The sequence below is a fragment of the Notamacropus eugenii genome, chromosome 3 (genome assembly GCF_028372415.1).
Source record: "Notamacropus eugenii isolate mMacEug1 chromosome 3, mMacEug1.pri_v2, whole genome shotgun sequence".
NCBI classification, from domain to species: Eukaryota; Metazoa; Chordata; class Mammalia; order Diprotodontia; family Macropodidae; genus Notamacropus; species Notamacropus eugenii.
In genome coordinates, this window is record NC_092874.1 from 478,413,203 (window position 1) to 478,484,980 (window position 71,778).

Genomic DNA, 71,778 nt, shown 5'->3' on the forward strand with positions numbered 1-71,778 from the left:
AACCCTGAAAACAGGATGACCCTAGGGGGATCAACCCCCCCAGAGAAGATCAGTTTGTCTGCAGCTAAGCCAGTCAGGTGGATATCTCTAGCTCTGAATACCTGTGCCTGACACACAGCAAGCCCCGAACAGGCGAAAGTGGTTCCTGCTTGGATCCTTGTTGAGGTGGAATGCCTCAGTCCCAGCCTTTAACCTGCCCCAACTCATCCATCAGAAAAATTGCAAATGCCACCTTTGGTAGGAGGCAACTTAATGGTGCTTTGGGTAGAGAGCTGGCCCTGCAGTTAGGAAGAACAAGTCTGGGTTCAAATCTGACCTCAGAGCCTTACTGGCTGTGTGACCCTGGGCAAGATATTTATCTCAGTTTCCTCATCTGTAAAATAGGGATCATAATAATAGCACCTGCTTTCCAGGGTTATTGTGAGGATAAAATGATATAACTATTTAGCTTGCATGCTCTCTCTCTCTCTTTCTCTCTTTCCCTTCCTCCCCTCCCACCCCCCATTAGCTATTATTGTTTCCAAGTCCTCCTCCCTCCACACACAATGCTAGCAGTTTCTTTCTAAGATTACCTTCTAATTATTCTTTGTATAACTATGATTTGTACACAGTAACTTGCATTTTCTTTCCATCATTAGACTGTGAGCTCTTTGAGGGTAGAAACCATGCTGTGGCCTTTCTTTGTATCCCTAGTGCTTAGCACAATGCCTGCTGAGAACATAACTTTTTGTTCATCCTTCATTTTCCAAGAGGACCAATGACATTACAGAGTAGCGTCTTGATTCATGGGTGAATTGGATTTAAGTGAGGCAGAGCTGCCCAAAGTTGTCAGCCTCACTCTCTTCCTGAGTCATCAAAGTCCAATGACAAGACAAAAGTCAGGATGACTGGCATGGCCTAGGATGCAGTGGGTGACCTTGGCATCTTCATTTCTGAACAACCTCTAAGCATTCCACAGTGCCTGCTTCAGCCACCTTCATGGCCACTGGAACAAATTGTTTTCATCTGCCCATTCTGGCAGGGGAAGTCTTCACATGCTTGGGGTGGACACTGCCCTAACTCATCAGTGGGTTTGAGGCCCCCTCCGTCACTCTCAACCTGGTTCACCCTGCCAAGGTGGTTTTACTGTGCTGTGGCCACTGCACATGCTACAGCTTCTTGGAGCCACAGGTGAAGCATGTAATAAAGGCTTGTTCACTGCTAAGGATCCGAACGAATTTCCATGAAGAGAGAGGGTCAACACTGTCATTGTAACACCCAAGTCCTTATCTGGATTACAACTCTGGTGTAAAGAAGCAGGTGGCCCCAAACACAGATCAGAGAATAAGGGCCTTGAACCTTTTCCCAGGGATATCTTAGGGCCCAGAGGGTTTAAGGCTTGGTTTGGAGAGGCAAGAAGTATGTAAGACTTTCTCAGGGGTCATATAACAGGAAGAGCATTGGAGGAGGTCAGAAAACTTGGCCTGAACAGCTGAGATTCTTTCTATATTGGGCTGGCACACAGGAAGTGTTTCATAAAAGATTATCCCCTCCCTCCCTAGCCAGTAAGACAAGGGCCCTGAAGGACTCACCCAGTCCAGCTAAGGCTTTATCAAAGAGCAGCCTGATGAGACCATCACCACCCAGTTCTTCAATATCATTATGTTTCTCATTTGAAGTTCTCCGACTCTATGGAACGCTTATAAGGCAGGGGGTCACCTTGGTGAGTTCAACTGACAAGTCATGGCCGGCTGCAGTTGTACTGGTCCTGCTTCTAGGCATATCAAGGAAATCCTTTTCTCTGTAAGATCCATTTAGCTTCCAAATAATAAAGAGCAGGATATAACACTTTGCTCCAAAGACCAGAGTAGGATCTAGCTGTTGACAAGTGTCCTCAGTCCCTGCTTTTTGGCCTCTTTTTCTTCCCCCTACTCAATAAACCCCAGTGGCTCCCTATTACCTACAGGACCAAACAGAAAAACCTCAGGCATTCAATCCCTAGCCCCCTGCCCCGCTTCACCTCACCACACAGACACACAGACACAGACACACACACACCCCCAGCCTCTCTGCTGTTCCTAACACAAGATGCTCCTGCCCCCTGCCTCCCAAAGGCCACGTGGAATCCTGGCCCCAGGATTTGCCAGCCACGTCATCGTGGCCAGGTCACGCGTTTCCCGAGGCCTCTGCTTCTCCCTCTGTAAGGCGAGGGGTCGGACTGGGAGTGCCCCCCGCTGGGCTGTCTCCCCCACCTGCGGAGGAGCGAGCCGAGGGGATGAGGGGCAGCCGCTCCGGTTTCGTCCAGGCCTGTCCCCAGCCGGGCTACCACCGGCCCTGGCGGGGGCCGGGCCAGGAAGGCCAGCCTGCGAGTCAGGCACGTTCGGCCTCAGTTTCCTCCTCTGTAAAAAGGGGGAGTAACCACACTGGAACCCCGGACCTGGGGCCAAGGAGGGTGAGGGGTGGGGGAGGTGGGGGGGTCTGGGACCCCACCCACTATCCGCACGGATGACGTCACGCATGGCCGGGACTGCCCGTCTGTAGAACCCTCCTCGTTGCCCCGCCCGGCCCAGGGCAGTAACACGGGGGTCAGCCCCCTCCCGGGGGAGAGGAGGACACCGAGGGCCCCACGGGGGACCCACGGGGGACCCACAGAGGACCCCGGCTGGGGGAGGGGCTGAGGGGCTGCGAATGAACGACAATGACCACGTCCTATGGGCGGCGCCCCCCGGGCACGACTTCCGCCCGCTGGGGGTTTCCCCGCAGGGCTGGTCGCTTTCTTCTCCAGCTCATTTGACAGATGGGGAAACTGAGGCAGAAAGGGTGCAAGGCCTTGCCCGGGGCCACCCGGCTAGGAAGCGTCAGAGGATGGATTTGAACTCAGGCCCTGCTGACTGCGGGCCAGCGCTCCCCGTGCCATGGCGCCCCCTCGCGGCCGTCGTGCTCAGCCTCCCGCGCCGCAGCGGCCACGGTCTCATTCCTCATGATTACGTCATTATCATGAAGCTCAGGTTCCATCCCAAGGTTCCCAGCAAGGAGCCAGCCCCGCCCCCGAGGAGCTCGCTCGCCCAAGGCGGCGCCCACCCAGGTAGACTTGGGCCCCAACGGACATGCGCCAGGGGCGCCCCCGGTGACGTATGCTCGGGCGACCGGCTCGTGCTCGCCGCGCGCGCTGGTCACGCAGGATCCGGCGCCGGAGGGCGGGACAGGAAGAGGCTGGGCCTCCTCCTGGGAGGGGTCGGGAGCTGCCCGCACTCTGCGTCGGCGTCAGCGGCGTCAGAGACGGCCAACGCGCCTGCGTGATCCGTGACGTCAGCGCCGCGGCCCCGGAGGTTTGAATGGGAGGCCCCGCCCGCTAGTTTCCGGTGCCGGGCCGCTGACTGGGGGGGGCGGCCAAGATGGAGGCGGGGAGTCGAGCCGGGGCCGAGATGAGCCTGGCGGCGCTGCGGCGCCACGACCCCTACATCACCAGCATCGCCGACCTCACGGGCCAGGTCGCGCTCTACACCTTCAGCCCCGAGGCCAACCAGTGGGTGAGTGTCGCCCTCGGGCCCGCCGCCGCGGCCGCTGCGCCCATTCCGCGGCCGGGGAGACTGAGGCCCGGGCCGGCCGCCGGGCTGGGCCGCGACTCGCTGAGCCAGGCCCTGCCCGCCCCAGGCCTAGGGCGAAGGTCCTGCCCCCTGCCCGGGCCTCCGTGCCCTCCCCTGTCAGAAGACAGCGCAGACAGCCCCCGGCGCACACAGTAGGCGCCACCAAGAACAAGCGCGTATGAAGCGCCCACTGTATGCCAGGCGCTGGAGCTATCAAGAGAAGCAAACAACTGTATACAGGCCCGCCATGGGGGGGCTAGGGCCACAGGACCTGGGTTCAGATCCTGCCTTAACCAAAGCCGACTTCGGTGACCCAGGACAAGTCACCGCATGGGAGCACAGGTCTAGCGCCTTCCTCTCCCTGTGCCTCAGTTTCCCCATCTCTAAAATGAGGAGATCCCTCTACATTCATCTCCTGTAAGGAAGTGCTGCCCTGGGTTGGGATGGACGCCTAGATAGAGCAGTTTGAGGGGCTGCCCCTCCCCCACTGTATGGGGGAGTTTGGGGGGCCGGTTATGGGCGACGGGGCACGGCCGAAGTCTGAAGTCCGAAGCCCAGGACCCTTTGGGGGTCTCCTTCCTGAGCTGCCTAAGGGACGCTCTTTGAATGGCTTTGGTTTGTTGAGTTTGTTGAATGATTGAGTTGTTGGCTGGCAGCGTGCGGACATACTCCTGTCCTGCGGCACAGCCGCTAGTGACCCCCCTGCTCACATCTGCCCCAGCTTTGGGGACCCCAGAGTCGTGAGGTTGGCATGCGGCTACTTCATCCCTCCAGGAATGTCATCCCACTTATTAGGGTGCCTCCCTGGGCAGGTATCTGACCCCCCGGGCCTCAGTTTCCCTATAAAGGAAGGCCTTTAAGGCCTCTTCCAGATCTGGATGTAGCCCCAGGGTCCCACCTGTTTGTCATTTGGTGAAGAATCTGTGATTTCCTGCCCTTCTGACACTTAGGTTGGCCAAGTCTTTGTAGGCTTCTCAGACTGACTCACCCATGCTTTTGGAGGAAGGGTCTGAGGCTGGATTCGAACCCTGGTTTGACTCCCACTCCAATGCTCTCTCCTCATTTTATAAGAAAGGAAAATGCTTCCTCTCAGTGTCAGCATGAGGTTCCCCGCCTAGTAAACGATAAAACTCAGGCTGATTAGGTTGGAAGCTCCTTGAGGCCAGGACTGTTGCCTCTTTTTATATCCCCACTCTGTAACACAGTGCCTGGCACATAGTAGGCTTTAATGAATGTTGACTGATTGATCCGGAGCTCAAGTCCTCGGGGCCTGCCCTAGACTTCACAAACAAGGATGCTGACTCATCAAAGGGCATCCAGTCTGGGAAGACTCATAGTTTCCAAGGTCCTTTTGGCCCAAAGTGGCCCAGAAGACATGGGGGCAAGGGAGTAGGGCATGAAGGAGTATGGAGCCACATCCCAGAATAATTTCTGAACACTGCGGGGATTTTAGATGAACAAGCCAGTGTTTCCCCCTGATGTTCTCCCTAAAGGCCAGGGCCACTCCTTTGTTCTGAGCCCAGGCTCCAGAGAACCCAATGGGGAACCATCTGCCCAGTTTGATCCCTAGGCATTTTATTTTACCAGGATTTAAGAGAAAATCAGTTTAAGTGAAAAAATTAAAAGATAATAAAAATATTTTTAAAATGTGTTTTCTGTTCTTCCTGGGTGGTTTTTAAAGGTTCAAACCAGCCCTTCAAACTTATGTGACTTTTTGCTCAGCTGATTGTATCAGTAATGTTACAGACCTCCTAATGATCTAACAAAGTGTTGGAAGCCTGTATAATGTATCCCAAGATAAAACACTGTTGCAGGAATCTTAGCTGGACACTTTGTTTTACTAAATGGCTTTTAAACCCTCCTTCCACCTGGTTGTATCTCCTTTATTTCTTCAAGGTATACAGTATTCCTCTTCTGTGCTATAAGGACTGGGGACCCATTGGTGGTGGCCAGGATTGCAGTATGTAGCCATGTTGCTTCCTTTCATAGTTATAGTATCTCTAAACTTGATGTGAATAAGTAAGAGTCAAAGCTTGGTTACCAAGTGAAGGTTCTTGTGGTTCTCTGAGGCTGGCTAGTTCCATCCTCACTTTTATTTCAGCAGAGCCTGGCTGGGGTATTTACGATTCCAGGTGCTTTTGGGAACTGGTCCTCCCTGGCTTGGTTTCGTTCATTAGTTTCAGTCATGTCTGACTCTCTCTGACCCCATTTGGGGTTTTCTTGGCAGTCATTTCCTTTCCAGCTTATTTTACAGTTGAGGAACTGAGGCAAACAAGGTTAAGTCACACAGCCAGATTTGAGCTCAGAAAGATGAGTTTTCCTGACTGTATGTTGGGAGACATCGAATGATGAGAACACTTCCCAAAGGGTAGAGGGGCAGCTTGGTACCAGTGAAGGGTGATGAAGGCCAAGTGGTGTTAGAGACCCCAAAAGGACGAGCTGGTTGTGTAGGAGAGTATGGAGAGTCTCAGGGAGGCCATGGGTGATGGGGGAAGGGGAGCACTGGGATAGAAGGAGCATGCTCCTACTGGGGAAAACTGAAGGAGATGCTTCCTGCTGTTCTGAAAGAGTTGATCTCATGGGGTTTTTCTTGTCTCAGCTTAAAAGTTTTAAAGACTTCTGGCTTAAAGAAGGAAAATGAAAAAAGGCTAAGTCTCTAAACAAATCATTAAAATTCCATTCACATGTGTTGTATACCTGTAAGAAATCAAGGAGGTCACCTCAAAATTCAACGGCTTCTCTTCATACAAAATATGCATAAGGACTTTTTACCACTTTCACATTGTACTTATGTCCAAACTAAAAGCTCTTTTTCTTGAAAGCAAAGATGGTAAAGAATAGTGGGTTTTCAATAAGGACTGACCTTATTAAAAGTAAAATGTTGTAAAATTTCCATTTTAATTACAACTAATTACAATGGTCTGTCCTCAGGCTTGGGCCTCCCATTGCTTTCTCTGTAAAATCAGGAAATCTGGGATTCCCTCTGTTTTACACCCTTTGGTCTTGTTATCCCAGTTTTACAGTTGAAGAAACTGAGGCCCTGGGAGGCTCAGGCAGATAAGTCCTTGAGACTGGATTTACAGTGCCAATGTTCTTAGCACATCATGCTGACTGAAAATCTGTAAGTGTTTTTGTTTTTTAAAAAGCATATGTCTCAATATGTTTATCACAACTAGAAATTACAAGGAGAAATAAAGTGTTTGACACTAGTTGTTTGTTTTGAGCAAAACTCCCCAAACAAAAGAAATTGCCCCCAGTATAGAAGCCAACATTCCCTTCTTCCTGCCAACTCTGGTAAATGTTGAAAAGGGAAGATGCTCTTGGAGTGGTGCGCTAAAGCAGCGACCACAGCAAACCAGGGGATTGGCTTGAATAATCTTATTAGGAATTATCTAATTATGAATAAAATAGCTTTCAATCCAAGTTTTCACCCTTTAAAAAGAAAACAAATCCCTTGGAAAGCCAGTGAGGTCTCTAGGACATTTCAAAATTGATTTTCCAATGTTAATATTGCATTGGTAGAATGATGAGCAGTTACTTAGAGGTAGGTTATATAAGTAAAATGAATTCCATATAACTGTCTTTTTAATTATCTTCATTGCAGGAGAAAACTGACATAGAAGGGACCTTATTTGTATACAGAAGGTGAGATTTTTTAAATGCCAAACCTCAAGTTTTTGTTTACCTTTTAAAGTTTAATCATGGTGGCTGTAACGACTTTGCTCCAGGAGGGTATTAAGATTTTCCTCCCTTTGGTTCCTCCTGTATTTGTTACCTCATTCTGTCCTATGCTGTATCATTGAAGGAACAAGACTAAATAGCCAGAATGTGTGGGCCCACCGGGCCGACACAGTGAAATTAGAACTAGAAAAGAAGTCAGTATTTTGGTATGTTCTCAAGTATACAGCTCAGTGAGAACAAAGCCCTCGTATAGCAGGCTTACTCTATTTTTCTTCGTATCATTCAGAAGCCCTCTTTGAAACACATTGAGTCAGTATATGTGATGTAAATGAGATTTGCCTGGTTTTGTCCTGTTGTAGTTTAAGTTACTCAGAGGAAATCCAGGCTTCTTTCCCAAGTTGGAGATCACCTGCCTTAGTTTACCCTGAATGGTGTGGATGGGTGGTGCTTACTCTGGACAGATCAGAAATGTTTGGTTTTCCCAGAAAGCCTTAATGAGGTTACAAAGGTCCCCAGTCCCTGAGTGGTCTTCACGTGCACTTGGCCTTCAAGTCACTGTTTAACTATAGTGTGTATGCCACAACAGAGCCAGCCAGGGCATGGCCTTGGGGAGTTGTGCACTCCTGTCTAGAGCGATCCCATTGCAGGCTCACTTTCCTCCTCAGTCCTGGAAAATTCATCACTTCAAACACATCACCTCTACTTCATGTGAAGAAATGCTTTATTATAAACCTCAGAGTCCTGATATCATTATTATAACCATTGCTTGTGGTAATGCAAAGTTCAGCAGAAGACGTCCCTCACAGAGGGACGCTGTAAGATGTTGCCGTGGTGAGACCTTAGGCTATGTGTCTTAGGCCGTAGGACCAGGCTGATGAGAATCCCTTTTGGAAGGTGAAGCCTGCTGTCTTCATGTTTCTCACCCTGGCTAGTCATTGCTAGATAATTCTGTGTAACATGCTCATGTAGTGATTGCAATGGAAATGAAAGGGTGGGCATTTTTGCAGTTTGAACAAAAATCCAATGCCCCAGGATCAGATGGCTTTTTTTCTCTGTTAAAACTAAGGTCAGCTTCTCCTTTCCATGGTTTCACGATTGTGAATCGGCTGAATATGACAAACCTCGTGGAACCAGTGAACAAAGATTTGGAATTCCAGCTTCATGAGCCGTTTCTTCTTTATAGAAATGCCAGCCGTGAGTACCAATGGTCCTCTATTCCAATTTTTTTTGGTGTTATGATATTTTCTTTCAGGAGTCGAGGTATTGGGGATTTTTCAGGTGGTGACCTATAGTATTTATTTGTGTCTGAGGCCAGGTACAACTCAATGCTAAGTCTGCCTGGTGGGGAATGGGAGTGACCCCTTTGTAGTAAAGGAGGAGAGTGGGGTGCGAACTTTATAAATCTCTTCATATACTCTAATTTTGGAGCTCAGTCAAACATTTTCCCCTGGAAACAGCATTAAGGTGACTCTCATTCCAAGTGGCTGAGCATGCACTAGGTAAAGATTTCTGATTTTTTGCAGCCCAAACTTGTAAAGCACAGAATTTAATCTGGCCAGAAAGAGATGCCACTCTCTCCATCCAGATGGGGTTTTTTCTGAACATGTGCTTGTAGAAGCCTGTGGTAAAGGACCTTTTTTCTCCCTGTTCCCACACCGTGCCAGCTCCCCATTGCTTTTGTGGGTGGAAGTCTTCTACCTGAATTGGCCCTTCCCAGCCCCCTCCACAGCTGCTGTCTGCGTCTCCCACAACCAAGGTGTTCTTTGATACAAGTTCAGAGACAGAATTCTCCTGGGTCCTTCTCCATGGTATGGCACTTGCTGAGGGCATATTAGAAAGCCAAGCAGAATCTGTGTGTCTCTCTTGGACAATCCTTTTAATGTGGCTACAGACTGACCCATTTTTATGCTGTGAAGGCCACTCTGGAAAGATCACTGGGCCTGGAGGTAGGCAGCTTTGAGCCTGGGGTCTCTTCTGGGGGCCTGTCTTAACTGGCTCAGGGGGAATGTCTTCAGTGCTAGAAATGATGCCCTTTGATTGCATGCAAGGAAAGGAAGCTCTGTATACTGGGAAAAGCACTGGGCTGACCTCAAGAGACCCAGGTTGGCCAGTCCTTGCTTGGCCTCTAGTGTCCTGTGGGACACAAGGTCATACTGCCTCCTGTGGGCATAGAATCCCCCACCCCCACCCTCCATGCTGGCCTCCTGGGACAAGCCATTCCCTTAAGCTGGCTCTTTGATGGTCAAGAAACTTCCATGTGCTGCCTAGAAGTCTAACTCGTGATGGCTTCTCCCTGATACTTCCACCTTTGCCCACAGGCCTCCTTTGGCAGGAGCCTTCTCCTTCCCTCTGAGACCACTCTCCACCAGGCAATTGACCCTCCCCCATCAGACTGGAAGCTCCTCCAGACCAGGAGTACTTAGTCCAGTGCCTGGTACATAGTAGGTGCTTCATAAAGGCATGTTGACCTGCTGGCTCAAACAAGACGAAGCTAATCCCTCTTCCGTGTGACAACTCTTTGGGTACCTGAGACCTCTTCCTCCTTATCCCCCCATCTCACCAGCCTGCCTCTGGATGCACAAGCTCATCGATGTCCTTTGTAAACATTGTCCCCAGATTCAAACCCAGAGGAGGCCAAGGATCTGGTACCAGTCTGCAGCCACCTACTTCATTCCCATTACTCCTTGTGATCTCTTCTTGCAGTCTCCTGTTGGGTTAGCTTTTTTCTGCCAGACTCATGGGTCAGACTGAGTGTCTGAAAACCAGGTCGTCTCACCTGCTCCCGTCTTATCCTTGTGCCTTTGGCTTTTGTAATTGAAATGTTGAACTGTGCATTGATCCTCATTACTATGGATTGTGGTCAGTGTGGCCCCTTATAACCTCTAGAATTTGAGGGGACTTGAGTTCCACTGTCGTGCCCACTACACATACCCTCTCTGTGTCATCTGCACCGTCTGATCGCTGGGTCATTCTGGGCTCCCTTTGGGTCACTGCTTTTAGAAGGGGACTCTATGAGCCTTTGCTTCCTTGTCTGGCTTTTGTAGAGGTTTTCATGGCATCGCCTCATTGGAGTAGCTCCTGCCAGTGCTCTCACCCCTGCTTTACAATGGAAGAAGCTGGGGCGCAGAGACTTGGCCAGGGAAGCAGCAGCAGGAATCTATCAGAGGTTTCTTTTTGCTCTGTCTTGTTGTCTTGTCTCACTGCTTCAACTTCTCCTTCCACCCAATTTCTTTCAAGTTGTAAATAAATGTTTTATTGGTGTGTTGTTTTTTTAAATCACTTTCCCTACCCAATGACTTGCCCCCACCCCCAACTCATCTGTGTAATGTAAAGAGTCCACTTAAGCAAAATAAATGAGTGTTTAGGCTGTCTTCCTTCTCGCAGTCTCAGCTCCTCCTGGACCAGATATCACTCCTTAATTGAAGCTGTTTCTGTAAGGTTGCCAGCTGCCTTTTAGAGGCTGAATCTGAATCTCTAGAGCTGTTCTCAGTCCTCCTCCTTGCTGACCTCTGTAGCATCCAAATCTGTTGACTACCTCTCCTGATCTCTCTGCCGCCAGGTTTCCGTGGCCTGCTCCTCTTCCCTTTCTCCTTTACTGGATCATCAGCCTTCTCCCACTCCTAAACCCTAGGACCTCTGCCTAGGCCCTTTCTGTCTCTACACCCCCTCCCTTAGTGAGCTTATCTGTTGCCATGGGCTCAGTTACCTCCAGACCAACGACTCCTAGATTTCCATATCCAGCCTTTGTGCTGAGCTCCAGTTCCATGTCACCGGCCACCTGTTCTGTATCTCCAGCATCCCCTCCCCTCCCAAACTCAGCGTATCTGTGTGCATTATCCTCTCCCTAAACCCAGCGTTCCTTCAAACTGACATTCGTCTTTAAGGACACTGTCCTTCCGTTTCTCCAGATTGGCTACCTGAGAGTTGGCCTTGAGTCTTTTTTTTTGCTTTCTCTCTTATCCAGGAAGCTGATTCTTATTACTTCTACTTCCACAATCTCTCTCAGATTCATTCCCTCGTGGGATCATGGATTTAGAGTTTTTATGAACCTTAGAGATGAAGAAATTGAGATGAAGGGACTTGCCCAGGATCACACAGCTCTAGGTATCTGAAGTAGGATTAGAACCCAGCATTCTGTGCACTGTGGGCACCCGCCCCCAGCTGCCTTTCTTTGTACTTGCAGCCGCTACCTAATCCAGGCCTTCACTCCTGTGCAATGTACAGTTGGCTCCCAGCTGGGTGGCTGGTTCCAGTCTGTCTTCTTCATCCTTTCCTTAATGTGGCTGCTGCTGCAGAAGTCTGGCCATGCCACTTCTGTACTCAAGAGTCTTGGGTAACTGCCTATTAACTCCTCAGGTTGGCACCAGCTCACCTTCACAGGATTAGGACCTGTTCCTGCCCTTCACAAATTCTGTGCCCCATCCTTGCTGGTCTCCTTCCAGCTACCCCCTTAGTTATTTGTGCCTGCTCCTGACTCAGACCATCATGCAGTTCTATCAAATACGGATTCCTCCTGGACAAAATAACTCCACCAGCAAGACAAAACCTCCTTTGGGGAAAGAACTTTCCTTTGCCCTTAGGAGGCCTCTTGGATCAAAGGAGAGGGTTGACACTATGGAGGTCTACGTTGTCTTTATTATTCAATCTTTTATAAATCTAGAAGCATCAAAGCTTGACAAGTGCTAGTAATTTTGTTGTATCCTATTCCCAGCTGTACTTTTGCATTTCTAGGCAAAACAGGGTGAATCTTTTTGCTTCTCAGTGACTTCATCTGTCGAGATAATTACCCTGTCCTTTGCCTCTCTGATAATTCCTAGTACGAGTAAACTTGGAAAAAAACCAAACCAACCCTTCCGCATTTTTGAAATGCAGAGGGGTATCTGTATTAATAACTCTTCACTTGTATGTTGAGGGTGAAATAGCAATCTACAGTGATTCAGACCCAGATTTGTAAAGAGGTAAAATTGTGCAAATCTGTGACCTTACTGAGTAGGAATTGTCAGTCCTTATTATTTCCCAATATTAGTCATCACCCGAGTTTTATGGTAAATGGCTGGCTGTGGGAATCAGTAAGGGCTCATAGATACAATGGAATGTTAAGGGACATGATGCTCTGGGCTCATCTTTCATGAGAGTCCTCATTCAGGTGGGAGAGAGAGTCCAGGCCTCCACGTTGCTGCGAGGGCCTAGGAAGGTCGAGCCACATCACCGCTCACATTCCCGGCTCCTTAAATATTCAGTATATTCTGGAGACAGGTGTAAGGGAGAGCAGGTCTTAGCAGCCTGCTGGATTAGAGAGATTGGTTGTTTTCAGGGGAAAGTTCATTCCCATCTGATTGGGGGCCCTGGGAATGAAAACATACCTAATTGTCTGACCTGACCAATCACTGATCATGTGAATGTAAGCGGGGGAAAAAAGGAATGGCTGTTAGCAGCAAGAATTCTATGTGTCTGTAGGTGAGTCTGACTGGGAGGGAGGGAGCACGTACATGCATGTGTGTCCATGTCTATGCATGCATGCGCATGTGTTATACTTGTTAGCTCTCTTGATAAGTGGAAGTCTCACACGTAACCAGATGGGGGATGTGGGAAATGATGGGAATTTTGGAGGCCCAGGGCCTGCCTCTTTTCAGGGTTCAGGATTGGAGCAGTTCTAAGTATGGAAATCGAGCAGTCATTAGTGTCACATCCTAAGCACCTAAAGAGCCAGAAACTTAATCCTGTCTACCTTCTTACCTCAGGTGTTGATTGATTGTCCCTGTTTTTATCCCCCCTCCCCCAGCAATTTGTTGGGGGCCTCACCTTGGGCCTCACTCCCTACCCTTGCTCTGTCGATGTCTCCAAGATGCTGCCACTTTGGCTACCTCGTGACTCTGCCTTGGGCCCCCACCCCAAGGTCCAGGACTCTTTAGCTGGCTCTTCCAAGACAGTGTTCAGATAATATGGGAGTGTACATACAGAAAGAAGAAACATTTGCCACCCAGATGGGAACAAAATACCTAAAAAGGTTTAAGGAAACTATGTACAAGGAAACCGTTTTAGATGGCCAGGCTTGTTACCATGATTTAAGGAAATCTTTTCCATTTCAGAATTTTATCAGCAGAACTGTATCAAGGAAGACTTGAAATGTGTGTTCTCATAGCATTTGTTGTAATGTCTTCTTTGTGGGTCCTGAGCCCCCCAACTCCTCTCCTGCAGGCCACTTCTGTTAGATGTGATCCCTCTGCTGGTGCCCTTTCTCCCCCTTTCCTCCCGAACATGCCCACTGTCCTTTCTGACACTGTTTCTGTCTCCTTCACTGGTACCACCTCCTCCTCCCACAATTAGGATTGTTCCCCTAGGCCTGTCCTGGACCCTCTCCATATCTTCTCTCACATGGTCCCCAGGGCTTTGTTAATCATCTCTGTGCAGATGACCCACAGATCTATACAACCAGCCCTGGGCCACCAACTGTCCATCAGACATTTCAGACTGCACGTCCAGGGGACGTCTCAGACTCCTCAAGTCCCAAACAAGCCCCCTCCTCTTTCCCCTCTACTGATCTCCACTTGTACTGAAGGTACCGCCGTCCTACCAGTCACCACCTTGGGCTCATTCTCACTCACTCTCCATATCAATCAAGAGCCCAGTCTTGTCATTTTTACCTCTAGCTTTTTTTGTCTGTTCTGTCTCACCTTATGCAGTCAGACCCTCATCCCTCCTCACTGCTCTTCCTGCCTCAGTCTTTCTCCACACTATCTGCCCGCGATACTCTCCTGCTCAGCCACTTTTGGGATTCCACACCATCTCTTCTTTGCTTCTGAGTCATTTCAATCATGTCTGACTCTCCATGACCCCCTTTGGAGTCTTCTTGGCAAAGATACTGGACTTGCCATTTCCTTCTCCAGCTCATTTTACAGAGGAGGAAACTGAGGCAAACAAGGTCCAGGCTCACATAGCTAGTTAGCATCTGAGGCTAGATTCGAGGCAATGCCCACGACATACAAAAACACATTCTCTTTTCAGGATTTGACTGAGAGACCTGTAAGGGACCATAGTAATCATCTGGTCTAATCCCCTTATTTCATAGATAAAGGAACTTAGGCCTTGAATGGTCTGTGATTTTTCTGGGGCCTTATCACTACTAAGAGACAGCATGGGGATATTTGCAGGTCTTCAGGCACCCACAGCTTCAGCCTTCCTGCCTCCTTGAACAGTTCAGTTACCAGCTGGAAAACTATTCTTTTGTCAAACTTGGTCTGTTTTCCCTTGGTGTCTTTAATAGATAAGATGTAATTTGTTGAAAACAATTGGTATTTTATCTCAGGCAAAACAAGTTTCCATCCTTGTGTTAAGACAAACATATTTTGCCTGATTAAAAGCCACTTGCTATTCAGATCTATCCTCGTTATAGTTTGTTAGATTTTTGTCACTTGCCCCCTTCTGGTCCTCAGTGTCACTTCCTGCATTTTAAAACATATTAGAGTCATCATTTAAATACATACATACATGCATCTGTTTGTGTATGTGAAGAGAGATTTTTCCATCCTTTCCAAAAGAAAAGCCACCCCCTTTCTGTCACAGTTTGGCATGTTTTTAACAATAAACAGGCTTCCAAGAGCTCTCCATTAATGTGAACGCTTTGTGGGCAGAAGTGGGATTTGTCATTCCCTGGAGAAAACGTTTGCTTCTGGATGATTGTTATTATTACCTTAACATATTTATCGTTAGCTGATTTTGCAGAAGAAAATCAGAAGCTAAAACAAATAAAATGAAAATCTCATTAAAACTTACCTCCAGAAGTCGGTGTGGAGGGTGCCTCCATTTCCATTTCGCTCACAACTCTTCCTTTGTATCTGACATCTGGTGTTCGATGGAGAGGGTTTGTAATCAAAGTTAGTTCCTCCATGGGATCAGGGAGACTCATTTACCTGGGGTTGAAAATGCAGGTGCCAACTGGAAAGTTTCTCCAGAAGGGTCACGGAATGATGTTCTTGTTTCTTGGCTCGTCCCTTCCCAGTTCAAGGGCAGGACAGTCAGAAGTGCAGAGACAAGAGACAGCCCGTGGCATTGGCAGGAAGGTCCAGGCCGAAGGGCAGCGCCAGGTGGTGCTGACTTTCCTCAGGTGCAGGTGTGAGCTCTGTCTCCAGGCAGAAGCTCTAAGATCAAGTCTTAGAGAAAAGAAAATGGGAAGCTGAGCTGTGGAGTTCTGTCACCTTGGTAAGGTGCTAGGAGAGAGTGTCTGAGTCTGAAGGAAGGCCGTCCTCCATCAGCAACAAATGGCACACTGATGTCGTCTGTCTGGCTCTTTGATCTGTGAAGGAGATGAGCTGTGTGGCAGCTGCATTAGTCCAGCCTTCGGGCCAAGATAAGGCAGGAGTTTGGCTGGCGGTGGTCACCACAGTCTGTAGGAAAATAGGAAAGTGCCATCAGCACGTGAGGGTCACTGAGCCCCGGTGGGGGTGTGTTCGGTCAGATGTTGCTGCTGGTTTATTGTAAGAAGGTCTTCTTGAATACCTGCTTTGTTAGCTCTGAATTCATTACCATTTCAAAATATTAAAAGTAGATTCTGTTCCTTGTTTCCTACCAACAGTTCTTGATCCTTTCGAGCAGGGTTCTTACCCTTTTTTGGTGTCAATCTGGTGAAACCAAACTCTTCTGAGAAATATGTTTTTAAATGAATGAAATAAAATACATAGGGTTACAAAGGAAAGTCACTTCTATAATACAGTTAGCAAAATATGTGATCACAAGTTCACCAATACCAAGGTAAGATGCCACCTTTAGGGAGATTTTGTGGCATTGGGTAATGAACACTTCCTGTGATCCTGTGTTTCCATCCAAAACCATTTTAGTGGTAGTTGGGGACTTTATGGTTGGAGCTGAGATCAGCCTTTATTTCTTATTGAGCTCATCAAGAATACGTTTTAGTTGTGCTCCTTTTAAATTTATTGTTTTGTTTGGAGCCTGTGAGGTATAGTCTGTCTACTTGGTTTCAATAGATTTTTGGTTTTTATCAAATGAAAATGAAAGGAAGCAGCCGCTTGGAAAAAAGAAATTTCTGGAGCAGAAATCAGTTCAAGCCCAGCTCTGAAGTGCAGAGGCCTCATAGTTGCAGCCAGACTAGTCTGTGGATTTTGTTGCCTCTTGGGTGCGAGGCTGGCTTTGGTATACAGTGTCAAATGTATGAGATGCTGATCCAAGTTCAGTGCCTTTATATTAAATGGGAGATAGGTGTTCTTAGAGACACTTCCTAGAAGATGCAGGTGGTTAGGGGCAAAACTAAGCCTCCAGCTTCTGGATCTGCTTGTTCTCAGGCCCGGCACTTCTACTGTGGGGTGCTACCCATGACCTGGCTTATTTCATACCATGAAAGAACACAATGGATTCCAGTCTTCCACCGTTTGGCCACCTCTCCAAGCCTCAGTTTCCTTATTTGTATTGGACTTGATGACTGCCAGATTTTGTTAGGACTAAAGAGAAGAACAGCTTTTGGGCAGAGGAAGTCTGAAGAAGAGGGTCCCCAGCCACTTGACTGGACTTCCCATTCCTTGTTACTTGGCTTTGTTCTGGGGCAGCCAGCAGGGATCGAACCCTCTAACTCTGTAGGGGCCTTGGAAATAAGAGCTGGAGCAGGGGTGGGGAAGGCCAGGCCTTGCCGCTAAGTGAGTTTGTGTGTCTGTCTGGAAGTTGTCATGGTGTAACTGATAGTGCTGTTTTGTTTGGACTTTCCATGTCGTGGAGTTTGAGATCCTGTTTGTACTTTAAAGGAAGCGACCAATTGGAAGTCAATGGCCTTCACTTGGCTCTTCCTTTATAGAAACTGGCTCATGTGTTTCTGTCCTAAAATCATTGGACATTATATTTACAGAAGTACTAGGAGAACAATAGTGCCCATAAACCATTTTGCATTTATAGAGAAATAAAATTTTTAATTTATGAAGTTTATTTATTAAAATGTGATGTCTATGATGTTATATTAAGATAAAGTATACATTTGCTTCAATGTCTTGCTGAATACCTTTAAATAATTATGTGACCCAAAGCTTATGATTAGCACCCAATAAACATATCAAACAGTCTTCTGGGCACAGAACTTAGGCCCCTTTGCCCCTGAATAACTAAGTGCCCCTGACCTGTCTCCAGCTGCCCACATATTTTATTGGCTACTCGCATGTTCACTAGCCTCTCCTATGCTCAGCTTCAGGCCACCCTTTTCTTTCAGTCCATTCCACTCAACAGATATTTAGTGAACACATCTTCCCAGGGGCCAGGCCCCACTCTCATTATCCTCCTTCTGGCTGGGTGGGATCATGGCTGCTGCTTGTTGACTCTTGCCCTAATGTGGTCACCACAAGTGGATACGGAGGCTTTGGCCAACCCTGTGCTCTGCACCTGCAGGGGTGGGCTATCACTGTGATGTCTGCAGGTTTGTAAGCAGGTCTCTAATCCAGGAGGTTCTTCTTACATTTTGTCTAAATATATTTGGTTACAATTTCAGACCATTTTTGTGGAATCAGAGATATGGTGCTATAAGAAATCTTTGAGGCCAGCTGGAGAGATGAGATTGGGGCGTGGAGATGATTTGGGAAGTAATAGTGTACAGAATGAAAAGGGAATCCATGACACATGTAAAGGAAAACTGGGGGGGAAGTAAGGTGTGCAAATTCAGCCCCATAGAAGAGTGTAAGGTGCCGATTTCCATCCTCCCTCCCCAACACACACACACACACACACACACACACACACACACACACAGCCCTCCAGCTGTTTTTGTTTTGTTTTATTTTGAGGGTTTTAGGATATACTTTTATTTTGGCAACATAGACTCCATATACCCACCCCATGTATCTTCTCTTTTAACAGAGAAAATCAGGCTAACCAGTACTGGCTGGCATCTTTCGCCACCCACTGTGGTACGGGGGAGGTGTTTTCCCCATCTTTTCTCCGGGGCCAGGATTGGTCATCATTGTGCTGAGTGATTTACATAATGAAGTCCAGTAGGTGCTTAATCAACGCTTTGTTCATTCATCCCTTGCAGCGTTCCTTCAAACTGTTTCCCTTCACATGCCCTGCACTCCAACCAAAGTGCTCCTACTCTGTCCTGATGATCATTAGCTGTGTGTACTTGGGTAATTCATCTCCCTGGCCCTGTGTCCTCATCTGTAAAGTGGATGGTTGCACGTAGCCCTCTGAATCTAGGCTCCTGGAACTCTGTCCCCAGGCTTATGTTGTTTGAAAGTCTCTTCAGGGTCTCCTCCAAGGACCACTGCCTCCATGAAGCCCCATTTCCCTTCTCCATGCAGAAGGCCTCTTCCTCCTCTTGTTTCTCAGAACTCTTTGTCTGGATGTCCCTTGTAGTAAGTAACTTGTGCTCCTTTTTAGCATTGTCATTTCCCCATTCAATTATCATTTTCTGGAGAGCAGGACCTGGGTCACCTCTATCTTTATGTTACTGTCCCTTAGTAGAGTTTCTTGTGCATATAATAGGGGCTTAATAACTGCTGTGTATGATTGCATTATGTAAAGAAATGCTCCAGATGAGTTTAACTGGAAGACGCCATTTGTTGGCAGAATGTCCTGCCTTAATAGCCCGTCAAGGGAGGAAGGAGACACTGCCTTTCAGGGGTCTTAGTTATCTTGTCAGTTTGTCTGCGTTTTCTCAGGAATGACATTGATGGACTTCCTGTTGGCTCCCTCTGACTCGCCACCAGGCGCAGGAAGTCAGGCTTTTGACATGTCGGCAGACAGGTCTGATTCAGCGAGCGTAGCTGAGCCTCTGCAGAGCTCTCGGTGGCAGAATTGAGTGTGACCCTTATCGTCTTCCCCATTAGACCTGCATTTCAAGTCGCTTATCTTCCTTTCTTCAGCACACAAGCTTCTGAAAAAGCTTTTTGGGGCATCAGGGTTGTGGGAAGGGATCTCTTGATAACATGGACCCACTGACTTTGTGGTAACGATTCTGTTTCTGCAAGAGAAGAAAAAATGGTCAGATTGAAAGTGTCATGGCGAGTTGTCGTCTGTGATCGAGTTATTTTGATGATCGGTATTTCCTTCTTTTTTTAAAGTTCCTGGGAAAACATTTAATTGCTCTATCACAAAAAAATGTGTCCTGTTCATCCTGGCACATTTTGCATCTGATACTTGTATCATTAGAAGTGTGTACATCACAGGAAACATCTGAGGAAACACTCGCTTGGGACTTGGTCTTTGCAACCTCAGCTAATGAGCAGAGAAATGAAGTCAATGAGTCCCTATTTAGCTGTGATGTGCGGGGGTGGAGAGAACTGGGGGTCTTGTTTACTTGAAATATTTACCCCCAAAACCCCATTTCTAAAGACTACAATGAACATGAGCTGTGATCCATCACCTAATAGGGAAGAAATGAAAGTTCCCTTGGAGGAGAATCTTTTCTTTTCATTTTTTTCTCTTCAATTAAAATTTCAGAAGTACTTGTTCATATCTTGTGTACAGTGCTCAGAAATGATATGACCATTTATAAAGTGTTAGGGTAACTATTGGGCTGGAGGGAGATAGAGAAAAAGGATCTCTCTGTCCAGAAAAAATTCTAGATATAGCAGCTTTTTGTGGTGGTAACGAACTGGAAATTAAAGGGGTGCTCATCAGTTGGGAATGAGCATACAAACTCTGGCAGGTGAAAGTGATGGAATATTTGGGGACTGGAAGAAATTATGAAAGGGCTGGTTTCACAAAAACCTGGAAGACTTTCTGAATTGGTGTTGAAGGAAATGATCCAACCAGGTAGAACATTTTATCCAACAGCAGCCACATTGTGAAGACAAACAATGCTGTGCAAGACTCGACAACGTGATGACCAAGCACAACTCCACAGGACCAGTGATGGAGGAAGCTATGCCCCCCCCCACACACACACACAGAAGTGATGGGCACCATATGCCGAATGAGTTTTGTATTTCAAATAAATAAAAACTTTCATATATTCCCCCCCAAAAGTTGTAGGGTAGTTTGGAGCTTTAACAACTTCAGAACCATAAATGCTACAAACTTTAAAAAGGCAACATCTGAGAGTTTAATTCTTTAAATTGTAAAAATATTGATGTCTTTCCTGTTGAAATTCTACAATTTTTGAGTTTTGAAAAAACTTTGACCAGCTGCTGGTCAGTTGCCAAAAGGACTGGATTTGTAATTCTAGACTTAAGACCATCTAAGGGTTTCAGTCCATCCACGTAGTTTCGGTGTGACTGCATCAGACGCTCTCTAGGACGTAGATCTGGTGACCAAAGTGGCCGAGTCAGAGGGTTTCCACCAGCACCAACAGGGTGCTCTGCCTTATGAAAATTAGAATGAAAATAATTAAACTTGCAAGTGATGTTTTTAGGATGTTTGTACTGAGACTTTTGGGAAACTAGACATGTGTGTGTGTGTGTGTGTATGTGTGTATACGTGTGTGTGTACATATACACCAATGTGTTACTGTTCAATCATGTCTTTCTCTTCTTGGCTCCGTACTGAGTGGCTTGTCATTTACTTCTTCAGTGGATTAAGGCAAATAGAGGTTAAGGGACTTCAGCTAATGAGTGTCTGAGGCTATATTTGAACTCATGTCTTCCTCACTCCAGGCCTGGTGTGCTGTCCACTGAGCCATCTAGTTGCTGTGTGTGTGTGTGTGTGTGTGTGTGTGTGTGTGTGTACACCTAGACATACAAACATAATAAAAACATGTGTTTCTTATACTGCATTGATATAAAGCAATTGATTGAGCTGAGGCCTGATGGAGACATTTCTTCCTGCCTAACTGGGACAGTTGCAAGGCGTGTTTTGCTGGCACATTTGCTGCAACAAGCCTGGTTGTAAGTTCACAACATCCAGAGGCAGTCTCTGTAGAACTGGTGAGGAAAGAGCAAAGGTGACCTGGAATCCATCAGTAATCATTTGTTAAAGTGCCTACTATGTGCCAGGCACTCTGCCAAGCACTGGAAACCTGTGGGTGTTTGGGTTGATTGATTTGTACTGAGGATCAGATAGACTTTATTAAGGAACAGAACTTGTTCTTTAAAAACAGAACTTCGGTTAAACATTTTTCTGTTAAAAAGGATCTTCTTTTTTTTTTTTTTTTTGGTAATTGTTATTTACAAATGAGTCTTTTCCAGGACAAGTACAGTGCCATTAAAATAGCTCCTCCTGGGGCATCCACCTGAGGCCGTAAGGCTGAGATGGGAGTTGGTGGGGGGTGCAAACCTTCAGGACTGGAATTGTATTTTTTACTTAGGCCATTTCCATAATCTTGCTTTGCACTTTCTGTGCTCACAGAGTTTATTCCCCATGTTCTGGGCAATGCAGGGGGTCTAGGTCTGGCCAGGCTGACCTGGTTTAAAGCCTGTCTCTGACACAAACTGGCCGAGCAGCCCTGGGCAAGGCTCCTGCCTCCTCAGAAGGTGCCAACCTGTTTTCCTCAAGGAAGTGCCCTCATCTGGGAAGTTCTTATACCAAGAAATCCCAGGTCCATTCCCTGGTTCTCAGTCTGTGTCATTTATAACAAATTTTTGTTAGAGAATTACTAACTTTTTTTTCACAGATTTTCTACTTTTTTAAGTTATTTTTATCTGAAATTTTAAGTACAAAATTTAAGCCTTCGGTAGACACAGTTGCACTTGAGAGACAAAAACATCTCTTGTGTACACCTCCACTGTTCCATCTGTAAAAGATGAGCTATAAGCAGTTTTTTGGCACTCCCCAAGCTGTGTCCATTGGGGTCTGTGCCCCCAAGGAGAAGAGCTGATGTTTCTGAGTCACCAGCACCTGTTGGGCAGGGAAGGGGAAAGCACACTTTTCTGAAGGTTTTTAATACCTATATTAAAATGAGGTTCTGCTTGGTTCCTCCATAACCACAGCTCAGCTCTGAGAAGTGTGCAGCCCTTCCCTCCTCCGCCCCCCTTAGGGGCCTTGAACGTGCAAGAAACAGGGAGAAATCCTCAGTTGCAGTTTTGCCCAGGAGTCACTTTCCCCAGTCTTTTGCCCCTCCTCTGATCATTACATTTCTAGAATCACTCCTGTGATCTTTCAAGTAACAGGAATGATTTTTCACTGCACAGCAATAAACTGTAACAGCTCGTTTTCATCTTCAGCCGTAAAATTGATGAGAAATCCTTTGTCAGAGGTGCTGTGGTTCGTGGGACAAAGAGCATCTCTTCTGAGCTTTGATTTGTTGGAAATGATTCTACCTCAAGTTGAGACAGTTTTCAGGGGTCCAAGTGCTTTTCAACCCAATTGTTGAAAACTTACCAGCTAGTAAAGCATGCCACTTGATGACTTTTCCTGTGAACACTGGCCATCCCGATTCTGACAGGTGTTTTTCCATGGGGAACTTTGTTTATACCAACCCATGTAGGGGACTGACAGTCTTTTCTGGCTTATTTTATGATGACCATGGGTTGCTCTTATCTGTCCATTGATTCCTGATCATCTGTGAGGTTCTTTTTCTCATTTTATTTTTTTTCTTTATTTTTCAAGTGTCTATTTACAGTATCTGGTTTTATGACAAGAATGACTGTCACCGCATAGCCAAACTCATGGCCAAGTAAGTATCCCCCTCTTAATTCCGTAGTTGTCCTAATTTATGAGAAATGAATGTTTTCCCTACGGTCCCTTTCTTCCTGGAAGGCGCTTTGGGCCATGGTTCTGTTTATAGCAAGTTTTTTGGGGAGTTGATGGCTTGAACTTGAAGCCTGTTTTCTCTAGAAATCTAGATCTTCAGTGTTTTGTGTTGTGGGCCCCTGGGGCAGGGGGATGTTTTTAAATGTACAAAACGTAGGATTACAAAGAAAACCAGTTGTACTGAAAGTTATCAAAATATTTTGTAACAAAAAAAAAAAAATCGACCCTAACCCTCGATTCTACGAACACAAACCCTAACCCTAATCCTATCACCTACCCAGCAAAACTGACTATAATACTTCAGGGGAAAAAATGGTCTTTCAATGAAATAGAGGATTTTCAAGTATTCTTGATGAAAAGACCAGAGCTGAAAAGAAAATTTGACTTTCAAACACAAGAATGAAGAGAACCATGAAAAGGTGAACAGCAAAGTGAAGTCATAAGGGACTTACTAAAGCTGAACTGTTTACATTCCTACATGGAAAGACAATATTTGTAACTCTTGAAACATTTCAGTATCTGGGTACTGGGTGGGATTACACATGCACACACGCTCACATACATAGAGACAGAGTGCACAGAGTGAATTGAATAGGATGGGATCATATCTTTAAAACAAAATGAAATCAAGCAGTGAGAGAGAAATATATTGGGAGGAGAAAGGGAGAAATTGAATGGGGCAGGTTATCTCTCATGAAAGAGGCAATCAAAAGACTCATTAGTGGAGGGATAAAGAGGGGAGGTGAGAGAAAAACATGAAGTCTACTCTCATCACATTCCACTAAAGAAAAGAATAAAGTGCACACTCATTTTGGTAGGAAAACCTATCTCACAATACAGGAAAGTGGGGGATAAGGGGACAAGCAGGGTGGGGGGGATGATAGAAGGGAGGGCATGAGGAGGAGAGTGCAATTCGAGGTCGACACTCATGGGGAGGGATAGGATCAAAAGAGAATAGAAGTAATGGGGGACAGGATAGGATGGAGGGAAATATAGTTAGTCCTATACAACACAACTATTATGGAAGTCATTTGCAAAACTACACAGATATGGCCTATATTGAATTGCTTGCCTTCCAAAGGGGAGGGGTGGGGAGGGAGGGAGGAAGAGAAGTTGGAACTCAAAGTGTTAGGATCAACTGTCGAGTAATGTTCTTGCCACTAGGAAATAAGAAAAACAGGTAAAGGGGTATAGAAAGCTATCTGCCCCTACAGGACAAAAGAGAAGATGGAAACAAGGGCAGTGAGGGATGATAGAAGAGAGAGCAAATTGGTCATAGGGGCAATTAGAATGCTTGGTGTTTGGGGGGGGAGGGGATAAAAGGGGAGAAAATTTGTAACCCAAAATTTTGTGAAAAGGAATGTTAAAAGTTAAATAAATAAATTTAATAATATAAAAAAAAAAAAAAAAGGATAACTTAAAAAAAATAAATAAATAAATAAATAAATAAAAAAATCAAGTCCATGGACTCCAGGGTAAGAACTCCAGCCCTAGAAGTTCTTTTACAAAATGGCAGTGAGCTTCCTAGGTTGACTCGTAAAGGCACCTTTTAACGCACAGTAATTAGGATACTGACTGGCATTTACAGAACACGAGAAGGTTAATAAAGCTCTTTAATTAAATGATCTTTTGTTCTCACAACTAGCCTGTGAGGTCAGTGCTACATGCATAAGACCCATTTTAAAATCCCAGCGAGTGACTTGTTCAGGAACCACATGGTGAGTGTTGGAGGCTAGATTCCCACTCATCTCCTCACTTGGCATCCTGGGCTTTTTATCTTTACCTTGTGGCTAGAAAAAATTGGGAGTTCTGAGTCCTGTTCTTCACCTCCCCATCTCCTTATCCTCTGGTGCTTTTGCTTCCTCTCCAGCTGTGGCTCCCTGCTGTGACCTGCCTTCCCCCAATTCTAGAAGATTTCACATTAATGCATGAATGACTAGCACCATCTCCTTCCAAAGTTATTTGCATTTAAAAAGTGACTTTTTGAAAGGGGGAGAGTGAGACCCCAATGAAAAATTGTACACAAAAAGCCCAGTGCTCTAGAGGGACCCCTCAGCTGTGGGCTGCCCTGACCCTGCCCTTCCCCTACGTCTAGCTAGCAAGTCCAAGATGGTTTATTTGAAGTATGGGAGGTAGCTCCTCCTTGTCACTGCTCCCTCTCCTGTCCCCCCAAGGGCATGGCTATCCTTGATTCCTGTATGTCTGTTGAGATAGTTATCCTGCTGAATAGTGGCTGCCTTTAATGATGGGCTGCACCCAGCTTGCTGGCCCGGGGCCAGCACTCGACGTCTCATGCAGTGCCCAATGTTCTGGGTATGCACCCCTTCCTCACTTTCCTCTGCAGCCAAGCAAGTCACAGGATTGTAGCAAGAGCTGAGGGCACCAGCCATGACTAGAGGTGCAGCAACATGAAAGCAGCCAGAGGGCACTACAGTCCTGGGAAGGAGCACAGCGCCTGGGCTCTGGCACTTCCTGGCTGGGTGACCCTGAGCAAGTCACTGTTTGTCTCAGTTCCTTCCTCTATAAAATGGGAATAATAGCACTGGCTTCCCAGGCTGGTTGTGAGGATCAGATGAGATAACTGGAAAGCTTAGTACAGTGCCTTGTATACAGCAGGAACTTAATGAATGTTAGTTATTTTTATTATGCCAAGATGCCAGCCAGGGAACACAGGAGACAAAAGTGCCAACAGGGCAAGGGCCAGGACATAGCGAAGAAGACCATCCTTGTTTCTTTGGAGAGCTTTAGAGAAGGGAAGGTTGGCTCAAGTTTGGTTAGTGTTGAGTGAAATGATTTGGAAGAACCCTTCCTTCTGAAGTTGGGGCACCCCACCAAGGCAGGGAAGAGCTCGCTGTCCCTGAGTTTAGGGCAGGAACCTGGCTCTGTGAGGTGGAAGGTGGATTTACCTAGGGCCACCCAACTAGTCCGGATCCGAGGTAGAGTCAGACTCCGAACAAGGGGATATTTCTCTTGAGTAACATTGCTTCCCCTTCATTCGCTTAATCCTCAAGCTAGAGCTCCATGAGATGGTTCTTTCCCAGGTTCTCTGCCCAACCTAAGCAGAGTTTCCTGCCCCAGACTCCTCATTTACAAGTAATATTAAACACCAGCAAAGCTCAGAGGGTCACAGAGTCTGCCTGGCACCTACTGGTAGTAAAAGCCCTCACACGTCTTCTAGGTTAGATCTTGTAGCAAAGCACACAGACAAAGGAAGCCCCTTGACCAGCCCAGTACACCTCAGTCTATCCAGCTCTGCAGATGGCTCACTGGGTCAGGGTCAGGTGGTGGTGTGATGAAAATCCATGTGGATCTCCAACTGAGCATGGCTTGGAATTATCCCAGGGTTTAAAAGCCTTCTTCATCCTTCCATCTGGCCATTCAGTTCAGGGAGCAGGGAGTCAGCAGGGAAGCAAGGGGAGGGAAGGCCTGGAGGACAGCCCTAGCCTGCACAGACAGCCTGGTCTGGCTGTCAGCATGAGCAGGCGTCATCCTCTTATCATGAGGGGGAGGACAGTGAGAGCTTTGATGCTTGACTTTTCTGGAAATATCCCTGACTATTGTCACAGGGCTTGGGGTATAACCCAGACGCTGTCACCCCCCCACACCTTTTTTTTTCATTCTGGAGACCTTTTTTCTCCATGGGATTCTGTGCCAGACTTCCACACCGGGCTCTCCCAGGTGCCAAGTCATTCTGCTGAATGACAATGGGAGGTCACTTGTTTGTTATTCAGTTTACTGCAGAGCACTTCCCATTGATCCTTTCTAAATTCGGGGTTCTTGCTGCCGTTGCACATTGTTTGGTTTGCTTTCAGATCCTTCTGGTGAAAAGAAGACTCATAAGTGGAAGCTTTATGTGTGTGTTTATTGCTTACTCCTTAAAAAGCAGCCACATGTCAGTTCTGTGTTTATAGCTTACCAAATGTGAAATGGGTTTGTACCCACTTCATGTATGAATGTGTTGACTGGTTAGACCTGACTCCTCCCAAGATTTGTGCCTCCAAGATGTTCTCAGGACAGATTGTATCGCTGAGGAACACTTGTGAAATTCTTACTTTTAGAGTGGTGGAACAGGAGACCCAAAGGTGCCAGCAGGCTGCTAGCGACAGACAGAGCCCCAGCCGGGCCAACGGACGTCGTGAAAAGAGACCCATTGACATCCTGGAGATGCTGAGTAAAGCCAAGGACGAGTATGAGCGAGTGAGTTCTGGGCTAGACAGTAAGATGTGGGCAGGACGGGCCTGGGGAGAGGGGAAGGAAGGCAGAGCGCGGCCGAGGGGCTGCTGGGGCTTAGTAGCAGCTCAAGGGTTCTACGCACAGACGTCCTCTGCGCTGAAGATGATGCTTTCTTTTGGTCAGAGGAATTGTAACCACCACCACCGCCCATAGCTAGCGTCTTGTTTATGGTAAATACAGAAGTGTTTTGTTTTTAAGCTGTTGCTTTGTGGTGTGCACATCAGACATCTGTCATTTTTATCTCTTTAGTTTTAAGATGCAACAGAAATAATTTACCTGCAAGAAAAACCATAATTAGATCCTACCCTTGCTTGCCACAAATGGTAGTAGCTTCAAGATCCTTGGGATTGAAAACTGTTTATTCAAAGAACATTTTTAAACTTCTGTTAATTATTTTAAAAGTTATAACCATAAGTTCTTTTGTGTTCCCATGGAGCTGGGCAGTGACAGAAAAGTGGGTGATGACAATGGGAAAGCTTGACATTTCTCTACATTTTTCGGAGTGATGATTGGAGTTTCCAGTTCTTGCCTCACAAATGCATGGTAGGAAATTGTCTCCCTGAGCACTCAGGAGCTTTGTGATTGTTAACGTCACATCTGGCCTCTCTGCAGCCCTTGAGATTTGAAAAGCACTTCCGCACGTTCCATCATTTGATCTTCACAATAATCCTGTGAGCTCAGTGCCCTTTTTATCTCAGTTTTACCAATGTCGAAACTCAGAGAGAAGTCACTTGGCAGCTGGGAAAGGTCTGAGGCTGAATTCGAATTCTTGTCTTCCTGACTCCGTGTAACTAACCCATGGACCACCTGACTCTGAAGAAGACCTCTTCATGCACTTCCCCTTCATCCCCAGCCCCTAGTCCTGTGTAAGAGCTACTCACAGGGCCTAGGAGAGTCCTTCACTAGTGGGCTATTTGTTGGCCCTTATGCTGGCTTTGACTTTGGGGAAGTGCTCTGGTTTGCATCCTACTGTGATAACAGAGGCATTATGGCTTCAATGGAATTAGACCCAGAGACATGGTCCTGGAGCGGAATGCAGCATTCTCCCTCTACCCGCTTTCTGTGTTGTGCCATGAGTTAACTAAGCTTTCCTGCACATTGAAAAGAGTAAAGAACATTTTTAGTTTAGCTTAGTTAGTTTTCCAAATTTGAGGGCCCTTGTCACATACTGGAACACCAAAGCCTTTGGTTTGGTTGAGGCCCAGCCTAAAAATAATGGCATAGAAACATTGCTTCAGTTTTTCCCAGAAGCCTCCAGTGTATCAGAGCAAGCCGGAGATGCCATCTCTCAGCCTCCAGGGGGAATTGTCACCTGGGGGACAGTTTCCATTTCCCTCTCTGGAAGCTCTAACATTGCTCCATTGGATCAGAAGTAATTTGAAAGTTGTGTGATGTCCTCAGGGGCTCTGCTTCTTAACCAGTGTGGTGCATAGCCTGTTCGTGTTTTACAAGTTACCACAGCCCGTGATAATCCTCAGCAGGCTGAGCCTCGAGTGCCAGGCGTCCAGGTTCTCACGGCTTGGTAAAGCCTGCATGCACTTGGGCTACAGTTGTCACTTCCTCTAACTCAGAGGCTCAGCTGGGTACAGGTAACACTGCCTGTGCTCCAACATGAACTACCTCTGAACCATGGAATTGGCCTTAGCTATTTCATAGAGTGTGGCAAGCAAACAGCAGCAGAAGAAAGCCTTTGGTTTTAACCTACTAAACTATCTTCAGAATCTTCCTGAGACAATTCAAATGGAAGCGATTCAGCTTCCTGGCTTGGTGCTGGTAGACTCTCCAGGTTTCACAGGCAGACAGCAATGAGGTCAGCACAACGGCTCTGTAGACCTTCATTCAGTCTGGTAGTCAGTCTGATACCTCTTCTCTCCCACACTTTCCTTCAGAGCCTCCCCAATCCTGAGCTAGCCTGGCAATGCATGCATCAGCTTCATCATATGTGTGTCTGTCCTTGGAAAGTATACTGCCAGAGTAAGTGAACTTACTATCTACAGCCTTCAGAATCTCTCCATTTGCTATAACTGGGGGGTGTGGTGCTGGCTGGTAGAGAACCTTGCTTGATGTTAAGCCAGAAGCACAAGCAGCAGAGAATCAGTCTGTACATGCTCTGTTCCATCTCAGCCTCAGAGGCTGCATTGAGTGTTCAGTCATCTGCGGCAAGATAAGGCACCCAACGCTGAGGTCCTCTCTCAAAGCTGAACTGCCAAGCAGAGAGCACAACCCCAGTGGGCTTGCCAAGTAGCCCAAATGCCAAGCACACGATACCTAAGAGACCATATTATTGAGAACAGAAGTCAGAAGAATGAGTTCAGGGACGCTCAAGATCTTGCTGAAGAACTTTGCAGTTGATTGTGAGACATGGGAGATGCTGGGACATAGCATGCCTACATCAAAGAAGGTGCAGTACTCTGTGAGCAAAGCAGAACCATAGTAGCGTAAAGGAAATGGGAGGTGCATAAATTTAGAGACATCTCCATCCCAAATGTTCAGATGGACTCTTCGCGTCCAGCCTGTGATAGGGCCTTCTGAGTTCATGTTGGACTCATCGGCCACAGTTGAGCACCATGGTCCTCTTCAGGTATGAAGGAGGGACGATAACTGAATTATACACATCTGTAAAGAAAATCTAGGGTCAAGAAGAAAACTGTGTACCTTTACTTTCTGGGAATTATAATTCTGGGGGGGGAAATGTACTTTGAGAAGTGTCTGTTCTAAGGAAAATTACCCCCAAAATGAAGCCTGCATGAAAGATTTCTGCAGGTTATGGTAAAACAAAACTCTCGGAAGATCGGTGGAACCTGTCATTTACTTAATAACGCTGTACTCCAAAAATATTTACAGCAGCTGTATTTGTGGTGACTAAGAATTGGAAATCAAGGAGACGCCCATCAGTTGGGGAATGGCTGAACTACCTGAGATGTATGATTGCGATGAAATATTATTGTGTTATAAGAAATGAGGAGGAGGCAGATTTCAGAAAAACCTGGAAAACTCACATGAACTGATACAGAGTGAATTGAAGAGAACCAGAACATTGTACACAGTAACAGCCACATTGCCCAATGGTCCAGGACAATCCGAAAGGACTCACGATGAAGCATGCTGTCTGCCTCCAGAGAAGGGGCTGATGTCTGAATACGACCTGGGTGGAGAAGGCTGTTCTTCACCTTCTTTTTTGTTGTTGTTTGAGGCCTCTTGTTTTACATGATTGCCCATGACCATCTCAGGGAGGAGGAAAGGGCAGGATTTGGAACTCAAAACTTTTTTTTAAATGTTAAGAAATTGTTTTTGTGTGTAATTGGGGGGAAGGGACTAAAATATTAAAAAAACGAACAAACACATAAATGGCTTTCTTGTGTGCTCCTAATTTTTGAAACCGTTTCTCCTATTTAATGGTAGAATGAATGTCAGTCCCTTAAAGGAGAGTTGTGCCCATCAGAGTAGGCCCGCCTTGTTGATTAGCTCTACAACACATGAAGCTGGTGGCACTGCCTGAATCTTTGTTTTCACACTGGAAAGAAAAACCCTTCTCTGCCTGTGACATTCTGGGGGCTCCTCTCATGCCCAGGGGAGACAGACAGTGAGTCTGCTTGGAGAGAGGGTAAGGAGGAAGGCTTAGAAAAACTGCGGTGATGTGATCAGGTCAAGGATTCTAAAGGAGGTTAGTCCCTTATATAGTGTGTCATATCTGTATGAGGAAATCAGTAAACACTCAGACTTTAAATGAATCAGATATGCTGTCTAAAAAGATCCTTTGCACTCTGGCTTGTCTGTTTTAATACCTTTTTATTTTATTGGCTAGTTCATCCAATTCCCCTAGGTAGATGAGCTTTAGCAAACAGAGAAAAATAGCCAGTATCACTCTCCTTTGTAGTGCTGAGCTCACCTTGGCATTCCTTCCTGGACCTGGGAATAGAAGCCCCAGACCCAGGACATTACCTGTGTTGTGGTGAGTCTCTGAGCAGTGTCTTGCCCCATGGCACCTGATTTTAGGCCTTCATTCTATGCTCATGGCTGGTGATAACCATAGGTATGACCATGGGTTTATTGAAATGATCAGGTACGGGGGAGGAGCCAAGATGGCGGAGTAGAAAGATACACGTATGCTAGCTCCTAACCCACAGCCCATAAAATACCTGTAAAGAAGAACTCCCAACAAATTCTGGAGCAGCAGAAGCCACAGAACAACTGAGTGGAGATTTCTGTTCCAGAGAGACCTGAAAAACTGACATGAAAGGTCTGTTGCACACTGGACCCAGAGCAGAGCCCAGCCCTGCCTTGGCTGCATGGCACTGAGAGGAGCAGATCTGAGCAGGCTTCAGGGACAGAATCTCCAGCAGCCACGCAGGTCCCTCCACCCACAGGCACCAAAGGTCAGTGAGAAGGGCTTTTTAGTTCACCGAAAGGGGAGTGGGGTGTGTCCATAACTCAGGCCCCCTCGGGAGGCAGCAGCAGAGGCAGCAGAGGACAGGGGCTCCCAAAGCAGGCAGGAGCCCAGATCCATTGTTGAAAGTCTCTGCATAAACCCCCTGAGGGAACTGAGCCCAGTGTGGTGGCCCTGCCCCCACCTGAGCACCTGAACTTAATCTCACACTGAATAGCAGCCCCGCCTCCACCAAAAGCCCTGAGGCTGGGAAGCAGCATTTGCATCTCAGCCCCCAAGTGCTAGCTGGGCGGAACTGGAGGCTAGGTGGGTGTGGAGAGGAAGCTCAGAAGTCAAGTACCAGCTGGGAAAATGCCCAGAAAAGGGGGAAAAAAAAATAAGACCATAGAAGGTTACTTTCTTGGTGAACAGATGTCTCCTCCCATCCTTTCAGATGAGGAAGAACAATGCTTACCATCAGGGAAAGACATAAACGTCAAGGCTTCTGTATCCCAAACATCCAAAATAAATATTCAGTGGGCTCAGGCCATGGAAGAGCTCAAAAAGGATTTTGAAAATCAAGTTAGAGAGGTGGAGGAAAAACTGGGAAGAGAAATGAAAGAGATGAAAGAAAAGCATGAAAAGCAGGTCAACACCTTGCTAAAGGAGACCCAAAAAAATGCTGAAAAAAATAACACCTTGAAAAATAGGCTAACTCAATTGGCAAAAGAGGTTCAAAAAGCCAATGAGAAGAATGCTTTCAAAAGCAGAATTAGCCAAATGGAAAAGGAGGTCCAAAAGCTCACTGAAGAAAATAGTTCTTTCAAAATTAGAATGGAACAGATGGAGGCTAATGACTTTATGAGAAACCAAGAAATCACAAAACAAAACCAAAAGAATGAAAAAATGGAAGATAATGTGAAATATCTCATTGGAAAAACTACTGACCTGGAAAATAGATCCAGGAGAGACAATTTAAAAATTATAGGACTGCCTGAAAGCCATGATCAAAAAAAGAGCCTAGACATCATCTTTCATGAAATTATCAAGGAAAACTGCCCTGATATTCTAGAACTAGAGGGCAAAATAAGAAGTATTCAAGGAATCCACCGATTACCTCCTGAAAGAGATCCCAAAAGAGAAACTCCTAGGAACATTGTGGCCAAATTCCAGAGTTCCCTGGTAAGGGAGAAAATACTGCAAGCAACTAGAAAGAAACAATTCAAGTATTGTGGAAATACAATCAGGATAACACAAGATCTAGCAGCTTCTACATTAAGGGATCGAAGGGTGTGGAATATGACATTCCAGAAGTCAAAGGAACTAGGACTAAAACCAAGAATCACCTACCCAGCAAAACTGAGTGTAATACTTCAGGGGAAAAAATGGTCTTTCAAGCATTCTTGATGAAAAGACCAGAGCTGAAAAGAAAATTTGACTTTCAAACACAGGAATGAAGAGAAGCATGAAAAGGTAAACAGGAAAGAGAAGTCATAAGGGACTTTACTAAAGCTGAACTGTTTACATTACTACATGGAAAGACAATATTTGTAACTCTTGAAACTTTTCAGTATCTGCATAGTGGGTGGGATTACACACACACACATACACACACGTGTGCGCACACACACGCACATGCACACAGAGACAGAGAGCACAGAGTGAAGGAATAGGATGGGATCATATCTTTAAAAAATGAAATTAAGCTGTGAGAGAGAAATATATTGGGAGGAGAAAGGGAGAAATGGAATGGGGCAAATTATCTCTCATAAAAGAGGCAAGCAAAAGACTTTTTAGTGGAGGGAAAAAGAGGGGAGGTGAGAGAAAGACATGAAGTTTACTCTCATCACATTTGACTAAAGGAAGGAATAAAATGCACACTCGTTTTGGTATGAAAACCTATCTTACAGTGCAGGAAAGTGGGGGAGAAGAGGATAAGCAGGGTGGGGGGGGATGATGGAAGGGAGGGCAGTGGGAGGAGGGAGCAATTTGAAGTCAACACTCTTGGGGAGGGACAGGATCCAAGAGAGAATAGAAGCAATGCGGGGCAGGATAGGATGGAGGGAAATATAGTTAGTCTTACACAACATGACTATTATGGAAGTCATTTGCAAAACTACACAGATATGGCCTATATTGAATTGCTTGGCTTCCCAAAGGGAAGGGGTGCGGAGGGAGGGATGAAGAGAAGTTGAAGTCAAAGTTTTAGGAACAACTGTCGAGTACTGTTCTTGCCACTAGGAAATAAGAAATACAGGCAATGGGGTATAGAAAGTTATCTGGCCCCACAGGATAAAAGAGAAGATGGGGACAAGGGAAGGGAGGGATGTTAGAAGAGAGGGCAGATTGGTGATAGGGGCAATCAGAATGCTTGGTGTTTTGGGGTGGGGGGAGGGGACGAATGGGAAGAAAATTTGGAACCCAAAATTTTGTGAAAATGAATGTTAAAAGTTAAATAAATAAATTTAAAAAAAAAGTGATAAAAAAAAAGAAATGATCAAGTACTCTAAAGACTGAAATTGGATGATGGCATAGCTCCTTCAGTGCCTGTTTTCAGAGAAGTGTCTATGTAATCTGCAGCCATGCACGTGTTAAATTATGCAGACAGAAAAATCACACATTTTTGCCTTCACCAGTTTCTACTCAAGCTCTTACCGCTGTTGAACCTCATAGTAAGTGATACTATATTAGTATGGGAGCATGAAGAAGGATAGATGGCTTTTTTCTGGACTGTCCCGAGGGCACTGAACTTTCTCCCCAGAATTGGCGTTATGATCTAGAGGCTGCCTTGAGTTTTAAATGGTTGTACCAACAGAGAGCAGGAAGTCTGGAAGGGCCTTCCAAACTAAAGAGGCTTTGAGTAGAAGCCCAGTGATTGATGGGCCCAGCCTCCCCAGTTTGGAGGCTCCAGGGAACAGAGCTTTGGGCTCAAAAGGCTTGGGCTCTCTGGTGGCATGGGAGTGCTCTCCTGGCTGAAGTCTACCATCCTATTAGAGTCTAACAGTTGTTTTCACTTGTTACTATTTGCGCCATGTGTTTCAAAAGTGGACCCAGAAAGCTGAAAATAGACTCAAATTCCTTTTTAACAGGTTTTCACTCCATTTCCAGTTGTTGCACTTTCAGAGTAAAGCTCTTTAAAGCGATTTGTCACATTACTGTCCCAGGGAGGGGGCAGACGAAGAAGGGAAAGAGAAAATTTGAAGTTCAATATTTTTAAAATATGAATGTTTAAAATTGTCTTTATCTGTAACTGGGGAAAAAATAAAATACTATTTTCAAAAAAATTGTCAGAACAAGAATGTTTTGGTCTTTATCTTGTCTTTAACAGATATTTTTAAAATCTCATGTAAATTGGCTGTAACAAGCGGGGATGTGCTAATGATTTCTGGAAAGCTTTTTATTGAGCTACATTAACTGAAGGATAATCATTGTTTTTCCATCACTAGGAATAAAGAATAAAGGATAGAATAAATTATGGCTAACATTTTATTTTCTAAAACAATCTCACAAAAGTTCCTAGAAATTATTATTGTAGCACACACAGGAAATAGGGGTTTCTCCTTCATTAAATAGAGTAGCTTTCTCATTCCCAAACGCTGTTTGGAGAGCTCCTGGGTCAACATATTCATGCAGTGACTTTTTTTCTCTGTCTTTTTCTTCTTTTAAAGAACCAGATTACAGACTCAACCATCTCAAGCCCTGGGTTCCAACCAAGTACTCGCCCAAACCCTGGCAGTGCTGAGGAGACGTCAGAAGAAACATCCCCGGGATTACAAGCGCAGGAGAAGGTGTGTCCCCCTGAAGGGAGACAGAATAAACAATATTGTTTAGGTGTGGCTGAGTGGCACAGTGGATAGAGCACCAGCCCTGGAGTCAAGAGGACCCGTGTTCACATCTGGCCTCAGATGCTTACTAGCTGTGTGTGCCTGGGCAACTCATTTCATCCTGATTACCTTACCCCATCCCCCCAAATCAGACTCTAATGGGTATGAGCTACTATCTGTAAGTCTTAGGTATATTCATGAGCTCACAGTTCTAAGTCCCCAACCCTCCCCAACATCAATCAGAGGTCTCAGAAATGAATATTCTGTGCTGCAAAAACAAAGAGGCTAAAGATGGGGGCCACACGTAAGATCTCATTGGGGTTGAGACCTCCCAGGTTAGGAAACTCCTTCTACCAGTGCAGGTCGGCACCATCTCTTGGCCTTAAGAGACTTAATGATTCTCTCCAGTCTGGGTCAAAGGGAAGACTTGAACTCAGGGGCTCTAGCTCCTAGGCTTCCTTTCTGCACCACCATAGTGCCTCTTATGGAAACAAGTAGTCCTCCTAATTTTTATAGACTTTTAATTAGTGAGAGCCAATCTACTCTTGTTGATAGAGAGGCTGGCCTCCAAGCCAAGAAACATGAGTGCTTGTCATTCTGGCTCAGTGACCCTGGGAAAGTCCCTTAATACTCTTAAGATTGTAAGTTGTACCTCCTTGGTAGAGGAGTTTCCAGGTGCAGTCCTTGACCCTGTTCCTTGAGCTGATCCTGCATTACAGCCTGACCAAGCAGTTTATGGATTTCCCTTGAGAGGTAGGACCTTTAAAAGATGAACAAGCTAAGAGGGCATCTCTTATTGGATTTCCTAAATGCTGTGCATTCTATAACTGTTTGGACTGGAATAGAGTAAAAGCATTTGTTAATTTTTTAAAACTCCACATCCCAGGATCCAAATGAACTTCTTCTAGTATGCTGATATATGCTTACTATCTGAAACTATGTGCGTCACTCAGTTTTCTGAACTCTAAGATCAGTCCCACTAGTGTGATTATAAAGCATATTTCTTTAGTGAAGATGAAACTTGAAATCATCCCTGTGTTTAATAATCAGACAAACTGGGTCACAAGTGTTTGCTTAGTCACCATGCCATCTAGTGGGAGAGAACCAGTAATGGTCTGAGAAAACCACTGATGAGGGTCATCATTAACTCTTCAGAGTTCCCTCCCTACAGCACTGTTGTCCTGGCCTTATGAGCAGGTGGAAAAATACTCATTCATTAGTGAAAGAGAAGGAAGGGTGGTTATGGTGAGAATAAGGCTTGCTTTGTCTAGTGGCAGGGTGCTGCCTTTGGTGGAGAGAATATGGGTACGACATTTGGTATTAATAGACTACATCCCCCGTGCCGAGCAGTGTCATTCAGATGAGAAAGGAATGGAATTGACATTCGCATGATTGACATTGTCATATATGAAACTGTCTCCTAGCTTTGACATCCAATTTTGACTCTGTGGCTATGGCTCCTTTTTTGAAATGACCTTCGAACACCACTTCAGTACTTCCCAAGCCTCCTGATTCCAGTGCTATAGATTATGTAATAGTTGGGGTGAAGGGGGAGTGTTTGGGTCTGGTCTGTCATTTACTGTTACCCTGAAAATTACTGACTAAAGGCCAACTGATGGTGAGAAGCCTGTGCTGCCTTTCATGGACTGGGGCCAAGTCCACAGGCAGCTCACTGCCTCTAAGCTAGAGGTTTTGTGCCTTGGCAGGAGTCAGCAGATTCTGCTCAAGCATCCCCTTGTTGCCTGCTCCAGGAGAGGGAGTGCTGGATTGAAAGCGAAGGGAAATGGGTTCAGATCCAGACCCTGCTGGTCATTTACTGCCTGGGTGGTTTGGAGCCTCGGTTTTCTTGTTTGGAAAATGAGGGACTAGACCTGACAGTTCCTCAGGACCTTCCAGGTCCAAATCTTAGGGTCTGAAGTTAGCTGCAAAGAAAGCTGAGCAGAACTTTTGGTCAGCCTTCAGCTCATCCAACCAGAAAAGGAAATGTCTTGATTCATCAACCCTCCTGGCAACACCTGCAATCAATTAGTCAGATGTTTCAACAGCTGGAGTAATTGTGACCTGGAGTCAACTTTTGATTAGACAGAAATAGACTATCTTCAGTTTAGTTGGCCCAAGGAAAATACTACTTTAGCATTTACTGACGGCACCTCATGTGCTTCATAATTTCCCAGTTCAGTGGCTTTGTTGTGGAAGAGCCTGTGTGGAGGGGCTACAAAGACTGTAGGGAACCAGCTCCTGCCCTCTTGGAGCTCACCTCCTATTAGGGGAATGGAGGGCGTGGGCACCTGCTGTTGAGCAGAGACAAGGTCTTTGGGAGGAGGCAGCAGCGAGAATAGTCTCCAGGGCAGCTGGGTTTTAAGTGTGAGGTCAGAAGCTGGGGAGGGGCTTCCACAAATGGGACCAGGAAATGAAGTGTTGAGTTCCAACAGTATCTAGTGAGATGGTTGGGCACTGTGAAGGGACTGAGAGAGAAGTTGTGTGTCACGGAGAAGATGGAGCCTTATTGACCAAGCTGAAGATTTTGTGGTTTATCCTAGGGGTGATCAGAAGCCACTAGAGACTTGAACAGGAATCATGGCATCATAGATTTAGAACTGGGAGAGCCCTTTGTGGTCACTTAGTTCACCCCCTTTATTTTACAGATGAAGAAAGAGACCCACATAGGTACAATGATTTGCCCAATCATAGTTATTTGGCGGCATAATCATAATTTGAACCCAGACCTTCTGATTGCAGTTTCAGTGCTTGTACTATTGTTAGGCATAAGGAAGATGGTTTTTGGCAGCCAGGGGACCTATTCAAGTAGAGTAGCGGAGTTTGGGCAGCCGCTGAGTGAGTGAAGGGAGGGGCATGCATTAGACGGCTTACAGGGAGCTAGGTATGATCCCCCTTGTCCAGGAGAGGAAAGCAGCAGGATGATTCTATTAGGAGCCTCTATGGGCAGCCATGGGGTGTAAAAGATTGGGTGTTAAATTTAACCCCTGCCACTTGCTAGCCATGTGACCTTGGGTACTGCGCTCTCTGAGCTTCCATTTCCTTGTTTGTTAAAATGAGGGATTGTTGTGGGTGGTCTCTAAGATCCCATTTCCTAGATCTTTGAACCTGAGGGGTTGGTGATAGCCCTGAATGTAAACACTGGCTGGCTCAGTGTGACCTTGGACAGGTCCTTAACCTCATTCCAGGATTCTCTTTGCTCTTCTGTACATGCTTCCTTTCAGCTCTAAAGGGCTAATAAGTGTAGGAAACATTGTTCTATAGAAACATTGGAGCATGACCCTTTTGAAAATTAGGGGCCACCGATCTTCAAATGCAGAAAGGTCAGTTACCGATGGAATCATGAGGGCCTTGTCTTTTGTTTTCTAAAATGATAATATGTGAACTTTTCATTCTTAACCTCAAAATCTTCTCCAAATCGAGGTGAGCAGTAGGAAAGCTGCTCCGTTGTCCTGATTCTCTGGTGTTGTTTTGCAGCCTGCGCCATCGGGACACAAACACCTCACAGTGGAAGAATTATTTGGAACCTCATTGCCAAAGGAACAGCCAGCAATCGTATATCCCAGTTCGGAAGGAGTCGAGAAGTTGCCAGCTGACACCTCCCCCAAAGAATGTGACTTGTTCTCTCCATTTTCTTTTGAGTCAAGAGGAACACATCAGCCGGAGAATTCCCTCATTCAGGCCAGTAGCCCCAGTGTGGGGCAGCAGGAATCCCCTGCGCCCATAGCCCCACCTGATAGGAAGAGCTCATCAAGCTGCTCAGTCCCCAGAAGTCCCGTCATGAAGGCATCTCCAGCAGCTGAGACTGGTGGGTCCCCAGCCATGAAAAAGGCTGTCCAGCAGCGGTCTCCTCTTCTTACCCAGCCAGCCCCCGAGCTGAGGCACAAGGCCCAGAATCTGATTGCCACCCAGAACCAGTTGGTGGCCCCACTGAGTGGGACGGGCCCAGGAGGGACTTCAAGCGCCAACCTTCTGCACAAGCTCCAGCTGACCCCACAACCGTCCACGCTCCCCAAGAACCCCATCGCCCCTCACTTTACCTCCTCGGCTAGCCAGCTTGCGACCCCTGAGAGCTTCAGAGAGCCTCATGCCAGAAGAAGGGGGGCCACAGCCACACTCAGCATTGCTGGGAGACCTCCCCTGAAGGTAAGGGTTGGCTCAGATTGAGCTCAGAGACTGAGATTTGGGCCTTCGAACCCTCTCACTGAGTAATCCATGGGAGTGGGAGCTTAGTCCTGTATTCAAGACCCTGAAGGGTCTTCCCTCTTAAGTTCTGTATGTGTAATTTCCACAAAAGAGGTGAGAGAGTGAGAGACCAAAATAAAAGTTAATGGGTCATGGAGGGAGTCAGCCACCACACTCAATTGAATAGCCGTCCCTTCTGGGCAGTAGGGGTGCAAAGAGAAAGGAGAATTGGAACACGTGGTCATAGATTTAAGTGGGAAGAGATTTTTTAGGGCATTGAGGCCAGCTTCATCCCCCTTCTCTGGCGGAGTGCCAGAGGCAAGATCCACAGGGCATTTCACTCTCCAGGAGGTCCTGGCTGTCGCATTTATGACTTTGCAGGACCAATAACTGTGATACAAATGTCATCCATAATTATACCAAGCAGAAGGCAGGGCTACCGAAGATAGTGGGGCTGGAAACAGCAACTGCAGCCAGATGGCAGATGTGTGACAGTATAAACACTGCTGATTTGGAGTCAAAAGGCCTGGGTTCAAATCCCACCTCTGCCAATAAGCAGCAAATCACCTGACTTTTGTCACCTTCATTTCCTCATCTCTCCTGCCTCCCAAGGTGCTTGAGAAACCTGAATGAGGTCTTGTATGTAAAGTACTTGGCATGATGCAGGGATTGGAGAAGGGAGAGCCTGATTGGGGAAGGCCATTTGTGGCAATCTGGGTAAATGCTGACAACTTCTTGAGTGTGAAAAACAGGAAAGGATAAGGGTGACAACTTGGAAGGGAAGCAGAGAGGGTGAGGGCATGTTTAGACTTTGGATTTTGAGGTATTGGCAGAGCATCAAGATGAAAGGGATCCATTAGTGTTGAAAGTGTGTCCTGGAGCCCTGGGGAAGGCCAGGGCTGGAAAGAGTGATTTGGGAGCTAGCCACATGGAGTGATCACAAAAGGCATGAGTTGGAAGGAAGAGGAGTCAGAGAAGGGACAGTTGTAAAAATAGGAGGAGGATATTGTCACAGGAGTCAAAGGAAAGAGAAAGAAGCAGGAAAAGAGGCGGGTGCCATCTGCTGCTGCCAGCAGGCCAAGGAAGAAGACTGCCCCAAAGCCAGTGGGTTTGACATCCTTGTAGAGGGAAGAGCTTCACTAGGAGTAGTGGAAATGAAGGCTGCCAGTGAAGGTTGGAGCAGGGTAGCTTGAGGTGCCCCAGGATGAATGGGAACTGTGGGCAGACAAGAAGCCCAGAGAGAGAATGGCAGGCCCTCAAGATGCATGAGTCAGGCTGTGGATGGGGGAGATGATGGGCCCCTGGATAAGATGGATTGAGGCCCAGGTCAACCCTCAAGACTAGGGAAAAAGAGATAATCCATGGAGAGTTCAGAGAAGACCGGAGGAGAGTGGGTCCCGTAAGAGCAGATCAGACTGGCGGTGGACACAAGGCACTGATGGGCAGCAGCTGATGACATCCTTGTCCTCCATTTGTAGGGTCCCAGAGAGCCCTGCCTTGCTGTTTGGGGTCACTTCCAGTTGCTGGTCAGCCCTGATATTGTTTTCACAAGTGACTCCAGTTTCATGTTCTCTCAGGCTAGAGGGTTAAAACAAAAAGAAGGTACAGGAACCCACACATCCTGGCAATAGGAATTCAGAGAAAGGGAGACAGGTGAACCACTGGTCTAAAGTCCATCCTAGAAAACTGCATGACCCAGGTTCCTGATCCTCTGGTGTTAGCAGCTGACCCTTTTCTGCTTCGTTTTTGCCGACTGGTGATAGGACCTTTTTAGGACAGGAGGAGATTGTGAGGGCAGAGTACTTGCCATGTGCAGCCCTGGGCAGGTATGACATTGCACAGTATCATGGACTCCTGGAAAGGAAGGCGTCTGTCTGACACTGGCCAGCTGAAGGACAGCTGAGTGGCCTATTGTCAGTGCATTGGCCTTGCCCTTGGATCTTCGGTGGATCAGTCATTTGCTGTCTTTCTCTTCTATGGCAGCTCCCTTCCCAACAGAGGAGTTAGTAAATGTGCACTTCTGCCAAATTGTAGCCCTTGGAGTTTCTTAGTTTGGGATTTTGTAAATAGCTCTTTGCTGTCCCACCAGCCACTGTCTTTAGCTTCATGGGAAAGCGTGTGATTGTATCCTGTTTTCATGGTCTGTGATGAAAACTGGTTAGCGCTCCCTAAGTTTAAAAAACCACTAGACCAGTTTATAAAACAGGAGACTTTATTACCAATTTGCCATGTCAGTACAACTTAGTGGCAAAAATTTTCATCAGGTTCCTTGGCCCTCATGATTGTTATAGTTCCAAGAATTTTGCAAGAAATATGCAACTAAACTTTTCCCAGGGCCTTCTTTTTAGCAGTTTCCCTTTGTGAGTGATATTCTGGGTAGGTTGTCACAAATTTCCTTTCTGTATTGTTGCAATTCCACAAGTCCCTAATATCCCAACTATCCCTGATTTGTAACAGATTTTCCACCAGGGAGTCTGGAGATGCCTCCGTAGCTACCTTGAACTCCAGGTTTAAATTCTATTTAAAATAGTATAGCCTGTGTAGTAAAATCAGGGTTCTGAAGGAGCTGCCTGCCCAAGGTTTTCTCCAGGCATGTCATGGTAAGTATGTGAGCTTTGGTCCCAGGGAAGCCAACCAGCCAGGCCCCACCATTGCACTCGAGACAATATATTTTCCCTTTCATGATTTCTTTGTGCATGTATGGGCCTGCAGAATTAGCCATGGGGGGCGAATATTGACAGTCTTTCTCCACCCAAGATCTCTTTGGTTAGCGGGTGACAAGGGAGACCTTTTGGTCTAACATTTTGGCTTCAGGATCTGAATGTAAATAAGCATCATCTCCTGACTCATTGTCCTCCTTTGGCTTCTTCCATTTCTTGCCTTCCCTTCCCTTCTTTCTTTTCCAGCCTTAATGCTTGATAGGCAGCAGAAAAGCAAGATGGGATTACTGTTGCCCCCAAAACACTCCAGATAGACGACGAGGGAGAAAGGACTGAGGAAATGGCCCAGTCCACTGTGCTCCATGTTGTCACATGTCCTGGATATCACGGTTCTTGTTGATTAGGGGTTCCACTCTCTTGGTGACCCCCAGGGCTCGCAGCTGCCCCCATCTTACCTGAGCTTTAGCCTCTCAACACCAGTCATGCCTGTCAAACTGAATGGACCCGAGATATCCCCGAAAGATCTCATCTTCATTCCCTGCCAGTCTCCTGGCCTCTTCCCTCTCCTTCATCCCCAGATCGGGTCAGCTGCCAACTGCTGTTTTCTCTCTCTCCACACCCCTCTCACCTCTGACTCTGTTCCCCACTTTTAAGCCTCATCCCCCTTCCATGGTGCAGCAGCTCCTGCCCCGGGGCTTCTGCCCACGTCTCATCCATCTCTGCCCAGCTGCCAAAGGGCACACGTCACTCCCCTACTTGATCAGCTCCAAAGCCTCTGTCTCCTGATATAAACTCTGCTTAGCTTTGAGAGCCACAGCCCAGCTGTTCAGCCTCAACTACTTTATGTTAATGCTAATATAGAAGGGCAGTGCCTTCTTGGTCCTCGTATCCCCAGTTCCTGGTATACAGTAGGCACTTAATCAATGTTTCTTGCTTGCTTATTTGAATCCCTCTTTTCCTTCCAGGCTTGGCTTAGGTACCACCCAGGCTTTCAGAAGACTGGCCCAGATCCCCTTACTGAAAGTGATCCCTTCCTCCTCATGTTTCCTGAGAGCACTTGGCCTTCCTCTCTTCTGTTTTTTCCTGTTGGACCGTGCATCAGGCATATTTGTGCAGCTCTTGTCCATCCCCTTGGCTGAGGGGAGGACCCGTATCCATCACTGCCTCCTTCAGAGTAGGCTGTTCAGAAGGGTCTGTTGAGCTGAATGTCTGAGCCTTGAAAGGCCTCTGAATTGTGGGACCAAGTCTTTACTGTTACTTGTCATCATCTGAATTTCTGAAGCAGGTGGTGCAGTGGATAGAGCACGGGACCTCAAGTCAGGTGGACCTGAGTTCAGGTCTGCCCTCAGACATTTTTACTAGCTCAGGGCAAGTCTCTGTTTGCCTCAGTTTCCTCATCCGTAAAATGAGGATAGTTATAGCACCTATCTCATAGGGTTGTTGTGAGAGATAAATGAGAGGAGATTTCTTCAGTTCTTTGCGAACCATAAAGTGCTGTGAGGCAGGTGCTATTGTTACCATTCATTTCTCATGGGATGGTCTCGTAGTTCTCTTAATTACATTCTGTAGCTCAGTTTGGTTCAGGATGACTGAATCTCAGTATCTTGTAACAACTCCAAGATCATCCCAGTGATAAAAGTATTTTTTTCATCCTTTGTTAATGATGTAAAATGTAATAAACTGGAAAGAATGTTCTCAGGCTCCTCCACCGAATGCGTGTTCTTGAAGCATGTGGTTTAAGAATTGTATTTCGTCCTAATCCTTCCTGGTCTTTATTCCTGCTGTCTCCTCTGTTAACTCTCTCCCCTCCTTCTGCTGCAGGTTTCCTCTCCCAAGTTTGTTACGTCCACAACGTCAGCATCTTCCTCCATCCTTCTATCACCCAGCGTTTTCCAGCAGTCGGCGGCCAAGGCCCCAGAGCTAGAAAAGAAGGCCACTTCCCCTTCCCGTCCAGGGGGCAGCTCAGAAAATCCCATGAAACCTCCTTTGGTTCTCAGCAGGTCTCAGCTCCAGGACACACTAATACATCTAATAAAGGTAATTGCTTGTCTTGGATTTTTCACTTTCCAACAGAAGGAATTCAGTGTTTGGTGTTTTCTTGGGGAGGCCCAATGCTCTCTTCTTCCCTGCAAAGTTTTGGTCCCTTTCTGTTTGCTTTAACTTCTGATTTGGGATCAAAAGTTAGAATAGATTCCAGCTTAAGAGAAGTTGTGCATCTGTGTCCAGGCTCTGGTCTTTGGTCCCAGTTTCTATGGCAGAGCCATGGGCAGGTGCTGCCTTCCTGGACACAAACTATGGCCCCCTGCAGTGTACCCAGTACTTGGTGACACCACTCACTGAGTCAGTCAGCAGGCACGCTGGCTGTCTGGAGTCCACCACCAGCCTCTACCTTCAGCCCCAGGAGGGGGCAACTGATGGCTCAGGAGTGGAGGATTGGCTCCAGAACAGGCCAGGTCAGTGCATCCTACCCAAGGTTTCCTAGCCCAGCTGTGGGTTAACAAAATGCTTATGCGCTGGTGCCAGAGAACCTCAGCTTTTCTCGTGGAAACAGGCCTTGGGTGTCATGGAGGCAAGGCTGGGGCTGAGGCACAAATACAGCTGGTGCGCCCCCTCGTCATCCCCAACTTTGGGCAGAGGAGGGAACAAGAGCCAACTTCGTGCACCTGTGCTAAGCTTCCTTCCTTTTAGGAAGGGAAGAAAGTCAGCATCTTCTGTGCTACCTGGGGTCTTGGAGCATAGCCTCAGACCTTGCCCAGGACCACCCAGGTAGCAGATGTCCAAGGAAGGGTGTAAGTCCAAACCTTCCTCACTCTCTCCACGTTGAGCTTTCTCTGCATGGTTTTAATACCTTTGGTTAGACACCTGTCAGTGGTCTTTTGTTACATGCTCTGGGTTTGTGCTCATACCTGGCATCAATTGGATTGGTTTGATCATGTTACCAGTTACCAGAGCCATATCTTTCCCTCTTTCTCCCCCACAGAACGATGCCAGCTTTCTTAGCACACTTCACGAAGTCTATTTGCAAGTCCTGACCAAGAATATAAATAGCCTGCAGCTCTAGCGACCTGAGTGGAAGCCAGCGGGGCACTGTGTGAGTGGGGGGTGGGCATCTGCTCAGAAACAAATGCACCTCATTGATGGAACTGATGCGAGATAGTATGGAAAGTCCTGAAATTGAGCCGAGAGAGAGAGACTTGTTCTTAAAGAATGTTTTTAAGGTTAGATTCTCAGAAATGACGGAGATTTCACTGTGAAGCATCACCAGCAACCCTTTAATTTCAGTGGGAGAAACAGAGACCATTTCTGGAAAGTTGCATGGGCCTTTTCATCAGCATCAAGCACATGTAGAACCCCAGGATGGAGATGTGTGACTCCCCCCGTTCAGAAGACACGTGGGCCGGGGCAGGGCCTGTCCTCGCTCTGGAGTGGGAGATCTCCATCCTTTTCTCTCTTCCTTGGAAGTGAAGTGCTCATCCCAGGGACTTCATGCAGTGTTTGACCTTGCAAAGATCATTTGCTTCCCAAAGGGAGCCACCTTTAGCCCCCTTGTCCTGAGATTTGGCCTACCAGTGAAATTCAGATCAGGTGGAAACTTTGTAAGGCAGGATAGTGTCTGGTTTGTCGGTCCCACCTAAGTTGAAGGCATATTTATAACTCTTGTTCAACTGTGAGGTTATTGGATAAGAATGGTGTCACTGGGCCTTAAGGTCCTGAAATTCATGGTAAGAATTTATTATTTTTTAATTGTTGTCCTAATACTGAACAGACCTTAGCAATCTGGCTGCTGGTATGAGAATTACCTTTTCTTTTTTTACTTAGGTTCCACTTTTACTTAATTGGCCAATTGGCAAAGCCAAAATCTTGTTAGGCTTAAAGACATTTTTTTAACCGCCAGGTGGTTTTAAAGGAGATATCAAGTTTCTTTTTATACATGAAAACTACTACTAAGTGTGTAACCTCATTGTCCTTTTCTATCTAAGCATGAGTTCAAAACAGTTTAGATCCCTCTTCTTAACGATAAGGAAAAACCAAGCACTGGATCAGTGGAGTGCAACTGTTCCTCACACGTTTGACTAAGAGGAATGAAGCTCTGCAGGAAAGTGAACGGGTGTGCCCCTCACTTCAGCTCTGAGTGAAATGCCGAGTTGGAAACGAATGAATGAAGCTCTGCGGCTGGTCCTTGGATGCGCCCCTCCAGCCCAGGCATTCAGATGGCATATAAAGGCACCTTGGGTGCTGCTCTTACTCTGTCTTGTGGCTTGTGTCTATCCCGATAGGGCATGTGATATTTTAATGTGGATTCCCATTTCTTTCAGCAATAGTCTTTTTACAGTAGCCTTTTGAATCAAAGTGTCTTGGCTTACATGAGGCAGTTCTTTTGTCATATGGAACCAAGTAAGATGCATGGCTCACTTTTCCGAGCACTGTTCTAATAACTTCCGGGGGAGAAGCCCACCTGGTTCCAGCTGCTGTCCTGAAGATGTGCTGTGAATAACACTGGCAAACTTGGGCTTATTTCTTGGGAAAGATCTGGTGAGCTTTCAAGGCAACTCAATCACAGGTTTTTCTAGCAGAGTTCTCTGTAGGGGACACATATTAAATATATTAACTAACTTTAGCTTGGCCTGCGTTTCTCTGCATGAAAGGACTTGATTTTATTGGCTTTGCTTATTTAATGAGCTTCCAGCTTTGCCTGTCCTGGCTCCTGAGTCTTGTTGACGACCCTGGGCTGAATTCAGGGAGGGAGGCAAGGGAGAATGCCCGCTCTGTGAGTACTTTGCCTTCCAAGGCAACATATATGTTTAGCAACCAAAAAATAAATGATTCGGGTCAGTCAGGAAAGAGAGAACGAGAGAATCATTGGCTCGAGGCAAGTCTCAGGATCCCCGTGTCTGGTCCAGCTTGGGTAAATTGAGGGAGGAGGGTCTGATCACAGTCCAACCTACATGGTCCTATTGGACTGACCAGCACACAGCTAGCAACTTGTTGTGACAGAGGCCTAAATTAAAATAACATTTGGAACCCAATGGAAGGGTAGAGAGATGCGCTCTGGAGAGAACATCCCTGACCAGTTTCCGTAACTTGTCCATGCGCTTACATCTTTCAAATAGCTGGCTCAAGGAAACCATGTTTCCTTTGTGTGAAACTTTAAAATTTTAAGTGCCCGAGCTGTGGAGATTTTCAGAAGATAATTTAGTTTTAACCTCTATAATTCCATATTAAGATTATTTATAATACACAAGCCAGGTCTACACCACCAGACTTCCTGAGGCATTTCAGGCACGAGTGTCTGGACAGGGCAGGCCGACCTCTCTGGATAGTGGCTGCTGGTCGACCCTGCTTGAAAGCTGGAGCTCAGTCACCTTATTAATTCCTCCAACTGAACTATCCAGGACCTCATGCCAGCTTGGATCGCTTGTTTACATTTTCAGCAGTGTCTTGGATCAATCCTCGCAGGTTTAAAACCGCAGATTGAACTGAATGCTCCGAAGAAGCGTGCCTCACTCAGCAGGGGGTCCTGGTCGAGCGGCTGCTGAGCTGGGATCCCAGGTGTATCCTGTTAGTTTAACCTTCTTGAATGGAATCACCTCTCCCCAGATGGATTGCTCCCCTTTCCAGGTCATCTCCAGTGAGCTTTGAAAACAAGAATGCCTCCTTGGCTTGCAGTACACACTCCCTGCTACAAGGAGGGCTTCCCGGAGACTTATTACTGTCATGAACAGAGATGTATTGTTTTCGCTAAAAGAAGCTGATTTGGATTTTACTTATTCTAAGAATGCAGAAGCCCAAGTTAGAATGAGTTCTTTCCAAACGAATTCTGTCTACTCAAGCACTTCATGTTCTTCACTCCGATGATGTTTTTTTTTTAAAAAAGAAAGCCACATTGATCCTTCTACCAAAAAAACTACTTTTGAACCTGCTGCTTTGTGTTTCTTTTCCCCAAAGAGCACAGTCCTGATTTTTTTTTTCCATTTTGCCTGGTGCAGACAGAGGGCTTCTGTTCCACAACTCACAGGAAGTGGGAGAGATTCAAGGGGCCCAAGGGAGTAGAAGCCACCCATGAGAAGGGGACATGGGGGAAGCAGCTGAGAGCTTGAGTCACGTTGTTTCACTAACAAGAATGAATAATTGTCTTCTTGCACATTTGCTGCTGAGCAAAAGTTTGCTTTCTGTCGATATTTTATTATTCAGGGTTTCTTTGTGAAACCAATAATGCTGTTTGGATTAACATATTTAAATATTAAGGAAGGCCAGGCAGACACAGTGATTGGCCTCAGACCTGTCCTTAGGATAATCAGTTGTGGGGCCTGGGTCCTTGCCTGATTTGTTTTCCGCTTAATGTAGGAAAAAACGTGTGCAATATATTTCACCTCCAGTTTGTGTTTGACGTCATCAGAACTGTTAAGATGCATTATTCATTTTTAAGTGAGACAATATCATTTTCTTTTGGTCATTCTATTTAATTGATTCACGAAAAGTAGATTGGAAATGGTTTCTGATTTTTTTGTGTGTTAGTTTAATCTCTACTTCACCCATTCTTACAATATGCTGTTCCAAACATTAAGCATTCATGAACATGTGCTGTATGTACTGTGTGCTTCCCCTCTTAGGAAGCGAACAGAAGAATCTTGGGAAATGGGTCTTTTCTTTTCAACATCGATACTGCATCACTAACTTTTTTTATTATATGAATTTTCTACCATCCATGTGTGTTTGCAAATATTAAGTTATTACATGTTTTAAACTGAGTGTTTTTCATCCTAAATTTTGTATGTTTGCAAGTATATTTTTTTAATAAAATTTCAAAACAAAGTTTTCTCACCTACAAAATTTTAAACTGCGTTTTCCTTTTATTTATAGTAGAAACATCCAGTGCATCCCCTTGATGTTGCTGAGATCACCCATCAGTGCTCTGACAGATCTTGGACTGTCTCCCCCACATCTGCCCCAGCTAAACCAGCTCTTGGGCACCCCCTGTCATGATTGTTGATGTTTATCTCTGAGCATCTGCAGGGCTAATTAAGAAGTGGCTGAAGGTGAAGGGTCACCCTACCCTGCAGAACGCTTGGAGGCTGCCAGGCCGCTTCTGCCAGTCTCGTTCAGGGTAATGTGCTTGGTGGGCTGTGTTTTGTCAAGGATGCTCACTGTCACCTTCCTTCTCTGATCACAGCACTGTGCCAGGGTCTTGTAAGGAGCTGCATGTGTGCCCATGCACATCTGTGTACCCATGCACATCCATGTACCCCTGCACATCCATGTGCACATGCATACCACACTCAGAAATTAATAGCAGAAGATGCCGCAAGGCAATTAGAAGTGCTGAATGTGAGGGGCCAAGGTACAGGCTGAAATGGCTTACAAAGCGGTATCTCCGAATTACTCTGTGAGTCAGTTGGCTGAAGTGTTCCATTATGGATGAGAACTGGGTCTGGCTAGGGGGATATTCTTGCCTGCTGTCACCCCCCTTCCAAATGCTAGAGCTGCTCTTTTTGTCCAAGTCTGGCGTTATCACCACGTGGCACCGACTCTGACCTCGCAGGTTCCAAGGATAGAGTTCCAGGTGCCTGAAGCTGCCCTGTTTTGAGTACAGAAAACTTTTAAGCCCATTCTTTATGGAAATCCTTAAATGAATGTGTATATACACATACACCACCCGCACATGTATACACATGTATACACATGTACATTTCCCAATATTTTTACATTACGAGCTCCTCAGGGGCAAGGATTGTCCTTTACCTTACTTTGTATCCCCAGTACTTAGCACAGTGCCTGGCACATAGTATTGCAGATGGACTGGCAACAGGCTCAGGTACATCATTGGCAATCATTACTGCAATGATGATACGGTTATATTAGCTTATTGTATTTTATTACCATTGTCCAGGGAACTTTCCCAGAACTATTTCATTTGATACAGAATCAGTATAAATTTAGCAGGGAAAATATTATCTACTTTGTAACTTAGGAAACAGGGACTTAGAGGTTAAGAGACTTGGCCTAAATCCCTCATGTGGCAGAGCAGACAATAGAACCCAAGTCTGAGCACCTCAAGCTAAGAACCAAGTGCTTCCTTTACACAATTTGCCCTCACAGCAGGGAAACCCACAGTATCTTGGGGTGCAGATACTAGATTAAATAGCCCCAGACCAAGCTGTGCTGTTAGAATCCTTACACAGCTGTCCACCTCCCTTCTTTCACACCCAGTTTACTGTTCTGAGTCTACTGTGGGCTGAGACACTAGATAATAAAGCTACTGAATTTGTGGCCAAAATGAGGCAATAGGAAAATGGATCAAGAATCTGGCCTGCTACTCATTCAATGACTTTATCGCTACAGGAACCCTTTCCATTATTGTACATTGAAATCCCACACCAGCTGAGTAGATAGTCTTCAGAAATGTCAGTAGCTGAAAAAATCAATGCTCTTCATTGCCAACTTTTGTATTACCAGTGTTTAACATGGTGCCTGGCACATAGTAGGTGCTTATTAACAGTTTAGCCAGGCTGCTCTTCCAAAGATACATTCACCACTGAGCCAGTACTCAGAACCTCCTTGTCCTAGGTCTAGAGCAGGCCTGCACAACCTGCAACACATCAAAGGATCTTTATATGTAGAGGAAAACCTTTGGCATGCAGGCCTGGTATAAAGAATCCAATGTCATCTTTCTCTTGGAAAAGCATCAGTGCAAAACTTTATAGATTTCTACTCTTCTCTCCCTCACTCCTTCCTTCCTCTTTCTCTCTCTGATTCTTTCTGTGTCTCACACACACACAGAGAATTATGTACACTCAAGGAATTAAAGAAACTGACACCAGGAAAAGGCAGTGGGAACCTACATCAGGAATTAAAAGGATAGGCAGACACCTAAGTCTGTCTGGGAGAGAAGAAGAAAACGATATAGCTAGAAATTTCAGGGGCGTATGATGATGAAACTGCAGAAGCCCCCCAATAAAACAGTCCACTCAAGTACATCATTAATTTTCAAAACTGCAATGACAAATGAAAGTCTTTTTACACTGCTAGAAGAAAATGAAAATGAAGATCTCAGAAGACTTCTCTAGAAATGACAAGAAGTTGGAATGTGAGCGATGATTTGGGTGTCATTTCAAGTGGCCCCTAACATGGCGTGAGGCACTGCGTTAGGTCCTGGGAGTGCAGATAATACAAAGATAAAAAATGACAATCCCTGTTCTCACAAAGTTTACATTCTGTTAGCGGAGCTGTTGCATGGATGCAGATTAGGTAAGATATGATGGGCACAGAGGGGAGATCAAGACAGAGTGCTAAAGACAGAATATGTTGCTTGGTGCATCAGAAAGGTTTCACAAAAGGAGTGTCACCTGAGTCACATAATGAGAAAAGGGACATAGTCCCAGAGTTGCAGAGGTGCCCGTGAAATATTAAAAGATGACCTCCCACATATTAGATTGATCTTCTGTAGAGGACCACTCACCCAGAGGGTTTGTGGTCCTTTTTCCAGGGATTGCTTAATAGGTAAGTTCCTGTAGAGTGGGAGAATGAAAAGAGCGATGAACCTCAATCTTATCCTTTGTTAAGGGTTTTATCACTGTGTCATATGGTGATATCCTTCCCTAAGAAAAGAAAAAGTGTTATGGAATGGATTTTGTAAAATCTGTGTTGTGAGAAATACATCTAATGGGAGATGTACCTAAAGATTAAACTGGATTGATTAAAATATGTTATAGCTGACTCAAGAAAGTCACAAGTTTGATGCCATCTCTGCAGTCCAATTATATAAAAATTATATATTATATAAAAATCGTTGGGATAGTTAAGGAAGTAATACTTCCTTAATTGATATTAGAATCAATAGTATATTGATTTTGACCATAATAATAGTTTTTTAATTTTGCATTTTTCTTCCTTTTTGTATCTACCTATAATTTCATAAATATTAGAAACTCCTTCTAGTGATGCAAACTGACAATTGAACTGTATTGAACATGACAGTCTAAGAGAGTTACTTGGGCAAATTAAATCCCTAAATTTCTCAGCATCCTAGGTCTTCCTGACCTCAAGTCTGACACCAGGCTGCCTCTTACAACAAATATAGTATACTATAGTAGTGAAATTTAACAAGAAAAAACTCGTAGTCTTAAAAGAAGAAACAGAAAGGGGTTAAAATATCTCTGTGGGTATGTCCAGAGCATATACGCAGTGTAGTGGCTAAAGCATGAGACCTAGAATCTGGAATATTCTGTCTGCCTCAGTTTCCTTATCTGAAAAATGGGGGCAATAGCACCTACCTCCCAGGGTTTTTGGGATGTTGTTGCAAACTTTGGGATCTGTTGCAAACCTCAACATACTATATAAATCCTGACTGTTATTATTAGCCATGGATCAGTGTGAACTAATAATTTAGACAGAACAAATGATTTTAACAAAAGAACTGACTTTTGACTTTTTAAAAAATGACTTCCAGCATGAAAAATATAGCGAAGCCATGGGTTCCCATGTAAACACCAGTATAAGAAAAGGACACAATAAAACCAATGATAAAGGAAAAATGGGGGGGAAACCCCACCAGGAATGAGCTCTTCCATCCAGTCCAAGACTGCAGAGGAGGGGAGAAGAGCCACAACAGGAAAGCCATTTCCAACAGGAGTGAATTCAAGAGTTGGCAGAGGGGAGGGAAGGAGCTGCCCCAAGGAAGCCAGCATGAGCTCAAGTCAACAAACAGCCAGCAGAGATGGAAAGAAGAGTCACAACAGGGAAGTGAATGTGAACTGTCCCCAAAGGAAGTGAAGCCAGCTTGGGGGAGTAGGGGTCACATGTTCCAGTAATTGGTTACTTGTAGCTGGATCTCAGCTGGATCCTATCAGAACAGAAATAGGAAATAGGACCAGCCCCCAGAGATTACAGTGTGACACTGGTAGTCACAGCAAGATACAGGTCCCTTGAGTCTGTTCTCTTACATCTCACTGAGGCCTTTTGGAATCGAAATAGGAAATGAAATCAACTCTGAACTGGAGGTTGTGCAAGGTGAACCCAAAGACTGACCACAAAACTTGCTGTAGACTGACCTCTAGGAGGCTGAGGCAGAGGGTAGGACCTCCTGTCCTCCACCTTATCCAACAGGGGCAGCTGTATCCAGAATAAAGAAGGGACAGAACAAAAGTTTATCCAACACATCCAAGAGTGCTAGAGGTACTTGACCACTTACATTCTCCTACTCTAGAAACTGAGACTAAAACTATGAGTAAAGAGAATCAAGCACAACTAATAATATGGGTTGGGAGAGGACCAAGTGATAAACCCAGAAAAATAAGAATAAAATCACAACAGCTATAAACAGACTTAAGGGGAAAGTGTGGGGAGGAGAGAGTGGAGGCAGAGAAGAATATGGTGCTCAGAGGATGCTCAGATAACAAACCCAGAAGAAGAAAATTACTCCAAAATATATACAAGCAAAACCTCAAATAAAAGTATAGGTTGGGCATAAGGACAACCAGAAATCCCTGGAAAAGACAAAACAAGAATTTTTAAAGTTTTCAATTGTTTTTAATGAAATGAGAGACCAAGATGGTGGAGCAGAGCAAGTACTGTATATGAGTTCTCCCAACATTCCCCTCTAAACAACTGTAAAATAATGCTTCAGATTGAATTCTGGAGCAGCAGAGCCCACAGAAAATCAGGATGAAGCATTTTTTTCCAGCCCGAGGAGGTCAGAAGAAGAGATCTGTAACATAGATGGGGGCCAGCCTGGAGCCCAAGTGGTGGCAACACCAGTTGTAGACCTTGGAGGTGTCCGGAACAACAGCAGTAACAGCTTAGTTGCTTCTTAAGCCAGAGGGAGTAAGGGGATTGGCAACTGATCAGAAAGAAACCAAAGGGCACTACTATACTAGCATTAGGCACAGGACCAGGCATTGTTTGGAAACTCCATTTTCTGTGCCTACTTCCAGCTCATATTTCCAAGTAGGAAAGGAGAGTTTGTAGGCTCAAGGGAACAGGAGCCAAGAGAACAGTATCCGATGTAATTGCAAGGGAGCAGTGATTGCACCTCTCGCACCCAAACCTTCCAAACCCCCAGAATTCACTCGAAAAACAGCAGTGGGAAAAAATCTGAAGCCTGGGACACTATCCCCATTCCTTGCCCCCTCCTCCATAACAGCCCAACTTTAATATAAAGTTCAAATCAAGAAATAAGTTTTTAAAAATGAGCAAACAACAACAATTTGACCCTGAAAGGTTACTATGGTGACAGGGAAGATTGGGACATAAATTTAGAAGACAACTATGTCAAAACAGCTACAAGCCTGAAAACTTCAAAGGGGAAAAGGGGGAGTTGAATGCAAGCTCAGCAAGAATTCCTGGAAGAGCTTTAAAAATTGTTTTAAAATCCAGCATAGATAGAAAAGGAAATTCAAAATAATTGTAGAATGAACAAAATAGCTGGGAATCCCACTACCAAGTCTTCTGAGTTTCTCTAACAGTAATCTATGGTGTATCATTTCTGAGTCTTCTGTGCCTTTTCTGATCCATCGATCTAGTGCTGCACTATTTGTCCTGTTCTAGAAGAGGACCATAACAGGAAGGTGATGCCATGACATGCAAGTGAAATGGATTTAAGTGAGGAAGGGCTGTGCAAAGTCACCAGCCTCACTTTCTCCTCCAGAGCCATCTGGGTCTGTTGGCCAGATACAGATCAAGACAACTGGAGATGGCCCAGAATGCAGTGGGGACCCCTTGGCATTTTCAAGCTAAGGAATTTAACAGATCTCAGTTTGATTGAGGCATCACCTATTCAGTGACTAAGGCTTAACAAGAACCAAGGCAGAAAATGGCCTCTTTTTAAAAAAATCTATCTGGAAGGGGAAGACCCAATCTGGGACCAAACAATGACCAAGTAAGGCTTGACCTAGGATCTGTTGTTGGCCAATCGATGAGAGCCAAAGTGATTTGGTTTTAAGGCTGGTGCTAAAGAAAGAGAGAGAAATTTCAGAGTTGAAAATGTATGTTCCCTTTGGGCAGAGCACTCAAAGGTAAGGGTGTTATACCTCAGTGTAGACAGAGGAAAGGGAACGAGAGAAAGAGATCCAGTTTGATCTGTAATCTATTATTTCATAAGGTGTTATTATTGTTATTCATCCTTCATTTTCAAAGAGCATCATGGGTCATGTCTTGACTTGCATGTGAATTGGATTTAAGTGAGGCAGAGTTGCAAAAAGTCACCAATCTCATTATGTCTTCCAGTCATTAAAATCCAGTGACTAGACAAAAGTTAAGACCACTGGTAATGGTCTGGGATGTAGTGGATGACCTTGTTGCCTTCGATGTCTGACCAAACTCTAAGTGCTCCACAGTGCCTGCTTCAGCCACCTTTGGGGCCATTGGAACAAACTGTTTTCATCTGCCCATCCCAGTAAGGGAAGTCTTCACATGCTTGGGGTAGACATCCCCCTAACTCACAAATGGGTTTGAGACCTGTCAGTTACCCTCAACCTGGTTTAAGCCATCTGCTGAGACAGTTTTACCAGGGTGTGGCCCCTTCTTGGAGCCACTGGTAATTTAACAAGTATGCAAATTTTCAGTAAATGTAACTTTTGATGGCTGAAACCAAGCAAGATAGCTTGGGATTTGCTTGCCAGATTTCTTTCTTAAAAACTACACCTGAAACCCAAATCACTTTGGCTCTCATTGATTGGCCAACAATAGATCCCAGCCCAAGCACCGCTGGAACCCTAAGGGTCTTCCCCTCCCAAATTGATTTTTTTATTTTTTGGATTAGGTAAAAGGAGCTGTTACTTGGCTTGTTTCTTAATCACTGAATTGGGTGTTGCCTCACTCAAAGTGAGAACTCTGAAAAACCTTAGCTTACAAAGGCCAAGATCTCCCACTGTATCCAGGGCCATCTCCAGTTGTCCTGATCTGTATCTTGCCCCTGGACCCAGAGGAGAAAGTGAGACTGGTGATCTTGTACAGACCTCCCTTGTGTAAATCCAATTCACTTGCTTGTCAGGGCATCACCTCCCTGGCGTCATGATCCTCTTCAAGAATGAAGGACAAACAGCAATTTAACAAGTACCAAATAGCTTCCAATACCTACTAATACCCTTATGGCTAACAATCCTCCCTACCTGTCTCCTTCCCTATCCCTATACTAGTCCAGGAACAATGGACCCAACAGGAGAAATCTGTCCCTAATCCCCAACTACTAGCCTCTTATTCCCATCCTCTTCAACCATCCTCTCTATATGCCACTCCACCCCCTCCTTCTCCTTCATTGTGCTTGCTAGAATTTCCTTCATCTGAGACATCTTTCACATTCCATACACTTACTAGCCCCAGTTCCTATCTGGTGACACTGCATCCTTGGCCTTTCTTTGTATCACTAGCTGTACTTCATCCCTATCCCTTGACACACTGATCTTATAGGAGAAGTCAGAATATGCTTCATTCTCTTCTTCTACCTCCAGACTCTCCTTTTATTCAGATTTTCTACCCAATCCAGATTATAGTTCATATCACTCTAACTTAAAGAAGTCTATTCTTTGAATGGGTGTATCTCACTCAAAGTGAGAATGTGAAAAGACCTTAGTCTAAAAGGGCCAGGGTCTCACATTGCATCCTGGGTCATCTCCAGTCATCCTGGTGAATATCAGGCCACTGGACCCAGGTGGCTCAGGAGAAGAAAGTGAGGTTGGTGACCTTGTCCAGCCCTCCCTCACTCAATCAAATCAAAGTCAACTGGAAGTCATGGCATCATTCTCCTCTCTTCTTGCACTGTCCCACTCACTTGATTCCCTCTTTGGGCTTACATCCATCCCCTTTCACTCTGTCTCTGACAGTGAAATGAGATGGTTCTTCACCTTAACAAAACCCTCATGTCTACTTAATCCAAATCATCTTTTCCAACAGATATTAATGTCAATTATTACTCTATCCTCCAACCACCCTCCACTGGTTTCTTTCATATTGCTTTCAAATATGTCTGTCTCTCTCATTTCTTAAAAGAAAAGAAAAAAACCTTTACAAAGATTTACCATGTCTTCAAGATATGGTCCTGTACCTCTCTTCCCTTTCTCAGGGAAATTTCTTCCCCAAAAAAGCTGCCTCATTTAGCCCAATTTAAATTACTGCCTCCATTTCCTCTCCTCTCATTCATTCCTCAACCCTTGGCAATCTGACTTCCAACATAATCACTTTACAATGATCTCAGCTGTTAAATCAGATGGTCTTCTTTGAGTCGTTATTCTGCTGTGTCTGACTGGCCCCCATCTCTGGACACTGCCTCCTCTCTGGTCTTTCATGGTACTACCTATTGGTTCCTGTTTCTACTTATCTCATTGCTTCTTCTCCATCCCCTTTACTGGTTCTCATCCATATCCTGCCCCCTAGCTATGGTCATTCCCCAACACTCTGCTCTAGGGACCATACTCTTTCTCCCTGCAACATCTTTCTTGAGGATTTCATAGACTCCCATAGATTTAATTATCATTTCTATGCCAATGACTGAGATCTATATGTCAAAATGTCCCATGTGTTCCATTCCCATCTCACTAATTGGTCACTGGATGTTTCAAACTGAATGTCCCATAGGCACTCAAACTCAACATGTCCAAAACGGAACTCATTATATTTTCCCTAAACTCATCCCTTTTCAAAACTTCCCTGTTTTATCTCAGGCATCTCATTCTTTGAGTCTCCCTTGACAGTCTCCCTGACTATCCCTCTCCTCAACTCACATATCCAATCACTTGTCAAATCTTTTTGTTTCTCTCTCCTTAATGTCTTTCTCACCCCTGACCCCTATCCATTCAAATAGCTGCTATCTGGGATCAGGTGTTCTCATCTACCTCTATTACCTAGATGATCACAACAGTCTCCTAAATGATCTCTCTGCCTCAAGTGTCTGACCATTTATACTGCACAAGGGATTGTCTTAGAATATAGATCTGACTGTGTCACTCCCCTACTCAACCAACTCTGATGGCTCCCTATGGCTTCTAAAAATTAAAAAATGAACTCCTCTGTTTGGCATTTAAAGTCCCTTGCTCCAACCCCTCTCTTAAGATGAAAGTCAAGCATCACCTTCCACATAGAGCTTTTCTGAGCCCTCCATCTATTAATGCATTTCTCACCAAGTTTCCTCAAAGTTAATTGTGATATAGTTATTCTCTTTCTTACAAAAGAGAATAAGGTGGGGGGGGGGGGGCGCGGGGCGGTGCATGCACATTCACACACATTCACTTCCAGTGTCCACATAGGTCTGTTTAGATGTGGCTCACAGGAGGCATGAATAGATATCTCTAGTCTCCTCCCCCCACCCTTTTCCAAGGGAAACAGATTCTTACCAGGGGACAAAGAAGGAAATTGGCATTAGAAGCTGACTACTCCGCTCTCCTCAGTGAGAACACGTACTGGACTAGAAGTATATCTAGCTGCCCCTAAATATTTTTAGTCAAGGGGAAATAATTTTTTTAGGTCTGAGCTCCTGGTCACTAGCCCCAAGGTTTAACTCCCTACCAAATACCAATTTCACAAAGACCATACATAATGATAGTAAATATACCCATTTATCCAAACTGATAGCAAACAGAAATCAAAAAAAGTATACAGATAAGAATATGTACAAGACACTGTTGTTGGATGCTGTTCACCCTTTGTTGTAGAAAAGGACTAATCAGGAGGGCCTTGACTTGCAAGTGAACTGGATAAGTGAGGCAGAGCTGGGCAAAGTCATCAGTCTCATTCCTCCAGAGTCATTGGGTCCAGGAGCAAAACACAGGTCAAGATGACTGGCAATGGCCCCAGATGCAGTGGGAGAACTTGGCCTTTTTAAGCTAATTTTTTCTCAGGTCTCAGTTTAAGACTAAGTAAGAATTAAGGCAATAAAGTCCAAATGGGTACATGATTTAGGTATAAAGATTGATACCATGAATAAACTGGAGAAGCAAGGAATAGTGTATTTATCAGATCTATGGAGAAGGGAAGAATTCTTTACTAAAGGAGAGATAGAAAGCATTATGAAATGCAAAATGGATAACTTTGATTACATTAAACTGAGAAGTTTTTGCACAACCAAACCCAATGCAACCAAAATCCGGAGGGATGTAGTAAATTGGGAAAGAATTTTTACAGCTAAGCTCGGGGATAAAGGCCTCATTTCTAGAATATATAGAGAACTGACCCATATGTATAATCATACAAGTCATTCCCCAATTGATAAATGGTCAAAGGATATGAACAGGCAATTTTCAGAAGAAGAAATTAAAGCTATCTATAATCATATGAAAAAATGCTCTAAATCACTATTGGTTAGAGAGATGCAAATCAAAACAACTCTGAGGTACCACATCACACCTATAAGATTGGCAAACATGACAGAACAAGAAAATGATAAATGCTAGAGAGGATGTGGGAGAGTTGGAACACTATTTCATTGTTGGTGGAGCTGCGAGCGCATCCAACCATTCTGGAGAGCAATTTGGAACTATGCCCAAAGGGCTACAAAAATGTGCATACCCTTTGACCCAGCAATATCGCTACTAGGACTATATCCCCAAGAGATCATAAAAATGGGAAAGGGTCCCACATGTACAAAAATATTTATAGCAGCACTCTATGTAGTTGCCAAAAACTGGAAGTCAAGGGGATGTCCATCAATTGGGGAATGGCTGAATAAATTATGGTATATGAATGTAATGGAGTACTATTGTGCCATAAGAAATGATGAACAAGAAGACTTCAGAGAGGCCTGGAAGGACTTATATGACCTGATGCTGAGTGAAAGGAGCAGAACCAGGAGAACTTTATGCACAGCAACGACCACAGTGTGTGAGAGTTTTTTCTGGTAGACTTAGATTTTTGTAATAACACAAGAACTTCTTACAAAAAAAAAAAAAATCCCAATGGTGATTCTCAAGGCAAAATGCCTTCCACACTCAGAGAGAGAAATATGGAAGTCACTCACATAATGTAACAGATCATGTTTGTGTATGTGTATGTGTTTGTGTATCATGTTCTGATTTGTTATACGATTTCTTTCATTTATCTTAGTCTGACTACATAGCATGACTATAGTGAAAATATACTCAATAGGAAAGTATATGTAGAATCTATACAGAATTGTATGAAGTCGTGGGGAGGGAAGGGGGGAGTGGGGGGGATAAAATCACAATTGTATGGCAGTGATTGTTAAACATTAAAAAATAAAAAAAAATTAAAAAAAAAAAGAATTAAGGCAAAGAATGCCTAGTTTGCTTTCATAAAAGAACCAATCTGGGAAAGGAAGACCCTCAGGGTTTCTGGCCAGCACAGAAACAATGGCTATTTGCACTCACTCTGAGCCATCAAAATCCAAACTTTGAGCAAGGGAGGCTTGTGCTAGGACCAATCAGCTAATCAGGTGAAAGCCAGAGCAACTTGGGTTTAAAGGCATAGTCGAGTAGCATTCGAATCATAATGGGTTTTAACAAAGCCTGATTTTTCAGAGCTATATTTCAAGAAATCATAAATGAAAACCACATGAGACAAAAGAGTTCATTGTCCCAGTTTATTTGAGAAAGCAATGAGAGAATAAATAGGAAAGGAAAAAAAACTAGCCCCGAAGCCCCAAGATGCCTTGCAAAGCCTAAGCCATCAAAATTTATATTCTTTTGGACAGAGCACCCACATGTAAAGGTATGATTCTCCATATGGACAGTGGGAGAAAAGAAAAAGGGGGAAGAGGAGGTCGAAGGGGAGGAGGAGGGGAAAGAGGGAGCAGCGTTGCCCAACTGTAACTGGCCAGTTGTGGGGAGGGGTGCAGCTACTACTAGTCATCCATTGTTGTTTGCTTCATTCTTGAAGAGGACAAGGACATCAGGAGGGTGATGTCTTGACTTGCAAAGGAATTGGATTTAGGTGAGGCTGAGCCGCACAAAGTCTTCAGCCTCACTCTCTCCTCCAGTCATCAGTCCAGTGGTAAGACATAGGTCAGGACAACTGGATATGGCCCCCACACAAAATGAATGAACTCTTCTAATTGAAATAAAGGGTGCCAGATCTCACCCAAGAGGAATTCCCTGAAGTCTTCAGTATAGTAAACTGGAGATAGACACATAATGGAGGTGTCAGGTCCTTCACATACTGGCTTCTTCCCAGAACCTTTTTCTCCCTTTAGTCCTGAAGAGAGTCTGAAACTACCTATCTTTTCTCTCTAAGCTGGAAACTGGAGGACCAGGATCTTTCTTTTCTCAAGCTCTCACCAACTCTATCCTTCAGCCATGGAAGTGTAGATTACCCAAATGCACTTTGAGCCAGGGGCTGCATACTATACAAAATACTGTTGTCTTCCCCCTTAGCATGTAAATTCCTTGGTTGGAATTGTTTCATTCATTGTATTTATTTCACAAGGGCCTGGGCAGTGTCAGGTATATAGTAAATGTTTAATAAATGTCATTTGATCATTGGTGGTTGCTGTTTTTCAGTATCATTTAATACTAGCATTATTCTACCCTCTTAACCCTTTTTATCCTAAAGGAAAACAGAACCACCTAAGCTTTTTGAGCTAAGGAGTAACCTGTTAACTCTTCATGACAGTATTATCATCAAGAGTCCTCCTGGCTATTGCCTCCTAGGATCGCAGCTCAAAAACTACTTCTGAGCATGACTCACTCTATCTCTGTGTCAGCTGAAGATTTTCACAGCATATTTACTGTCCTGTGGGAAACTTTAAGGTTCATAATTAATGCTCATCAGAGACTTTGGAGCCCTGAAATGATAAGTCTGTGAAGATCCAAGAGGAGTGACTTGCTCAGGCTCCCAGATCCTAATCACATCTTTGCCTCACTTGCATATCCCTGGAAAAAAAAGGAGCCTTTCTTTTTCAGCCACTAAATTTGGGCAGGGAAGGAGGACAGGAGATGGAACACAAGAAGAGACTTCATTGACACTTGATGACTCTTTCTTCCTTTGCAGCAGTGTCCAGGGGGTGAAGGTCCTGCTGACCCAAAGCTTGGGCACCATATACTTAACTGGGTATGATTGAAGAACTACTTTCACTTTTGGCCTTTTTGGGGGGAAGGTGGACTCCAAGGTCTGTATCCAAGGCTTGACCTCTTTCCCACCAAATACTGCTTCAACAATGAACACATAGGGGATAGCAAAGAAGCCCACTTATCTAAACCTTAGCAAAACAACAATTGAAGAGGGCACCCAAAGGAGAATACATACCAGACTGTACAGAGTGGCACTCTCCCATTGGGAGAGAGGTAACTCAGCTCCAGCAAGAGAATGTCCTGGATCTCACCCAAAGGGAAACACCCCAAAATCTCTAGAATAGCAAGCTGGGAACAGGGACATGCTGGAGACTGACTGGTCCTCTCCTGTCTTCCCAGAGTCTCTTCCTTTGGCACCCTAAAGTGGGGTTGGTCTCTAACACCTTCTCTCTCAAAGCTTGAAGCTAACTCAAGACTACATTCAAAGAAGACTCTCACTTGACAGGTCCCCCAAAGGCAGGACTGGTTGAGAACTAGAACTCTTGTCTGTCCCCAACTCCTGTCTCACCTCATATGAGGCAGGCCTTCATTTCCACGAATGAGGAATCCCATGCCAGTGGATCTTGGGACAGGACTTACATTCCTCCTCTGGACTGAAACTCTTTGCAGTTCCTTGCAGAGATCAGCTGGGGCAAGTCCAAAATCAATAAGTATATGGTATAAACACAAAAATCAGTGCTTCAGAATAACAAGGCTGATTTTTCCTTATGCCGTGGGTAACTAATCTTCACTGCTGTGGAAGTCAAAAGAAATTCACATTAACAATACATGCAGTAGATATGGTACGGTACAGAGCATCACCTGTGAGGAAATTACAGTGACAGCATGCCTAACTACACACAGAACATGTAGGACATGCATATTTTGGAAGTACATATATATCCACAGGACACAGAAATCAATTAAAAGTGATACATATGGCTAATTAAAAAACAAATCTAGCCAGCTACACCAATATCACCATCAAAAGGTCTATGTATAAAATAGAATTTAGCAATGAGGAATAGCATATATGCAAAACAATTGATAGATATTACTCTAACATGAACATAATACAAAATACAGTCAAATGAACAGAATGGCAAAATCAAAACAAGCATATTAAACAATTACGCACATGCATGTACATATACAGCACTTTTTGCATGAGCCATCGCTAGCATTATTGCCTGGTCTAATCAGTGACTGGTCTAATAGTCCTCCTGTAACTGACCCAGCTCCCAGCTCCTATACCAGAGCATGGCTCACTATCAGGGTCATTGTTGACTTGTATGTCTACCCTTGGGCTGGCACCTCTTCCAGGTTTGACCATCAGTACTTCCAGGCTTTGTGGGTTGAATCCGTACCCTATGACTCTCTGCAACAGCTTTGAACATGAAAGGACCTGTTTCTGGGTTCAGTTCTCCTACCCCAAAATAATACATACTTTTCTTCACTAGATATATTGCTTTGAGTGCCCCTCTCTGGGCATGATACAAAGAAAACCTTTGTTCAGCTGATGGAAAGTCTCTTCTTATCCTTTTCTAAGTTCAGTGTCCATCCATTCTCTCATTAAAAAGTTCAACTAATTCTCCTATGGGCAAAAGTCGATTACAGGAAATGGTCCAGATAGGGCTCCCTCCGTTCTCTGGGGCTATTTTGTGAACAGGCAGATTACTAAAGTTTGTATATTTGATGGCAAGTAACACTTCTCCTGGCCTCCACAAGAGTGTCCACTGCCTCTGCAGCCTTAGACTATCAGATAGTCTCATCATTTCATCTGCCTCAGGGGCTTTCCAGTGTCCCAGGCACTCTTGCCAGTCCAACCAGTCTCCCAGAATTTTCCATCAGGGGACATGGTTCACATCCAGAGAATATGACCTATGGGACCCATGGTAATTGTATACCACAAAGGGGATGGCAGCAGAGAGCCTTACCCGTAGATGAAGTGGAATTTGGGGTATGGTGATAACCTTCATTCTCTCTGGAGGGATTTGATGAAAAGGGAGGCCTCTGGCTTTTCAAAGTAATGTGTACATAAGTCTGAAATTCCCACATCTTGCTGTTAATTGCTCAGGTATATTTTCATGGCCAAAATCCTCAGGCAGGATTAGAAAAAATTCCTGAGTTGTCTCACCCTCCTTAATGTCAGTGGCCTTAATTGTCCCTTCTCCTCATCCTTTCACTTTTCTGCCCAGTAGCCTTAAAATGTCGTCCTTCTTAATGTCTGGGTCTATTCCTGATACTAGGAGATCTAACCGTCCCCTACCTTAGCTCTCGTGTCCATATTAATACAGAAAGATTAACGCAGTGACAAATGTACAATGTTGTGGTGAATGGTCTCTTGGATTAATCTGGCATGCTTAACCATACCAGAGGATAGGAAGAGACATGTTCAAATCAGACTTTTTCATGTATCGGCATACAGCAAGTGCGAATTATACATTTAGTAGCGTTTAGACTTTCAAGAATGCACTCCATCAGTACATGCAACAGTTGCGTTAACAGGAGAATGAAACTGACACAGTAAGTTTCTTATACCACCCAATGTAACAAAATGAAAGCGGCATTGACAAGATTATATGGGCTACAACCAGGAATAGAACAGAATACAAACAAACTTGTAGCTCTAAAAAATATGCTACTTCTTATAAGGAAAAAAAGAAATGCAAACTAAAATGTTTCCCTGAAGGGGAAGGCTTAATCTTGTTTTTGAAATTAACTTGGCCCCTGGGAGATGCCAAAAAGCCTTCTTTCTAAATGCGAGTCATTCCCAGACCTCAGTTTGTCAAAGGGCATGCTTATTCAATCCTTAAAGACACAAGAAGAGAAGGTGGCCCTACAACTTACCCTCATACTCGCACAACAAACACCACTGGGGGTTGGGGGAGGCAAAGGAGGAGAGATCTCCAAGTCTTAGCCTGACTGGTGGGAGAAAACAGCTGCTAATTTTACTTTCTTCCATCCACCAAAATCTAAAGGAGGAGCCACTCAGGTGAGGACTGGGGGCTTTTTATTGGTCATCTAAAGATTTGGTCTTAAAGCTATGATCTACTGGCTCCATCTGAAACACAATAGGCTAGCCTAGGAAAATACACTTAAGAATTGTAATGAAAGTAAATTGTCTGAGCTTTTAGGAAAAAAAATTAGCTCCCCACACCCGCTCCCCAAATTGTAGGAATCTTGCAAAATATAAGCAAACAAAAATAATATCCCTACAGACAGAATGCCCGGGTGTAGAGATATGTGGTGACAGGAGTGGCTATGGTCTCTACATGTGTGGTGAGGGGACTGTCATTGTGTATGACTTGAAGGAAGGCAGAAGAGACATCTCCAGGCTCTTCTCCCCCTCCCCCCTTCTCCAAAGGAGACTTTCATTACTGGGGGCAGTAAGTAAGGTTGGGGGCAGAGGTCACCACTCTGCTGTCCTCAAAGACAGAGCATACAGGCCAGAAGAATATCTGTCTCCTACAACAGTGCTCATCTGAGCACATGATCAGACTCCATCTGACTTTTCATCACTTTGGTCCTTTGGGGGGAAGGTGGACTCCAAGGTCTGTATCCAAGGCTTGACCTCTTTCCCACCAAATACTGCTTCAGCAATGAACACATAGGGGATAGCAAAGAAGCCCACTTATCTAAACCTTAGCAAAACAACAATTGAAGAGGGCACCCAAAGGAGAATACATACCAGACTGTACAGAGTGGCACTCTCCCATTGGGAGAGAGGTAACTCAGCTCCAGCAAGAGAATGTCCTGGATCTCACCCAAAGGGAAACACCCCAAAATCTCTAGAATAGCAAGCTGGGAACAGGGACATGCTGGAGACTGACTGGTCCTCTCCTGTCTTCCCAGAGTCTCTTCCTTTGGCACCCTAAAGTGGGGTTGGTCTCTAACACCTTCTCTCTCAAAGCTTGAAGCTAACTCAAGACTACTGTCAAAGAAGACCCTCACTTGACAGGTCCCCCAAAGGCGGGACTGTTTGAGAAGTGAAACTCTTGTCTGTCCCCAACTCCTGTCCCACCTCATATAGAGCAGGCCTTCATTTCCACCAATGAAGGATCCCATGCCAGGGGAACAAGGGTCACAAGTTTAAGATGCCTTACTGAATGTACAATTCAACTTGTACAAAAGGCTGTTGGAGATAGGAGATTGGAGGTCCACAAAGAAACTGGGACAGGCTAGGAAGAGGAGAGAATCATCAGCCAAGAAATGGTTATTAAATCTATGGAAGATGAAGAGATTAAATGAAATACTATAGAAAGTGAAGAGGGGCCCAGCACAGAACCCTGAGGGACACATTGACTCAGAGGAAGAAAGAGAACCAGTAGTGTCCCAATGACCCAGAGGGCAGAGAGAATTAAGTTGGAGAGAATGATCCAGAGGGTCAAAGGCTCCTGAGAAGTCAAGGAGAATGAGGACTGAGGAAAAGCCACTGGAGGCAGAAGCAGGTGTGACCACATTCAAGTCTGAGGGCCGTGTGGGGAAGAGGTACAGGAGAAAATACGAACTACATAAATGCACATGGTTTTTAATGTCAGAAAATTCCACTCTCTGGGGGCACAAGTTCTCCTTAAGTATCTGTCAGGTGCCTAGCACTGTGCTAAGTGCTTTACAAATATTATCTCACTTAATCCTCTTAACAACCTTGGAAGGTAGGTGCTACTGGCAGATGAGGAAATTGAGGCAAAGAAAAGTGAAGTGACTTACCTAGGGACAAACAGTAAGTGTCTGAAGCCAGATTTGAATTCAGGTCTCTCTGACTCCAGGCCCATTGCTCTATCCATTGTACTATCTAATCTACCTCAAGGGATTGATTTCTTTATCAGGGTCAGTAATAAGGAAAGCTCCAACACAATGTTCCGATGATGCCTTGGGTGGAATCCAGGGATGATGTTCTCTGCATTATGTCACATTCTTGATCATCTGTGTATGGAGAAGCATCACAGCCTAGGCCTAGCTTAGTAGACACAGCGTTGGACTTGGAGTCAGGAAGACTTGAATTCAAATCCCTCCTCTGATATTTGCCAGCTATGTGACAGCTGGGCGAGTCCTTTCACCAATCTGCATCTCTATGTTCCAATTCTCTCATCTGTAAAGTGAAGATATTTATACCTGCCTCACTGAGTTACTGCTTAGATTGAAGGATAAGGTAGATGTGTTAAAATTCTAACTTGTTCTCCCCCTTTCTAGAAGTAGGATAAGTGAATTTATAAGTAGCCAGCGTACAGGTATAATAGAAGGAAGACTGCAAGGGGGGAAGGTACAGACTGTTCCACAGATCAAAGGAACAGAAATTGCAAATCATATGATTAGTCAACAATCTCATCCTGAGATGATGTGCTAAATCAGAGGCTGCCATCTAAACCTTGTCAGATCCTTTCATCCTGTGAAAGGCCATGCTCAGAAGGCTGCAGATAAGCTCCAAATAGCACATGAAGTAAGACCAGCAGAGCACCCCGAATGCTGCTGGTAACTTTGAGATGATATGGGTATGCCAACGAACTAACCCCAAGGTGGCCCCAGGTGGCATGGGTAAGAGTTAGTCTGTCCCCCACCAAACTTCCCCCCCGCCCCCAGCCCTCTTTCATCTCCATCTCGATTCATACTGCTGAGTGCTCCCAATTGGAATCCAGGGTCACATAAGTGACTCTCCCCCTCCCTATGCTCTTCCCCACCTATTTGCCTTCCTCCATCACCCTATCTTGTCCCCACACCATTTGCCTCTATGTCCCCTCGCCTTTTACTGTTTGTCTCCGTGCCTTATTAAAGTGTGATTGAAGCATTACTTCCCACAGCCTTTGTGGTCTTTCCTGCAGAGTACCCAAGGAACCGAGTTGCCTGTCCCTATTCAATAATTCCAGAAATTAATTCATTTTGTAAAGTATTTTGCAAACGTTAAAGCTCTATGTGAATTTCTGCTATTGCTGTTATGTAATCAAGGTATTCTTAACCTTTTTTGTGTCATGGTCCCCTTTGGCAATAGTCTAGGAAAGCCCATGGACCCCTTCTCAGTATATTTTTAAATGAAGAAAATGTATAGAATTAGAAAAGTAACAAGTCACATTGAAATGGTTATCAAAAAAATTTTTTTTTAATGTTTATGTTCCCCAGGTCAAGAACTCCTAGTCTTTTCAACCTGCCTCATTTATAGATGATGAAAGAGAGACAAAGAGGAGTCTGAGAAAATAGAAAGCTGAGGCTGGATTTGGACCCATGTTATGATAACCAAGGCTCCTCTTTCAAGTAGGGACATTTTGTAGCTTTCTGGGATAGGATTTGGGACAACTAGGTGGCACCATATTGCCTAGAGTACTGGGTCTGAAGTCATGAAGACTCATCTTCCTGAATTCAAATCTGGCCTCAGATTCTTACTAGCTGTGTGACCTTGGGCAAGTCATTTCACTCTGACTAAATTCTTTATCTGTAAAATAATCTGGAGAAGAAAATGGCAAACCACTCAAGTATCTTTGCCAAGAAAGCCCCAAATGGAGTCACAAAGAATTGAGCATAATGGAAATGACTGAGTAATAACAACTGGAAAGGAGTTGACGCCAGTTCCCATCCTTTTCTAGTGAGATAACTACTCATCCTTGCACGTGTCTTCCTCTCCTGCCCACCTCCAGAGAAGCACAGGTACGGCCAGAGGGTTCTCCTGCTTTCTGCAGCTTTGGGTGGAGTCCTGCCTCTGGCCCCAGAGCCAGAATCTCAAGCCATGATGACGACGCATTAGAGGTGGGCTAGGGGGAAGAAAGATAAGAAAGAAAGAGGATATCCTCTTGTCTGGGGATGCCTTGTAGGAGTGGTGGATTTTCTTTAAGAGGGAGAGTTCCTAGAGCATCTCGATGAAGATGCATGCCCAGGCAATTGACTACTTCTGGTGGGGCACAATTGGGCACTGGAGCATGGGCTGCCTAGAAAAGCACACGACTGTTTTCAAAAGTCAGCTCATCAGATGCTTGCCCAGATATGCCTTCATCCCAGTGTGCCTTAGCCAGGTCAGGGCCCCAGGAAGATAAGGAAGGTGGAAAAGTTTGCCTGATTCATTTGATCTTGATATTTTATGGCAGCTGCTTCCTCTCCCAAGGTGCCTGGTAGGACTGGAGAGTGGGGAGGGGCATGAACTTGCAGTACCAGAAAGCTAGAGATGAAAAGGACTCTAGAGGTCAATTATCTGCAGAGAGATGTGATCAGCCCAAGAATCTGCAATGTATTAACCTCAGAGCTGGACTAGAACCCATGTCCTCTAAATCTAGGTCTGGGGCTCTTTGCATCCTACCACAGCTGTGGGGGTCCATCCCACTCTTGATACTGACCAGCTCTATTAGATGCCTCTCAAAATCTGTTTCTTTCTCTGTCAATTGGAGGAAATGATTCATGTTTCACCTACTTTGTCATGTTATTGTGAGTGGAGCAGAAGCTTTAAGTGACTGTGAGTTATTGTGCCTCAGGGAAAGTGGAGAGATGATGGCACCTGGGTTTGAATCTTCATTCTATGGATGTGGGCTACTTACCTTATTAGTACGGATGTGAATATTGACAATCATAAAATGAGAGGAGTGGCATGACCTGCCTAGCATGACTAGCTGTGTGACCAGGTAGAACAGCTTAAGACAGCGGATTTTTATTGTTTGTGTTCAACTGTTTCAGTCATGTCTGATTCTGTAACCCCATGTGGGGTTTTCTTGGCAGAAATACTGGAGTGATTTGCCATTCCCTTCTCCCGCTTATTTTATAGGTGAGGAAACTGAGGCGAACAGGGGTCACACAGCCAATAAGATTATGAGGCTGAATTTGAACTCAGGTCTTCCTGACTCCAGGACCTGCATTCTATCCACTGTACCACCCAGCCACTCAATAATACTAGCTGTTATTTCCTATCACTTTACAAACATGATGTATGGTGTAGGTGACAATCCAGACCTCAAGGACTTTCTCTCTGAGCACTCCCAAAAGCCTCCACTTTTGAAGTTATGTTATGTAGAAGAGATAGAAACAAATGTGCCTTGTGTAGTCAGGGAGCCCAGACAAGCTGCGAAAGCCCTCAGAGCAGGGGTGCCCAACCTGGGTCCCAGGGATCCCCTCTTCTATGTTCTGCTAGATGCCCCATTGAAATTTGCTGACCCTATCAGGAATCTAATACCTTCTACACACACCTCCTAAAGCAAGGGGTCTCAAGGATAGAGAAACAATCACATTTTTATTATCACCAACTTTAGGTTTCCTTTGAGACCCAGTGTCACTTATTTTGTGCATTTAAAACTCAGAGAAGGGGTCCATGGGCTTCATCAGCCTGCTACCCAAGTGGCCTAGGACACAAAAACAGTGGGGAGGCCCTGGCCAAAAGTAGCCACTCTTGTCCTCCAGACTATCTTTGGTTTAACATGTCCAAGGCGGAAGGGAAGATGTCCTAATTAAGCTAAGAGTATACCAAGGTTCCACCAAAATCCACAAGCCACAGTGAATCAGATCACTAAGCAGCAACAACAATGAATTAACCTGACACTTGGGTGTGTGTGTGCGCGCACGCGTGTGCATGTGCTTTCCACATGCATTGGCAATTGTCTTTGCCTACTGATTCATCTCTGAGCATTTGGACATCCTCCCAAAAATGGGATTGCAAAATGTTCTCGTTAGTTTTAACTAGTTATCCCTTACATCAAACCCAGATGGAATCATTTTACTGATGTGGAAACTGAGGCAAAAGAAGTAGTAGCTTGGGGGAAGGGGCAATGTCTGCACCAGAGCCAGGATCCCACCTCAGAGCATTTGAACTTCCTTAGAGTTTGACTTAAAGACAGAAAACCATCTTGCCTAATATGTGTGTGTTTGTCCTTTGTTGCTGAAGAAGGCCATGTCATCAGAGAAATGGTGACATGACTTGCACTTGACTTTAAGTTGTGCAGGTCACCAGCCTCACTTCTCCTCCAGAGTCATCTGAATCCAGTGACCAGATATTCATCAGCATGACTGGAGATGACCCAGGATGAGGCAATTGGGGTTAAGAGACTTGCCCAGGGTCACACAGCTAGAGAGTGTCAAGTGTCTGAGGTGAGATTTGAACTCAGGTCCTCCTGACTTGTGCTCTATCCACTGCACCACCTAGCTGCCCCTCCATCCTAATAAGGTATATTCACCAAGGAATCATAGTAAGCCCTTACTTTGTAAAGCATTTGCAGTTTATACTTTAAAGGGCTTGGAAAGACTTTAATTTAGATTTCAAAGCACATTCATGGCCACTGCCACACCTGTACCTCACACCAGTTCTGGGAAATAGGCAGGGGACATTGTTACCCTCATTTGAGATATAGTTGGGACCCTGTGCCAACTGCCCCTTCATCCAAATCCTTGATAAAACCACTAGACAAAGCAGGGCCCCCAAAGTCCCTGCCCTGGCAAAATGGCTTATCATCAGACACTGGTCGGATTTTATCAGGGAAAATGACAATCATGAAGAAACCTGACCTTCAACTTTGCCACTGCCCCTGAGCACCATGGGACATTTCCATTGGACTCACAGATTTAAGAGTTATCTCTCCCATTAAAATGTGAGTTCCTTCAGAGCACATTTAGGGTTCTCTGTCCTGCTTTTCTAAAGCTTTGCACATAGTAAGCACTTAATGGATGTTTTTCCCTTATTTCACTCATTCATTCAAGAACAGG

The 71,778-nt window shown here is 45.2% G+C and overlaps 1 protein-coding gene across 1 annotated transcript; it reads left to right on the plus strand.

Moving 5' to 3' along the window:
• The first annotated feature begins 3,319 nt into the window (after positions 1–3,319).
• Positions 3,320–45,309, plus strand: DCP1A (decapping mRNA 1A). The gene is made up of 9 exons (XM_072599064.1): positions 3,320–3,509; positions 7,171–7,211; positions 8,314–8,441; positions 22,719–22,785; positions 26,921–27,059; positions 35,130–35,249; positions 38,760–39,428; positions 43,949–44,164; positions 45,108–45,309. The coding sequence occupies exons 1-9, from the start codon at positions 3,375–3,377 to the stop codon at positions 45,186–45,188; spliced, it is 1,596 nt and encodes a 531-aa protein (XP_072455165.1). The 5' UTR covers positions 3,320–3,374; the 3' UTR covers positions 45,189–45,309.
• The last annotated feature ends 26,469 nt before the right edge of the window (positions 45,310–71,778 follow it).

Coding starts and splice junctions, on each gene's coding strand:
- DCP1A (XM_072599064.1), top strand. CDS start 3,375: ATGGAGGCGGGGAGTCGAGCCGGGGCCGAGATGAGCCTGGCGGCGCTG. Junction 8,442..22,718: donor TCTTTATAGAAATGCCAGCC/GTGAGTACCAAT, acceptor TTATTTTTCAAG/TGTCTATTTACAGTATCTGG. Junction 39,429..43,948: donor CTGGGAGACCTCCCCTGAAG/GTAAGGGTTGGC, acceptor CTTCTGCTGCAG/GTTTCCTCTCCCAAGTTTGT.